This window comes from Diadema antillarum, unplaced genomic scaffold (assembly GCF_040938485.1).
Source record: "Diadema antillarum isolate AM-2024a unplaced genomic scaffold, OU_Dant_1.0 seq00000376_RagTag, whole genome shotgun sequence".
Classification (NCBI taxonomy): Eukaryota; Metazoa; Echinodermata; class Echinoidea; order Diadematoida; family Diadematidae; genus Diadema; species Diadema antillarum.
This window is the reverse complement of record NW_027271375.1, coordinates 1398372-1458244: the sequence shown is the minus strand read 5'-3', so window position 1 is coordinate 1458244 and position 59873 is coordinate 1398372. Positions and strand designations below refer to the sequence as shown.

At 39.3% G+C, this 59873-nt stretch overlaps 2 protein-coding genes across 2 annotated transcripts; one reads left to right on the top strand and one right to left on the bottom strand.

Annotated features, from left to right (window-relative positions):
* Positions 1–9828: 9828 nt before the first annotated feature.
* Positions 9829–25033, bottom strand: LOC139731497 (DEP domain-containing protein 1A-like). Its single transcript, XM_071642380.1, has 10 exons — positions 24986–25033; positions 23252–23529; positions 22280–22558; positions 20363–20541; positions 19795–19935; positions 16797–17963; positions 12658–12827; positions 11993–12169; positions 10779–10958; positions 9829–10062 (listed from the first exon to the last, which is right to left on the bottom strand). The coding sequence occupies exons 1-10, from the start codon at positions 25031–25033 to the stop codon at positions 9919–9921; spliced, it is 2763 nt and encodes a 920-aa protein (XP_071498481.1). The 3' UTR covers positions 9829–9918.
* A 7478-nt stretch (positions 25034–32511) lies between these two features.
* LOC139731496 (neuroplastin-like) lies at positions 32512–57022 on the top strand. The gene is made up of 6 exons (XM_071642379.1): positions 32512–32655; positions 47093–47380; positions 48867–49190; positions 53498–53800; positions 55168–55297; positions 56928–57022. The coding sequence occupies exons 1-6, from the start codon at positions 32574–32576 to the stop codon at positions 56986–56988; spliced, it is 1188 nt and encodes a 395-aa protein (XP_071498480.1). The 5' UTR covers positions 32512–32573; the 3' UTR covers positions 56989–57022.
* The last annotated feature ends 2851 nt before the right edge of the window (positions 57023–59873 follow it).

The following is a 59873-nucleotide window of genomic DNA, read 5'->3' as shown; positions in this document are numbered from 1 at the left end:
TACCATCATTGTTGTCCAAAACAGAAATTCTCGTGAAAGGTACGGAGTGAGTATTTGTTTTTCAGGAATGATTCTTCTTTGGAGGTCGCCCATCGCAGAAATATTCGCAAACAAAATTTGGTGCAGCCGATAAAATAAGATATCTAAATGTATGTTAGTTTGTATGCAAGAGATTCGCTTTCTATTCCATTGATCTCTCATAGTTCACTTTCTCATTTTTATTCTCTGTCTCTCTACACTCACCCAGGATCTATTCTGTTCCCTCTCCATCTTCTTATCTGTCTACCAAATCTTTCGTTCTTTCTTTCTTTCTTTCCTTCGTTCTTGTACCTGTCTTTCTCTTCTCTTCCTTTGTCGATCTCTTGCTGCATACAACTGTAGGACCACAAAAATGTGAGATATGTCTGGTAATATTTATGAATTTGTTGATATATATACGAAGTAGAAAACCCCAAATCCCTTGTCAACATGCTGCATAGCAAGATGCCGAAATGACGCTGCGTTATCTTGCGAAGTATCAAGCGAGTAGAAATTTCAAGGAAAGAGAGAGGGAGAGAAAACACGGGTGTTTAAAATGTCACATTTCTGAGCTGTAATATATTTATTTATCATGGTTCAAGTGAAACTCCAGAGCTGTAGTCTTTGCTTAAGTCTGGAGTACTCTTTTTTTGTTGTCTATGTTGCACGAAGCAGTCATTGTCACACCATTGCACATTGGATTATGAAGTGCGCAAATCCTGTTTTGAGTTCAGTTGATGTCGTGTTCCCTTGTATATCAATTCAGTGTGTTACCACTTTTTCCTTTTCACCCAGTACCTGAAATTGTAGCGTTACCTGAAATTGTTTATGTAAATGTTCTGAGACTTTTTTTTTTTTCAGAAGGAAAATATTTCAGTGTTTTTTTTTTTATTGTTTTTTTTTTGTCCCCAAGGAGCATCTAATCTTCTACAAGTTAGGTGACTGTTTATTTAGCTGATGTTGGAAAAGTTTTCTGTGTTATATTCTATTCATTTCTTTCACTCTTCTTTTTGTTGTTGTTGTTGCTGTGTTGTGTATGTGTGCACAGTGCTGGTAAGGTCCCAACACTGCATGAGAAGTGAAACTCTTAAATATAGAGATCAAATCTGCCGAAATTCAAAGGTGATCTCGTCAAAATTAAGTTTTGTGTGATCGTGATTGTGATTGAAAAGTGCTTTATCAAGAAAAAAAAACAAAACTCAAGATGACAAAAGTGGTAAAAGTGTGTTTGTCGATAATGCATGGATTGCTCAATTCATTTGTTTTTTGTGTGAGCCAACGTTTTGTATCATGTTAAGAGATGGACATCAGTGTTGTGTTATGTTTCTGCCACCACGATTGGATACTAGTGGAAGTGCCAATATTTTGTGACAGTTTGTCAGTTATTTCTATTATTATTTGGTTGTTTCTTTTGTTTGTTAAAAGACAAGAAAAGAAAAAACAGGTGCTATTTTTATGTAAACTTATAGGGAGACACGTGCAAGGAATATTTCTGTACAAAACAAAAAAATCTAATCAACATTTCAGAGTCGTTTCTCGTTTTTTTTGTTTTTGTGTTTGTCGTCATGTGTAAAATCATGTACAGACTAGCCAGCTGTAAGATAATAGAGAAGTTTCTAATGTTATGTGTATTTTAAGAGTTTGTTACATTTTGTTTGTTCTGCTGTTATTTTCTTTCTTCTCCTCGTTGTGTTGCCATGTGCAACCGTGTGTTGTGCCATTCCGGACAGATCTTGAATTTAATGTTTGTTTATCTTTTCAGTTGTAACAAAGAAAAGAAAAAGAAAGAGAAAAATTACTAAAAAGTTTTTCCAAGTATTACAACTTGCTGCCGTAATCATAATCATGTGATGCCAGAGTCAGTTAAACTGTACAAACATTATGACTTTCACCTCTACTTTTTTAGATGGAGTTCCAATATGCCACTCACGTTCATTCACTACTGCTGGATATGTCTTCATCATTTGTATTCTGCCATTTTTTTTTCTTGTTTTTGTTTTTTATTTGTTTTGTTTTGTTCATGTGATGGGTGAACTCGTTCCAAGCTTTGTAGTGTAGGTCTGAGCTGATAAACATGTGGCACATGTCAACTTAGTCAAGTATGTTACTATACATCACAGATTTCGCCATCCTGAGAGCTTGTGTTTCGTTGGTTTTTTTTTCCAAGCATTTTATTTGTTCTTCTTCTAAACACAACTAAATAAATGAAGTGCGTGCAGTGGTGATAAACAGTCAAAAGATAAGCTCTTGCTCTCAAGCAGTAAAATGGCGTCCAGAAAAAAACATCTTCTCTGGTAGTCAGAGGAGATTTACTGACACCAGAAACAGATGACATTTGGCAGATCTTGACTTGTTTCATCACATCAGCAGCAAATTGTACTCACCGGAAATGTAATTATAATGTGAAGTAGAGTTTCTTATGATAATCCATCACATGTATAAAAAAAAAGAAAGAAAGAAAGAAAGAGAAAGGTAATACAAGATTATTCAGTTTTGTTCCCATTTCTTTATATTTTGTATGCTTTGTTACACGTTCCAGAGAGATTTGTGTAGTGAGTTGAGATAGTAGACCTGTGTTGAGAAAAGTGGACGCAACGATCTGTGTAGGGTGTCTGCACTGAAGCGCAGGAAATTCCCAGAGGAGGGTGTGTAGAATTGTGAGGATTTTTCTTTTTTTATTGCTCCTTTGGACTATGTGGGTGTCATCACATAGTTTTCTAATTTCTCAAAGCTTGTGTATAATCGATTATGCTTCATCAGCAGTAGGTAATAGGTATAGTGTATGGATATTTCCTTTCGATTTCTTTGGTGAGTATATATATTTAAAGAAAAAGAAAATGAGAAAAAAAAAATGATCATGAAAATTTAAACGCTCAGGGCATGTCACATCAATTTCCAAATGTAGATTCTTTTTGGAAGGTAAAGAAAACATTCTGTGAATATAGTTTGTTTTTTGTGATAATTTATTATGCGTCTTTGTATAGAAATGATTCCCCTTTTTCTCTCCTTCCACCCAATATTTCTCCCCCTACTATCTCTTTCTCTTCTCCTCATACCTTCTGTCTCTCGTTTTTTCGTAGCTAGGAATCTTTCTCGTGGACCTTGTTTGTTCGTGTTATTCTATAGTACACAATGAATTCTAGAACTTCATGGAAAAAGATCGTAGATAACACAGATGATAGCTATTAGTGATTTACATTGATGATTGATGGATGATGTTGAAAAAAAAAAGTCTGATTGAAATGTCATGAAAATTGGAAAAAAATATGAGGATTGATGCAGTTGAAAAAAATTTTCCAGTTTTATAATAAATTATTTGAACCAAGTATGAGGAAAGGACTGTATTGATCATGAAAACAAAAATGGCTCCTTGTGTTGTGTTTTTTTTTGGAAGTTTTTGTCATGAGTGTGTGAGTTCTGAAGAGTGCAAATCCACTTCTATTATAGATGAAAAATAAAGTAAAGAGCAAAATTACATAAGATTAGATAGGTGAAATAACAATGTCCCTAGCGTTAGGGTTTCACATTCCCATTGGCCTGCACACAAAACCTAACTACAGTTGAACCTCTCGTATCCGGACAAGTCGGGACCAGGGCTCATCCGGATAAGGGATTTGGCCGGATACGGGAGACTCAATGCTTTATACATGTACATAATATACATACACATGTACAGTAGCCCATTGTAGTACCACATGTAGTAATGTGTATACTGCAACCTTTTCATTGTTACACTCAGTAACAGACCCCAAAATAGAGGTTCGTGTTTGCAAGAATGAAATCATTTTCTTTTATAAATTCTTGGGATTATTTACCTAAATAACTATTAAGAAAAGTATCAAGTATATGTAATTCATGTGTGTTTGTGTAGGAGTTCTCAAGTAGTAATTATTTTTAAAAAAATCACGGCGAGATTGCGTCCATATAATAGAGAGATCCGGATAAAGGGAGGCCGGATAAGAGAGGTTCAACTGTACATGTAAAACCTACAAACCCTAAAAAAAAATGTTCTGCAGCTCTTGATTTGTGTCGGATTAATCGTAACCTAAACAAGGTAGATCCTGCAACAACTTCCAGTACATGTACATACAATGTACACGTGCAATACAAAGTGATTAGGCACAGAAACAAAATGACACAAATACAAATTGAGTTTTTCACATTATGCGATTATGGTCGCACTTTGGCCAGTTCAATGCCTTTGAGTCTGACCTGTAACTTTCACTGTAGGCACAAACAGTATCACACAAAAACAGCTACACATTGACGCGGTCGTCATTCGTTTGAAGTTTTTAATGGATATACAAGTATATAGGTCCCCAAGTCATGCAGTCAACATACATACATTCATATCATACACTGTACCTACACTAGGGCATTTTGAGGCTATAAGACCCCTAACACATGTCATTGTAGTCTAGCTCCCAGGCTGTGGGCCATTTCTCATTCGAAAGCTACAAATTTCTCCAATGCATCACTTGCAATAGCCCATGGGAAGACTATCCCCTCGATTGGCATACAAGTGCAAGTCGAGCCTTCAATCAAAACTAGTCTAAATGCTATGAAACGGGTTAAGAGCGAAGCTGGCGACATTTGGACCAAGGAATTAGGGAAACATTTCCACAAAAGCAGAGCATTTGAGTATGTTCCTCAAGATAGTTTGAGATCTCTTCTATGGGGTTTTTAAAGGGTGAACCTTACCAGGAGCAGAATTCCTATCCACTCCTTGATTTCAAAGAGCAGGCAGGAGAAAATATCCTGAACTATGTAATTCTATTTTACAATGAATACATATAACATTGCAGAAAAAACTGACATTAACAGATTTTAAAGGGTGATTGGGAAGATGAATGAATTTCCAAGGATACCTTGGTGAATCTAGAAGAGTTGATAGCATCATGATAGGGTATTTAAATATTTAAAGTAAAGTAGCTCAGAGCCTGGAAGCAAGACTACCGACATCAAGAAGAAAGTTTAGATTCTTAATTTGCACGTGTAACATTTTCCTACCATCAGTTAGAAGTTTTTACAAATCACAGATTTGTGATGACACACAACACAGAAGTAGACAAAGATAATAAATTATGCACAGACAACATTTCATGAGCTGCAGTAGAGTTATACTAGTCAAATGTCGGCAAAATTATTTGGGTTTGGCATCCACTTAGCATGAAGTTTAGTCTTGGTGCAGCATTAATATCCTTTTTCCTAACCAACAACATATTCTGCTTATCATCAATCATGAAAATAATACAGGCACTAATCCATAGACTCCAAACAGTGTTAACATTGGCAACTATTTTCATTAGCTGACATTTTACATTGATAAAACACTCTAACAGTGCCAGTACATAAGAGTTGAAATTGATTGTAACTTTGTTTAATATGTGATTGGGCATCGAATGATGGCCAATTGGCCACATGTACATTGAGGTGGCCGGGCCCACCTTATATTAACCAGTACCTCATTGCAAACAATGTGTATACACAGAGACAATCAAAACTGATGAATCCACCTCGTTAATAGCAGGACCTTGTTGTTAGCGAGCTCATTATAACAGGGATTCCCTGTATATGTAAGCTTCAGCAGGGTGCTACAAGTCCACATACCACCGGGGATCTAAAAATCACTGTCAGGCAAATGACATAAACGTGCATTTTCCTGTTCATTGTATAGGATTTTTGCCGAAGTGCCAAACCAAGCCTACAGGGGAAGTATTTTTTTGTAATGCCCTACTTAAATGCTTTACTGTACCATGGCTCAAGATTGATGCATATCACATTTAAACAGTACCCTGTAATACATACTTGCAATGGTGTTTATACGACAGAGTGATACTGCCTCTTCACTGCAAAAATACAGACTCCGCATCACATGCATTTCTGGTCATTAATGTCATTAGTTTCCATCAAAACAAAAGCTGATTTTATGACAGAATGTCAAATACATTGTACATATGCAACAGAGTGGCAAATGTTTTGAAAATAAGCTTATGCATGAACATATCAAAGTTTATGTTTGATGGTCAGTAAATCTCTTATACTGCACATATGTTACTGACTGGTAAAGTTGTATTCCAAATATAACTCTGAGCAAAAAAAACCCCCACCAACAACAACAAACAAACAACAGAACACCTCTCCCCTCCCCCCCCCCCCAAAAAAAAAAAAAAAAAAATGAAAAAAAAAAAATGACATGATGCCAAATTAAAGTTACCAAAATAGCGTTTTCGTGTTGGTCCTGGGGTGATGAAAAAAAAAATAACAGGAAACTTGCTTTCATTACCTTACATTCTATTGACGTGATTTCCTCATTTGGATTTATTTAAAAACAAATTGACTTTTCAAAGTTTCATTATGAATCAGATCAGTCGTTACTACGCATTATTTTCAATTTATAGACAGAACAATTGTTTGATTTACGAATTCATCAAAAGTACTTGTGTACCACATTTGATGTAAGATTTCATTAAAAGTACTTGTGCACCAGATGTTGAAACCCTGGGAATACTGACATTAAACCCGTTGAGGACCAGTCCCGAGTATACTCGGGCAGGTGTCTATGGAAAACACACGTAGTAAAATCAGTCCATCCTCAACGGGTTAATATCTATCATTCTTGATTTGCATCTTAGATGACAGGGAACATAATATAGCAAAACTTTCATTTCTAACTTGGCAATATATAATCATTACTTTGTCTCCCTAGTTTAATAAAATATATACCAATTGCAGCAATGTGCCTCTCAAACCCACAACTTCACTGTAGCTCCAATCCACCTCTTACTGCAATAGATTTACACTTAATTGAGACACAAACAAAAACCAACAACAATTTTTACACTACATGCATAGAGAGAGAGAAAAAAAAAAATAAAAGTGAAAGAAGCTGACTTATATCACTGAAGTTTTCTGACAGTAATGCCAGATCTATATAGACTCTTGCATCTATGTACAACTCTACAGATATTTACACAAAGAGGACACAAAGTCATATACATATGATAGCATAAACATATTGTCTGCCAACCTTGTAATGGAACTAGACATTCTACATTGGGACCACAGAATAATCACCCATGAATTTAAGTATGAAGTTATTAGAGAAGATTCATGTAACCTTGGACCTCTCTACAACAATAACCCCCCCCCCCCAAAAAAAAAAAAAACAAAAAAAAACAAAAACAAAAAAAAACAAAAAACAAAAAACAAAAAACAAAAACAAAACAACAACATTTTTTACATTTCTGGCTCTAAGCTGATAACTATAGTTGCCATGGATACAATTAACTTGTCTGCTATCAGCGAGGTTACCAGTGTTTGCCAAACTTAACCTGTTCCATACTGAATTCTGAAATGCCCACAGACTTAATACGCAGGCCACCAGGAACGGGTTAAATATGGTGTATACATGCACATTTGATTCAGCTGAAATCTGAAGATGAAATGTCCCCTTTTCTACATTCAGGCAAAACTGATGTGTTTATATGTTATACTCTGTGAAATGCATAATTTTTCCCATGCTAGACTGCTGCATGAAAGAGTTTAACATGTACATGTAAACAATGGATAGCAGAATAAATACAAGTCTGTCGTCACAATCATACATGTACAGACATTTTGGCCAAGTATTGAATGATGCAATAAATAAGGAGCAGCTGAAGGCCAATAACACACACACACACACAAGAAAAAAAAATGGGATTGAACGAAAAATATGACGCCTAAGTAAACTTGTGATTAGGCATTGAAATAAGTGAAACATAACAAGTTTTCCCAGGGGCACAAAGTATGCATGGAGCTAAGACCAGACATCAGCTGCTCTCGTGCCAAAAAAAACAGAACTGTTGGATGAGTTTTACGAGTTGATCATTGCATGTCTAAAAAAATATATATATTGGGAAAAGGAGCATATCAGGTAATATGCAAAGCTACTGTTTGATTGATTTCGGTATTTATGTACATCAGCACCATCTGAAAACACAAGTGTATTTGAACAAGACTGATAAGATAAAGATTGAGTTGCAAAGCATGTCATCGAGGTAATGATACCTAAGTCAGAATTCATTCTTTATCTGTTATCACTGGGTTTTTTTTTTAGGGGGATGATTTTTTTTTTTTCTTCTCTCAAAAGACGAATGAATTCTATCTATACCCAGTATTTGTACAAGTTCAGAAAAAAAAAACACCCAAACAAACACCTGCACATCTTTCCTATAGCAATCAAAGAGTTTAGATCTATTGAATATGATTCATATTTCTACATTTCAGTTCATGCAAATACATCCTATGGTATGACCTTCACCTGTTTTGTTTTTACACCTGATTTACACAAACGCTCTGAAAAGAAACAACCAAAAGAAAACACACTACAAATTCTGTGTCTTCTCGTGATTTTCCGAAGTGTGAAATTCAGTTTGGATTTCTCATGATGAAAATTGGGCTCTAAATTATCAGCACCTTTCATTATTTTTGTGAGTACAGAATCTAACTCAACATGATTCAATATGACTCAACCTGACTTCTGGGAGGCTTGTTCGATTTGTGTAGCAGAATTTGCATGCTCTAGACTACTGTGTATGAAATGACCTCGAGAATTGAATCAGGGTACATGGTATGTGGTCATTTAACATGACTGAAAGAACAAGAGGACTGAAAGCACAAAGTTTTCCTCCAGTAAGAAATCTGCATACAATCGTTCAGATGTCACATCAACTGAAAAAAACCCCTGAGAAATTAAAATTCTCTTTAGAGATGGCTTGAGGAAGACAAAAGAATAATTTTCTTAGTATTAAACTCAACTCCCTTAACTCGTTGAAGACTACTACAGTCCCACGTAAACTTGGGCAGGTGTCTATGGGAAATCTGTGTTACATCAAAATTAGCTCATCTGCAATAGGTTAATGTTCCTAGAACAAAAATTAATTCCATTCAGTGTCATTAATTTCTCTCTTCTTTTTTAATTGATTGATTAATTAATTTTTTTAAAAATTTCACTGCTTTCATTCAAAAACAATTTTCAAGGGTAAACTCGACCTGAGCCAAAATTCCACTTGTTGGTCAGCTACCCTTTATGCATTCAAAACAAGTTGATATATCATTTGTCGCTGCCAAAAGAGCATCTGTGTCTCGATGAGACAAAAGCATAACAGCATACATCCAAACTACTTTGTAGACATGCAAGTTGTACCTTCTTTCCGACAAATCTTTCCACCTGTAACTCATTTTTGTCCTTCACTTGTCAATATGTCTCTGATTGTCTCTTAGCATCTTTCTATCTTTCTCTGTTTTTCTATATTTGTGTGTATTTCTATTAAAATATATTACATTTCTTCTCTCACTATACCTGGGTCTGCACATTTATATCTTCTTCTCTATCTACCTTTGCATCTATCTACTTGTCTACTTTATCTGGCTATCAATCTCACCATCTCTCTCTCTCTCTTTCGTTATATCTCACACTCATGTCACTTTGGAAAACAACAAAGCACTCCCTGGCCTGATAATACTTCATCCATCAACCACTGACAAGACTCTGGAACAGACTTTATCAAAGTGATACCGTCCTGCTGCTTCTCAACCCACAATGCCACGCAGACAGAAGGAGAGATGAGATGTGCTTCTATTATATACACACGAAGACTTTGAGTGCAAAAGGAGTTAACTCCATTCTTGTTAATTTCAGATATTTGCCTTTAAAGCTTGTAAAACACAAAGAAAAAAAAATGAAAATATAATAAGAGATGTTTTAATAACTTCAAGACTATTCCCTGTTATGAACCAAGTGAAGTATCATTGGAAAGGTTTTATTTTGCTATTATCTGATGATGGACTTACTTTGAAATGTTTACAAATGGCACCTAACCCGTTTGCAACCAAACTCTTCATATATATTTGCCGCTATCGAATGGGCTTGAGCTTGGACAGGGATCTCTTGACGTTGAGCATGGGCTGCTTGATCTTGGGCTTGTCTGGGAAGAGCTCAGCCTCGCTGGAGCTGGTGGGGAGGCGCCGGTGGTAAATGTCCGGATAGGCCTTCTGAAACTGTGCACGGTGTTCAGTCAATGTGAAAAAGACATATAGGGAGGAAAACACAGAGAGATGTCATTCGCTCATAAGCTGCAACTTTTCAGTCAATGAAATCGCATCAAGAGACAAAGCCTATGTATACTTTGTGATCATTAAATTTTGCAAATCAAAAACTTGTACAAAGACAATTTCATGACTGGCTAAATATGTGCATGGAGAACCAGTGATGAAATGAGAACTTAGAATTATTTGCTTTCAAGAAACATCTTGGAGGTGATTCTATCTTGTTTTACAAGAGGCAGTGATTTGGTTTGATCTTAAACTTGCAAGTATCAATGGTAAGAAAGTCATGAAAACAAAATCATTGCAAAACAAAATTTGTACATGTATCTAGTGTCTTTTCTAGCAAAAAAAAAAGAGGAAAAGATGTGAATACAATGATAATTGCCATTATTATAATGATATTTATACAAACACTTTTCTGATTCACTGCACAAAATGATCAATGTCAATTTACTATTATTGATGACATACATTTCAACGATGGACTTGAACAGCAGTTTGGTGGAGGATCACTAAAAACATTGAGCTCTGCTTGCAAAACTAGCATTATATAGAGAAAAGATATAGTTTTGCCATGATTCCAATTTAAAGTGTCTTGAAAAATGCTAGTCATAACCATTACAACTTTGCCTCCACCCAACATCTTTTCATCTTTTCTCAGAACTCACGAGTTTGAGCTTTTTCTTCTTCTCTTTTGCTGGCATCACTCTGTCGGCAATGATGCTGTCTAGGAGGTCCTCAATGGCTTTCTGAGAGCTGGACGTCTTCTGCTTCTCGTACTCCTCCACAGACACCTGGGCACAGAAGGCAGCCGGCTGGACATTTTCTGTGTCCATCTCATACTTTATCTGTAGCCAGCAGGTCAGAGTAAGAGGAATATTATAAAACAGATACATCATCATGACACAATATCTGGAAGATATCTTTGTATTCATGCTAGCTTCTCACTCCTCACCAGTTCGAGTGGTCATGTATTCATCTTGACTGTCAAGAATGCACATTTGAAACAAAAAAATTACCTAATTCAAAACTGGGGTCAAGGTCTTTGTGTCTTTTCCACCTGTACCTGTAGCTGTTTCTATAATTATACATCCAGGGAGGTGTGAGCTCACAGCTCCCTGATTCAGCCACCTTTACTAACCAATCTTTCTTTCTTTTCTGCCTATTGGCCTATCTAACTACTGGTATCTATCTACGGTATCTATCTATCTATCTATCTATCTATCTATCTATCTATCTATCTATCTATCTATCTATCTATCTATCTATCTCTCTATCTATCTATATCTTGCTGTTCTATCTACTTCTTTTTGAGAGTTGCACTTTTTCACGGACCAATCTATGTCCAACAAGCCTGCTTTTCTACAAGTCCCACTCTCAAAGCTTTCAAAGGGTGAACAGGATATATCCAATATCTTCTCTCGCCTCATTCCAAACTCTGCTCATCTGTTCATCCATCAATCAATCAGTCAATCCTTCTCATTAGTCTGTCTACTTTCACTCCCAGGGATGCCAACCTTAACAGAAACCTTATAAACAGCACTGCAGTATCATGAGATCTGAAAAGGTGTAGTTTTTGTGTGTGTGGAAAAGTAGTACTTTCACCTTTCTTGTAATATGCAATTGAGGGAAACAGTATTTTCCATGAAACCTGCAGTATTTTTGATCAAAGAAAATAAGCAGTACAAAATACTGCCAAAATAAGTAACCAGTGGCATCTCTGCACTCCTAATTTAAAACAAACATTCACTAAAGTAAAAACAGAGGCTAAACGTGATCTTGGTGTGACGCACAGATGCATGGATGGGACAAACGGACAACCCAAAAACACAACGCTACCAGCAATCCTCAGAGAGTGGAGGCGTAAAATGATTTGGCTCACCTGACTCCTCTTTAGATACATCATCCTCTCCTCAATGTCTTGTCTCAGCTCCTGCGGTATGGTGAAGAGACTGGCGTGGTTGTCGAGGAGATAGGCTACTATCCTCACGGCCAGCGACTCATCCAAGTCGGCCTCTGCCTCGCAGCAGAGGATGGAGCGTGTGAACGTGTTCAGCAGCTGAAAAATGATAAGATTTTTGGTTGATGGCTTAGCAACGATTACTTCCTTAGTGAGGAATCATCATTTGTTAACATCATTGTTATGAATTTAGGATAACTTGATTTTCTTTTCAGTCATTCAAAACAAGAAAATTGTTTTGAGATTTACATGCCAGTAAATAGGATGACATCATTTTGTCACTTTACATTCTACATATCATACTTGATTGTCACCGATATCACTGTTAAGTGAAAACATAAAACTTTGAGTGAACTTTTTCTTTGAAATGGTCAAAGCTAGGCAACAACAGTCAACTATTGGCATTTGCACTATTGCCACTGGGCACTACAATTACTGGAACTTACAATAATGTGTTACCTCTTTGTTTTTTTTAGCATACCCAAGAAGTGTTATGGTTTAATTCACGAATAAATCCATGGTGAAGTCACGCTTCTCCATGATTATCATTCAACAAACAAAACTAGCATTGAACTGAAGCCCCTTACCAACCGCCTGGTCGAAACATTGGCGCTCAGCACCAGCTCCGCATTGTTCTCCATCTTGCTCATGAGGCGTAGTAGGAGGTGGAGGGCCCTCCTTTGAGGTGGAGGAAGCAGCAGTAGGCAGAGCCGCAGTGCCTCCAGACAGTAGGATTTGTCCTCACTGAGGTATAGGCCTGGAGTGTCGTGAGTGGAATGAGGGAATAACAGGCATGAGGATATGGTTATAATGTGGAACAGTTCACAGAGTGCACTTTGTGCTATGCAATACTGACGCAACAACGTAAATATTCATGAAAATATTTTGTTCGCTATGCACTCTGTACACCTGAATTTATATCACTTCTGGTATCATGTCAACAGTTGGTAAAAATTGCAACCATGCAAATTCTATTTTCCTTGATGAGCAAGAAAATGTAATCACGTGAAGTTTTTTTTTTCTATTACAGTATGTAGTGTGCAAAAGATGATGCACTAGAAATTTCTAATTAGGAAGCACATGAAGGGATGTTAAGATAAGAACATGTTACTTCTGATATAATTGGTACTGGTACATGACTATTCAAAATAACACCAATGCAGTGAAAGTTGTAACCTCGCATGGTACAGAAATGAAGGTCGCTATCATTCAGAGACTTTTCACTGACACACTGATGCACTAACCATCAAGTAGCAGGTTAATCTCTTCACACTGGGCTTAAACAGACAATTTATAATGGAATACCCACCTTTATACTTACCTCTTTCAAATCAAGAAATACATTATGTTTGAGTAAAGACAGATTACAAATACATTTTCCCCAACCCCATCACCAGGCAGTTCATACACACTTCCTACAATATACTGTGCACAGATTTCTATCTCATCAGCAGGTATATATTCCAATATACATTAATAGATGTTAAATATTCTTCAATGGTTAATTAGATTATGATGTGAGGGGATAGAAATTAGGCTGCCATGAAAGTATATCGGATATGACTACCGCTATTGGAGATGGATGCTACACATATCAAGTTAGATATTGATGAAGGCATGAAGCTGTGTAGTCGTGTTAGGTTGGTTAGTTTTATAGCATGCTCCCACACACTTCAGTGTTAGAATCATGTGAATATTAGCAATGGTACACGTGTTAGTGTGTTAAACCAGTTTATCATATCATGTCATCACTGTATTTCTGGCTGCAACCAAAATCAATTGCTTAATCCTTATTAGAAGTGTCAAAGGGAAATAGTGCAGACAACAACATCCACAAGAATTAAGGAAAGTACACCTTTCGACACAAAATGAAACATAGAGCAAGTTGTCCATGAAGCATGAAAAGTGGACTACCACATTATGCTCAAGTCAGCTTAAATACAGAGTAAGACAAACACAATGGTAAAGGTCTTCGAAAAATCTGACCTTAGATTAGAAAGTTATGTAATTTTGTGTTTCAAATGTTCATAAAACAATGACTTATTGTACACATTGTAGTCCTTGTCACACACCCAAACTGGATGACACCCAATGAGTCCCTATTCAATTGTGCATACACTTTGTACATCTTCACTGGATTTCTTCTCTGTGTCAATAACATGAAATCAATAAGTTGTATCCCTCTTGTATCAAATTACTCCAGCCTTGTAATAACCTAGCAATGGTAACTGTTGGGTAAGGGTTTGTGGCTGCTAAATTTATAAACCCAATTAAAGAATATTTTTATATGACACTTTATTTTTTGGTCCCATTTTGATACAACTTTTACCATTTCTCCATCTGAGCTTTCTCTATTTACTAAAGTAGAGTTAAATACCATATCATGGCAATGGAAATTGCACCAAGCCCCAGTCCAGGTTAAGGTTGGTGGTATTGTGATCCCCACTGCAGCACTCTAATTTTTAAATGGTTAGTGCAAAATTATATCAAAGATATTGTTTGTACTACTAGACAATCACTATGTACATTTATGTGATTTCCTCTTAAATGTGATTTATGTAATGAAATGCATTAATATGAATCTCAATAGAGCAACAGCATCAGTAAAGACATTGTTAATCTAAAATAGGAATTGATCTCATCATAATTGTAAAGATACAATGCGATTCTACAAGTACGCACTTTACAAGAAGAAAAAGAAAGAAACATGGCAACATTACTGCCACAAGACGTTTCCCTCACACCAGAAAACTTTGTTGAAATAAGTGTGTCACAGACTAGAGATTAACAATGGATGCCTGAATAACTGTAATGTTTACAAAGTAGAACCTCAATATTCCAAATTACTAGAATTTCTTCTATCAATGCTAAAAGTGTCAAGAATAGGTCTGCATCATGATCACCTTTAGAATAACACCAAACGGGGAAATGTTTAGTGTATTCATAGCAGCAATATAGCAACATGTTTGACACCTGCATTCAGCAGACCCTCAAACAAAGGACCAGAGGTGACTTGGAATAGTTCATTGCAACTGATTGACAAATTGCCCTACATCAACGAAAATATTAAAGCACTATATTGATCAGTGTTTTAGTAGTAGCCATGACAGAATAAATCATGGGCATACATACTCAGGCAGGATTCGAACCTACAACCTCCTGATCTCCGGACAAGTGTTTTATCCACAAGACCACCAAAGATCCGGACATCAGGAGGTTGTAGGTTCGAATCCTGCCCGAGTATGTATGCCCATGATTTCTTTCGTCATGGCTACTACTAAAACACTGAGCAACTTGTAAATCAGTTGCAATGGCAACGACTCGATGGAAGACTTTCATGAACTTGGAATATTGTTCTGCTAACCTGCAGTGGCTAATTAGAGAAAGGCTGCATTGAATATGAAAGATGGGCAAACATGGTAAAAATATAATAATTCTATGAAGTAATTCTAAGGAAATGCTTTTAATTAAATGGACAATATTTAGAGAAAGAGTATATAGCAACTGAGGAATATAAATGCGGTATTTTTGCTTGTGGTGCAAAGCTCTTTGCTACAGAATAGGGCAACAAATTGGAGACATTCAAATCACATGATTGTCATGATGTGTCAAGATCTAGAGACTAATGTCTTGAGTACAATCAGAAAAAAACCAACAACAAACAAACCCTAAAACAAAGTGCAAATGTGCCCATGGGATAATTATTTTTCAAAGATTTGAATCTGGAAACGGAAAAGAGCGACAAATAATCATCCCTGTCCACATTGGTTTGGCTTTGAAGTCCTAAGTTAGTCACATGGAGTTAGGAAGTGCCGTGACATCTGTAACCACTCTCTTTAATCACACAATAAGAATGAAAAATGAAGGAGTATCTTTTTAAAAAATGGAGCGGCAGAGTTATCACGAGACAACAGTTGTGTTTATACCTTGGGCCTAGACTCAAAGTGCAGTAATCATGGTACACCACCAGGATTTCCCATCATGTCCCAATTTGCGCACAATGTTTGTGATAATGCCTATACTTTCAGCCATACAAATCCCAAGAAGAGCAGCAAGCCACACTGTGGATTGTGACAAATATGTGATCACACAGCTGCACAGTCCCTTCTGTACCAAACCTGACACAACATGACATACTATGCAAATGCTGCACAACACCTGAAATTGTTCTAGATTAATTACACATCTTCTTGGTAAATTATGTTTTGTGTAAAATATGGCATCATATATTTTGCCATGTCAGAATATCAATCCCAGCATGCCTCTGAAACATGTGACATGATTTGGATGACTTCATACTACGTGTAGACCAACAGAAAGGGCATTCTCTGGGTTTCAATTTCAGCAGCTGATAGTGCACCAATTTAGAACCAAGCCCTGATTCATGGCCTTTCACTTGTTTAAGAAAAATAAATAAAATGTGCAAAGCTGCTTCCTCTGACTATCAAGTTTAGAGAATGCTGCTTATAATTCTGGATGAAAATCATATGTCATTTCAGTGTTGTTGGGTCAGGTGTGGTACATCAACTTTCCAGGAAGTATATGTTGTAGTTCTTGTTCTGAATGCAATTACATACAGGTATAGGTTTCATAAGTGCAACTGACCATATACAACTTCTCCAAAAGACGTGGTATTGAGCATGACTTTGCTTGCGATAATGAATACAATACCTTTTACAGTACAAAGGGCCAGTGAGATTAGTGGAAGTTGGACCACAGGACTTACTTGAGATGCTGTTCACGCTATCCTGCCGCCTGAGGCGTCGCTGGGCCGTCTGGGCCAGGTTTTCGTACATCGGAGTGGACGTCTGGAGATTGGACAGGCTCCTGCTACACCGAACTGACCCCACGATTGCTGAGGGCATGCCAGAGGGGGTCATCTCGGCCTGATGGACACTGGGGGTCACAAAACTCTGCTGACCGGAGGAGATTGCGGAGTAGGAAAGAGTGGCTCTGATCGGTGCTGGGTAGGGAGGGCTAACCTTTGTGGAGTCATCGGTGTGACTGTGGAGCGTTACCTCCCTTGCTTCCCTGGAGGATCCTTCTATGGGAGAGAGGTTGTAGACAGGGTAGGCAGGAGGCGGAGCCAGACCTGGCGAGACAATCTGATGGGAGCTTGTCACCCGCTCTGCGGGTGTCTCCCTGTCCGCAAGTTCTGCACTGTCGTCCGACAGTTCGCGATATGATGATGACTTCTTCTTGACCAGCCTCCCGAAGAGTTCGGCCGCAGAGCCAAATCTCTTGGAGGCAAAGAGGCCACTGCCCCACTTCTGCTTGGGTAGATTCTCCTTCTTACCAGCCTCGGTGATGTTGGAGAGTGAGCTGCACTTGCGTGGCGGGACTTGAGCCGGAACGGAGCCCGTATTCCCGTAGGTGGATTTATCACTCACTGAGCTTACCTCAGCGAGTGATGACTTCTTTGGAGGTAGCAACGGTGGCATGTTCGCGAACCCATAGTCGTCTTCAGCGTTGCTCATCCTGTGACCTTGGGGTCTTGCGGCGCTGGCGCTGTACACATTGTAGTTCTTGTGCAGGAAAGTGTTTCTGTGGGTCAAGACCTCTGTGCTCCCAAACCTCTGGTTCAGTCCTCGTCGAGGAATCCCAGCCGCGTTGTTGGGTAGATGAGGGGTGTCCCCTTGCATCGCAAGGTCCGCCGGACCGCAGCTGGTGCTGCGTCGCACCTTCCATTGTCCAGCCACGCTCCCGACTCCGTCCCTCCGGGCCGGCCTCTTCCTACCCGAGGCTCTGGCAGACAGGTTTCCCCCACCCATGGTCATATTGAGCATGAGGCTCTCCACCGACTGAAATGAAGTGAGCCCTCCCCTGATTCCTGTGTACACTGTCACAACCTCCTGCCCAGGAACAATACCCCGATCCCTGCATTCCATACTGACTGTTAGAGGGATGATCGTGGATACCAGGGAAGGTGGGACAAGGCGGACAAGAAGCAAGAGAGATGAGAGAAAGAAAAACAGATGGAAAAGAAAATGGATGGATGGTAATTAGTACATAATTTGCAGTGATGAGAGGGTAGTAAATGGAATGAAATTTGGGCAATACATGGGGATGAAAGCATGCAAAGTTTACCTCCCTGGGGAGTAAAAGGGGGTTATGTAGTTTACAACTGTAATATGCTTTTAGTTTCATGCTAGATAATTTCTATTAGATATTGAGGGATTCTGGCTACATGTGTTGTTTGAACCCCATTGCTAGAAACAGAATTGACTGAGTAAGTATTTTGCTTTTGCAGGATAACAAGATAATAATTTTGCTCAAATAAAGAATCTAAATATTCATGACACAAAAAATCAGACGTTTGTGATTTACCATGTTCAGATAGATGCAGTTATCTATTTATATAATGTATCCGATGCATATGATACAAATGTATGTGAAACATCGTTAGATATCAGTAGGTTGCATAGGTTTCCTTTTAGCTTTGGAATTTTTTAATTGATTGATTACATTTCTGTAATATATACACTGGTATATATAGGTAAGGAGACAGAGAGCTATCACTCAAGGTATAGAAAGTAGAATAATGCAATAGATATAATGTACAAATAAATACATTTTGATTACAATTTTATAATTACAGCATTGATTATTTCTTTAATATTATTTGTTAGATATTTTGCTGTAAATATATCATTAAATATATTGATGGCAACATGCAATCACATGATAAAAATATGTGATATGTGAATCCAAATGTGTTAGTTCTTATGACTTGTGTGTTTTCAATCAAATGCCCATTTGTTGAGTAAGACAGGATCTCATATGTTTTTTTTTTCCTTTTTGATATGGGATGCATGGTAAAACTCACACTGCTTTATTCTATAACTGCATCTACATACAAGACATTTCTCAAGTTCTAGTACTTCTTTTAAATAAAGCAAGTGTACTTCAACAGCAGTTCAGCTAATCAGCTTATTAAGTTTATCGCAGATAACAATTTAACATCTGTCATTAATATGTATGAACTTTCAGTTATCAGTTCACTTAACATCTATGCCATACTATGCTTTATAGTGATAAAGTGCACAGATGCTATTCATTCAAATTCTAATATCCTTCATCTGCCATCTTCAACTAAAACAGGAATAATTCCCCAAAGATCTGAAAAAAAATAATAAAAAACACATTTTAATGGAAATCTTTGTAGTTTGCCTTGACAGGTTATAATGAATTAGCTAAACACTATTCAGCACTAGAGGATTACTTGCACATAGCTAGAAGCAAAGCAAGGGGATTTTACCAAGCTGGGGCTGGGAATGACATGGGAGGGTAAAGGTCACATGCAGGTGGCATTACATAACAACATATCGAAGACAAATGACTTCATGATTCATCTCGCATCAGCAAAAACTAAATCCCTGCTTTAAAACTAAAACGAAAACAAAAACAAGAGACGGACATTCATACCGATGTCAAATCACCGCTATTTCTTTCTTTACATGATCAACAAAAGGAAAAACAAAAACAAAAACAAAAACAGAAGGCCATAATTTCAACCATGGACCATGTATCAGGTGATCAAGTATCACCTTTTAGGGATCATGCATCTATATAAAAACAACAAAACCCTGAGTATACCTTCTACATATGACATCGCAACATGGTAACCATGAAAAAAACCCCACAATAATAATAAAAAATAAAATGAAATCAGGATGGGACCTTGGCCTGGCAGTGCAGTGCAGTCAGGCCAGTCCTGTACTCACCAAATGAATCAACGACTAGGTTGTATCTGCTGTATGTGATGAGGGGCTCACTGAGATTCTGGAAGTAGTTGCTTACAGTCTTAAAGACATCCCTCTCAAAACCGGGATAGTTGGGAAGCTCGGAGTCAATCTTACTAGGCCCTTGAAATTTGTGAGAGAAGGAAAAAACATAATTTGTTGTGTCTCCTACCAAGGTAAAAATGGGACCAAAGTCAAGCCAGTTTCTTTTATGCACCTTTTATTTTACCAATATTACACTGGCATCTTAAATAATTCAAATCACTGTTCTGCCTGACAAGTTTTACCTTTATCCATCAGTCATAGCTTTGCCTAGCAGCTCAGAGTTCAAAATGTATGATTTTTATTCACATCAAAAGCATCTTCACTGACCAATCACTCAAAAGTATTCCAAGTTTGCGGTAATCTCACCTAAACTCATTTAGGTAGTCAATTTTCTCGGACTCAACACAAGCCCCATTCCTTTCAGAATTTGATATCTTTGTGCAACATGCAAAAATGATTTAAACAGTATCAAAGTCCCTCCATAGAGTTCAAACCCCCTACTTACAATTTGCCAAACACCTCATTGCAGATAGCACCCAATGAGGTAAGTCCCCTTCCTTCTTCAAGAGCTGGACCACTCCATTCCTGTTGATGTGGGTGCAGTTGTGAATGATGTCGGAGGGGACAATAACAGAGTCATCCAATAGCCCATCTAGTGTTGACAACCAGAGTAGCCTTTCCAGTCTGAAATGAGAGAACAGTGTTTATATTTGTAATCTTTAGTCTGGGGGGAATGAGGCAAGAAGTTGGCAGGGAAGTTGTGCCAACCAGAAAACAGTTTTCATGTCATGGCTACTACTAAAACACTGATCAATTGAGTGCTTATTTTCATCGATCTATGGCAATTTGTCAATTGGTTGCAATTAGAAAGTGTTGATGGCTGTGTTAAAAGAGCAATAGGTCTTGTGACAACTTATGTGTCAAAAAATTGTGCTTTATCAACATCCCACAAAAACATATACAAACAAAAAGAAACCAGCAGGTCTAGCGCTCATCTAAGCCATAAATGTTGCTTTTGTGGCATTCAAATTGGGGCAAACTAGCGATATAATCTTGAGATTCACGGGTGGTATTCTGAATGAACACTGTTTTAACTCTGTTGTAACTTTTGTTGTAACTTATGTTGCAAGTCCGTGAGCTACAACCACTAAAACAGCTGTAAATCAGTATTCCGAGAACTGGTTTTAACGGTGTTAAACAAGTAAGTCAGGAAAACTGTGCAAAAATTAAGACAAGGGCATGAGCAGGCAAAGAGAACACGAGATAAACAAAGTTAAAAAAGAAGTTACAACAAAAGTTACAACAGAGTTAAATGGTGTTCAGAATACCGATTTGCTACAACAGACTTAACCCTAATCATGCCGGGCTTTTTGGCTATGCTAAAACCAAAAGGGGGCAGATTCCACCCCCCCCCCCCCCCCGAGATCTCGGCCATCAATTTCTGATTTTAATTGATTAATTATGCAAATTAAGTGAAAGATCATATTTTAGCATACAGTACAATTAAAAGCATTGAGAGTCTACTTTTTTGGTTTGTATATCTGTTTTAGCATATTCCACAATTGTACATCATAAAAATGTCCTAAAGTCATTTCAATTTATATGTATTTTATTGTTTTCAGAATTTCTTATGTATTTCTCTGTTTTCAACTTGTTTATTTCTTTTTTAATTGGAAATTGTCACTGACCACTTTTCTACCATAATTAGCATAAAATGAATCAATGAAAGTGATTAATTATAAAATCAGTACCTAGGGTTTTTATGACTTTCATGACAGAGCACTGTTTTCCATAAGAAATGTACACAAAATCAAAAAATTGTGCCCATTTTGGGGTGACATGCCGTTACAAAAATGGGCACGGCTTTGAAAAAGTATGCACGAACGTCGCAAATTTGGTCTCAAAAGTTGCGCGAGACGTGAACAAAGAAAGTCATGAACCCTCGCGACGAGGCATTCTCGCGTTACAGAATTATAGCGCGAAACGTTGAGGGAGGATTCTGCCCCCCCCCCGGCCCTTTTGGGATTAAAACAGAGTTAAAATGGGCTCAGAATACCACTCCAGAAATTGCTGCAGGCCCATTGGGCATCACCCTGCTAATCTTTGGTACTTGAAGCACCATCACATTTTGTATAAACTGTAATCCCCTCGCCCAATGATGATTCCTGCCAAGTTTCATCAAAATCAAGCCACCAGTTTTCAAGAAGATGAAAAAAAAAAATATGAAAAATATTTGGAGTTCTTGGGCCCCACCTTAGGGCACCACCATAATTTGATTAACAACAAGTTTATAATAAGTCTGGCCGGAATCCAGTAACCTGTTTTCAGGAAGAAGATGAAAATATGAACAATTATGAAAGATATTTAACACTGTAATCACCATTTTGGCATCTCTGTTTCTATGGCAACATAAGAAGTTTACCTCTTCAGTGTGGCACTCTTCCAAACCTCCTCCACCTGTTCTGTGGTGAGTGGTCTGGGTATCAGTCTACATCTGGGCAGCTCCTTGGTTACTCCGCTGCTCTCTGCAGGCCGAACATCAACGACATTTGTGTCCCTAAGAGCCAGAGGTTGGGTGACCCGACCCTGCGTTGTCCTGGCAACAGACTTCTTGACCTTTGGGCTGGGGCTGAGGCTCTGGATGCTACTCCGGCTGGCCAGGGCGGAGCGCAGCTTCTTCATGGGTGATACTGGCAAGAATCTGTGGTTTCATAGATGCGGTGAGATGAGAGATTTTATATCAAATGAAATACAAAAACATTGCAAACGTGGGAACCGAGGGTATATGATATGCATATACAAGTATTTTCAATATTTAAGAACCTTCCCATTATAGTGGCTTCATCACTCATTATTACTCTTACTGCTAGTACCTGCTTTACCTAATCAGTATCTCTGCTTGTAAATATATTAGCTTCTATGTGAATGTAACTCTTTTTGCTAGGAGAGCTCTTACTGTTTCATTGTACATCTGCACTGAATAATGGGGTAAACCCACAAAACAGCTGGTAATAAACCTACAGCACACTCTCTGACCTTGGACAATAGCCCATCAGTACCACTGCAGTAGGGCCATCAGTCTAGTAAAGACCAGCTTAAAATCTCGAAGTCCCTGTAGTAAATCCCAGATTTAGAACTCAGGAATCAGAGTGCATTCTCTGTGGAGAGATATTGTCTAACAAGACAGGCAGGACACAATAGTTTGGGAGTGCTCACAACTCATTGTGAGAGAGGGCCACTAGTCAAGCAGCTTACTACCACCTCTAGCAAAGACTAGCTTAGCTTCAAGAAGAACAAATAGAGCTTAGAAGGGTTGTCAGTATACGGTCCACTGATTTCTCTCTCTCTCTCTAACCCTTCCCCTTTTTCAGTTTCTGGACAACTGCCCACTCACTTGTATAGATGACCATTGTCTTCAAATGAAGCTTTTTCTGCAGCAGCCACTTTTGAGGTCTGTATTTCTTCAATGATTTTGCTCTGCACAAATTTATCCAAGAGCAGCACAACTTGTTGCCTTGTGACCCAGGGACCAAAGTTCTCACTGTTGCAGAGGTAGTTGTGCAGCCAGTCGACGGCCTCCGCCGACGTGAAGCAGTTGTCATAGTGGCGCATCCGCCATCGGTGGCGCTTCAACGGAATACCTGATCGGAAATCACTGATGATGGTATTCCACTGTTGATCGGAAGGCATACAATGTCAATTTTGAAGTTAATAATCAAATCTTTTGACCATATTTAAACACAGGGCCATAAGGCATAAGTTACCCAAAATACATGCAGCCACCAAGAGAAATGTAACAGCATGTTATGACAGGAACATATGCATTTTATAACGACATCACAATTGAATCAGTCGACATATAACCTATGGTCACACAGTCAAAATCTAGTGGTGACTGTTAGGTACCATGCATAACTGGAGTGCTAACAATCTTCACTTCAGATCATAATTGACACACTGTGATGAAGAACTTTTTATACTATCAATATATTTAAGGATCACAAAAATTTGGGATAATTCAAGCTAGGAATGAAAATATAATTTTAATCTACTTCTTGCTGTGATTCAATTGTTTTATCTTTATCATTGCAGACATTCATCAATCACAAAGGAAGTGATCATCAAGTTGCTGTTCAAAGCTTTAGATTGAGCACCATAGAAGTAGCATTTGAAATTTGATGTTCAACAACGAATATTTAATGTCTACAACCTGTTTGAAATCTGGGTGTATACTGCAAAAATCCAAGTGGACAGCAATGGACTATTATTAGCGGAATCATATGTTCACCGCACCCTATTTGTCAATATAATAATTGAACTACATCGGTATGTATTCAAATTGATGCATTTTACAGTATTTAAGTTGAAATTTAGCCACAATACTACTATGTACAACGTACATACCATAGGCCTATAGTAATCCGGTCCATAAGCCAGCAATTGATTGAAAGATTAGTCTGAATTTATCAGGGATATATATTCTGCAGAGACTATGCCTGGCTTCACAGAATTCCCTCTTATCTTAGAAAGACAGACAGATTTTTCTGTCTAAGAAAATGCAAATGGAAAGCCAGCGTATTAATCTCATTTCTAAATTTGTTTTTTGTATTGTCCGTCCGTCCATGCCACGGCTGCATGGGTAGGCTCAATCTAAATTCTAACGTTTAGTAGACTATACCGCGGAGTGGCATCGTGAATACTGACCGAGAGGTTCAACAACTTGTTGTAAAATCTATGTAACGTTACAGTCTACAGATAGCAGATCACTGCTGATTGATGTAGGTCCACAGTCGACACCCGGCATTACCCATTGGAAATTGATCTCTTCAGTGCTGTAACGTTAGTAGTAAATTTACTCTGCTACTGAGCACTTCTAATTACTTTCCATTTTCTAGTAAACACTGCACTCGCACTTGACAGAACATTATCGACACACTCGAGCGTGTCAAAAACGGTTATTCTTCATCGTTCATAGATACGATTGTTAACAAATCTTGAACCTGTCAACAAACCACTACCTAACCAGCTAGCATCATAAGCAGCTCGCAGTAGCACAACGGTGAGAGAACGAGAACCTCCCTGAGCTGATCTCTCGTACATGATGGATGTCTACCCATCTTCTACTCACCAGTTTTGTTGCTCGAAATGGACCGATCGTTGCTTTCGGTTTATCCATGTTCATGCATGATATGCGTCTTTCTACGGCATCTGACTACTGCTGATTTAATGAGACCTCTTGACCGGAATTAAGACATTAATCCCATGTATGATGAATCCGGAATATGGGAAAGAAATTCTGTATTCCGAGTGTCAAAGACAAAGTTGTACAGTAAGTTACAAACTGGCTGGCCGGATTTGAGCTGTACGCTCACACACCAACATGCAATGAATTACTGTAATGGAAGAGGCCGGAATGTGACCGATCTAGCCGCACATGCATACTATACAGTCCGTGCGAGCAATGCTCGTGCGATCGAGAACCGACACCAACACCACCACACGATGATCCTGTTTGCAGGTTGAATCGCATTATTGTCGATCCCTTTCAAAGTCTCCGCCAGTGTTTACCACACACTGATTGGCTGCGTGTGGCAGAAGCCGGAATTAAGTAGACTCCCTACCAGTCGTCGCAATTCTCCCCCTATTTAACCGTGCTGCGGATATTAATCAAAATTAATCAAATGACGTGCATATTGATTAAATAAATTATGTCATGTAAAATTTTAGATCATTCAAGCCATGAGATAGCAGTTCAAAAATGGTGTCTGTTTTCTTTCATTTGAATGCCGTAAGTATCCCCTAGTAATTTTAGTAGACACACTGAACGTACATGGTATCATGTAAATTTTGAAATAGAATGCAACGGAAATGAGATTTCCGTTTTTTTCCCATTAAAGTTAATTGGCACTTAAAAATTTTGATGGTAGCTTCGAGCATGGCATATTGGATTTTCTTACAGAAATTCACTCTAAAGATCTAAAGCAAGTCATGTAGTCAAACCATGCCTTATCTCTACCCAAAAACTATTTACTAGCTTTATATTATTGTCATTAAGTGAAATTCTCCGTGTTTGTATTAATCAAAACGAAGTTGATATAATGCATTATGATTTCGGTATCACAGTGAATAATTTGAGTCGATTATATGAATCGTATTTCGACAAAGGGCAGTCAAAAGTAAAATATTCAAAGGCAATCTGCAACATAACAGAAAAAGAATTGTAAAATCATGCAGAACCGTTGATAACTGTGATGAAAATACTAAGAAACATAGAACATGAAAATTATATAATCTGTTTTCAAGCGAAATTTCTCTGTTGAAGGCTCTTTTGAGATTAAGCCTTCCGTGATAGGGCATTTTTAGAATAATTTCGCTTTGCACAAAACTTCCTTGAATTTACATGTAGGCCTACTTCTAAGATGCACTTGCGTTACTTACACGCGAGGAGGTCCGCTATCAGAAGGGTGGACACAATGTATCCATTTGGTGTAAAGATTCCAGTCTTTGGTGGATGATCAACACATAAAACTGCAGTAAGGCGATTTTCACAAAATATGCTCGTTGCGCTATATATCTCATCACCATGACGCCATAATGAGGTTACCACTAATACTGGTAAAAACAATGAAATTAAAAAAAGTACTATAGTACCACTAAACAGAGCATCAGATCAATATTGTGTTGATGTACGTGTTTGGAATCCTGTTAATCGAGTACTCCATATCAACCAACCAATCAGTCATGCATATCGAATAAAAACATTCTTCATATACTGCGAGACTACATCTATACTTTTGCACGTCAGATCAGTGTTCTAGAATTTATAAAAGGTGTTCGGTGATCTATTTTGCATCATCCCCACGTTCCAGATGATTTTCACCTGAATGTTGTAAACATCGTATTTTGCGAAAACTTCTGGAACGCGTTGCATATCTTGATGGAAATAATAGTCAAACCTGTCTATTATAGCGGCCACCCAAGGAAGACGAAAAGAGTGGCCGTTATAGACAGGTTATCCGACTTTTGTGTGCAATTCCTACATGTACATGTATCATCGTTGTATAGGGCCTAAATCTATAAGTAGGACCTACTTACATTGTACATGTATGTGTAATTGTGTATACGTATGCTCACTGTGTGTTTCATGCATTGAGCAATGCCGGTGTTTATCAAGTTGTTGCACAGTAGCACGTGTACAGTCGTGAAGAAAGCTTTACACTTGTGCATTATTATGACTGAATGAGTGATGAATGCAGCAGTGGCGATGACTGAACGTTGCCCATGAATGACTAGCACGGCTGCAAAGCAGAAAACACGCTGAATTATTGGTTCGGCTATATACGGCTCCATCAAGTATATGGGTCTGTGGCCGCTATAGACAGGTTAAAATCTACCGCGGGAGACAAAATCTGTGGCCGCTGGCCGCGTTAGACAAGTGGCCGCTATGCACAGGGTCTTTAACAGGGCTTTTCGGGGGGGGGGGGGGGGGGGGGGGGGTCAGTGGCCGCATACGGCAGGTGGCCGCTGTAGACAGGTGGCCGCTAAGGCAGGTTTGACTGTATCTATGCAAATGGACGGTTAATGACTCTTCGAAGGAAGAGGGTTCACCATCATTAGTCCCATTTTGCGAAATATTCATTCGCTGCCGCTGTCTCCACAGCGTTAATTTGATGGCAAATCTCCATACGTCGAGACGTATGGCCGAGAGGTTAAAGGCGACGTCTCAGAGACGTGAGGTTGCACACGTGCAGGTTCGAACCCCACAAGAGCATCAACCAGCACGCAGCCTTTGAAGTCAGCGAACCAAGTTCAGTTGAAGGAATTTTTTCGATCAGCCGCTCAGCATGAGAAGACAAAGCCTTCTACATCTCAGGGCTCAATCTTTGGAATGCCCTCCCGCGATGGATCAGAAATGCATATTCTTTATCATGCTTCATGATTTACCTGAGGACTTGAAGGGATGGTATGTTTCTGGATGAGATGGGGATTCTGGTTTTAAACTTTTTACAAGATAATTAGAAACTTCTTATATAAAATATTAAAGAACATATACAATTCTAAGAAGATCAAAATATTGATGATTTAGATAAGATTAATCGCTTAAAACATGAGATAGATAGATGGTATGAATATCTATGTAAAGGTGCGTAATTATGTTAGATCAAGGGTAAGGTGGCTTGAGTCAGGAGAGAAGTCATCTGGATATTTTTTTCAGCTTGAAAAAGCAAAGGGTAAGAAAAAAGAAATAAATTGTATTGAAATAGATGGTAAGATCTTCAGAGAAGCTGAAGAGATTCTGAAAAAGATACATTATTTTTATAGTGATATCTATGGAACAGACGATTCCAAGACTGATATTAAAGACTATATTTGTAATTTAGATTTTAATGTTTTGAGTGAGGAAGACGCGAACATCTGCGAGGGAAAACTCACAGAAAATGAATGCTGGTTTGCACTTAAATCGATGCATTTGAATAAGTCACCTGGCAGTGACGGTCTTAGTGTAGAATTTTACAGATGTTTCTGGGAAGACCTGAAACAGATGGTAATCGACAACTTGAATCAGGGATATATAAAAAAAATTGTCCTTTTCTCAAAGTCAAGCTATTCTAACACTCTTGTGTATAAAAGGCGATAAGAACATAGATAATTGGCGACCAATTTCGTTGCTTAATATAGATTATAAGTTGACGGCTCGTGTTTTGACAATTACTAATTCATTATATTATATCTGAGGACCAATATGGTTTTATGAAAAATCGTTCTGCATCAAAGTGTATACGGACAGTTCAGGATGTAATTGATTATTGTCAATGTACTGAAACACCCGCTATCATTATGTCATTAGATTTCAAGAAAGGATTTGATACTATCAATCATGATTTTTTGTTTTGGTTTGTTGAAGGAACTAAGATTTAAAGAATCCTTCATCAGATGGATTAAAACGTTGTACAGTAATGCTAATGGTAGAGTAATGAATTATGGTTGGATATCTGAAGAATTTTTTATTAAAAGAGGTGTGCGGCAAGGATGTCCGTTATCAGCTCTTTTGTTTATCATTGTTGCAAAAATTTTAGCAGCAAAAATAAAGCAGAATGTTAAAATAGAAGGTATTTCAGTATAGCTAATATCGAATCAGAAAATGAGTATAAAGATATTCGAATTACTCAATTTGCTGATGATACTACGATTTTAGTTGATTCTGTTGATTCTTTTAAAGAAGTAATGAAAGAAGTAGAATTTTTTTGGTGAAAATGCTGGCCCAAAAATTAACTGGTCAAAATCTCAGTTTATGAGACTGAATTTAGATATTCAAAATATTGGAGAATTAAATCTCACAGAGGATGCCATAATGTCTCGGTATATACGTTGGGAAATGCTACAAAGAAGTTGAAAACCCTAACTGGGAAGGCAAATCAGGGAAAATAAAAAATACGTTAGATTTATGGAGAATGAGAAATTTGACATTGTATGGAAAGGTGACCATTATCAAACAATTAGTGACATCTCAATTAGTATACACAGCTACAGCAGTACCTGTGCCCTTAAAAATGATTAGGTTAGTAAATAGATTATTGTATCCCTTTTTGTGGAATTCCAAACGGGACAAGGTAAAATGCACTGTATGCTGCAACCCTGAAACAGGAGGAGGACTTAAAATGGTTGATTTGTTTTCAAAATGTTTATCTCTCCGTTTATCAGGGATTAAGAAGTATTTTTTTCTGGGGAACGAATGTTTGTTTCAATATTGGACCCAGAAAATTGGTGGAATGCCTTTGCGTTGGAAATTTAATTGCAAGAAAAATGATATATCAGGCAGGTGTTAGGAATATGCAGAAGGAGAAAAATACCTGAGTTTTACATTGACCTTTTCTGTTCATGGTCTGAGTTAAAGAAGTTGTTTGGAATAATAGTAATATTAGATATGAAAGTGAAATGTTATGTTTCCAGAGTTGGATAAAGGAAAATGTTATTACAGTGACACAGATTATAGAAGATGGGGAATGGGAAGACGTTACATCCATAAATAAAACCTTCCGAGATAGGCAGCTGCTCGCCTCATTTGAATTGTCTAAGTTGAAAAAAGCATTCCCCAGGTTTTGGTTGGATAAGTTACGTAATAACATACAGACTCCTGTATTGCTGCAAAAAGAACAATTTGATGCTATTGAGGTGTCAACGGGTGATAAAATCAGTGTTGAGAAAACGTCAGCTAAACATTATTATAGATTATTTTTGCATAAGAAAAAACAAGAACCTTCGTGTTTATATTTCTGGCAAGGTTATTTGAATCTACCCTGTGATTTTGATTTGAAAAAGGTATTGCAATGTAAGTTTCATCAGATTAATGATAATAGAATAAAGCAATTTAATTTCAAGCTTTTTCATCGAATATTGCCCAGTAAAGACAATTTGTCTAAATGGGAAATTTTGAATGATAATACTTGTGTATTATATGTAATTGTAAAGAAACCATCTGTTATTTTTTTGCTGAAATGCAAAATAATCAAAATGTATTGGAAAGTGGTCTCGGTTTTAACTCGAAATATTTTCGATCTTGTAACTGATATCAATGAAAAATGTATTATTCTCGGATATGATATAGGTAAAAAAAAAGATGAAATTAGTTATTTCTTTTTAATTATGCCCAATTCATTGTTTACAGGAATTATGTCAGAGAACGCAAGGAAAAAAAAAAACCAAATGTTTGTTCAATGTACACTATTTAGTAGAAGATTTGAAAGCAGAATGAAGATTTTATATCAGTTTGAAGTGCAACCAAACAAGATTTGATGATAGTGGATTAAGAAGAATACGCAACTACTTTGGTTGGTATCATTGATGAACCTTTTAATTATTTTTTCCCCGTCAAAATGATTATGTTGAGTGCCTTTTGGATACTTGTGGATAAAGTGATTGTATGCGAAGTTATGTGGAAAAATAAAGTACCTCAGGTGAGGAAAATAGAAAAAAAGATATACAATTTTAAGAGGAATTCAAAGTTTACTCGGCAAAAATCGGTTTTGAAATGGCTGAAATATCCAGAAATATGTTGTCTTAATAAAAGGTGAGTCCCATCTTTTATTAGAACTACTTTGCTTTACTATGTTGTTTTTTGATATCTCAGCAATTTCAAAACGGATGTTCATCAAATAAACTTTTAATTCCTCTTAGAATTGTATATATATGCTCTTTAGTATTTCATATGTAAGTGGTTTTCAATCATCTCGTTAAAAGTTAAAACCTGAATAACCATTTCTATCAAAACTATATCATCCCTTTAACTCTTGTCTTGTCAACAAATTAATACCCCAACATCATTGACTAAACAGTCGAAGTTGGAGACAAAGATCAAGCGCCATAAACGAGCACCCTTCAAAGGCAGACCGGCGATGGTGACACAACTCTGCTCCTGCGACACTTGCTCTGGTCTTAGTTAGAATCTCCAAGGACATAGGGTTGTGATAGGGTTTTATGTTATAGTTTGATGTGAGTATTATGATTAGGGCTAGGGTACGTTATGTTTGTGAGTAGAATTTATGTTTGGCTAAGCGTGCAGATATTTTATGGGAACAATTGTCGCAGGAGTAAAATGAATGTCATGATTAAGGGACCCCCGGCGGTATACAAGAAGCCACAACCACCACCACCACCACCACCATCATCATCACCATCATCATCATCATCACCGTCATCATCATCATCATCATCATCATCGTCATCATTGTCATCAGTATCATGACAAACATGATGACAAACAGTTGACTCCGGTCAGCGGAAGGGGGAGTGGTCTTGCCATTCCGCAATTATGCAAAATATCTTGATCGCTTTTGTTGTCAGTTACAAAAAGACCCCTCGGTAAATCGCAGAGCTACCAAGTCTCACGCATTGTGAAAATCGGTTCTTTTAACATGGTATAAAGTTGAGCAGGGCTATACATCCGCGAGAGGTAATTTTGTAACTGTAAGTAAAATGTGTTGTCCAAAAGAGAGAGGCAAGCTCCTGTCTGTACATGCATTTTGCAAATTCGTAAACCGTGAACATAGATAAAATTTGCCCCATGTCGATCACTCACACCTCGATCCCAACCAAAACAAAAAAGAAACGAAACAAACCTCGCCAAATAAAAAAAAACACATAAGAAAACAGACAAATAGACACACAAACAAAGAACAAATAACAGAGGAATGCAATGTAATCTTCGTTTTCAAAAGCTAAGTCAGGGGGCTAGTGCAACTCCGTATTATGTGTAACCTGTCATGCATTTTTAATATACAGAGATTCTTTATCGCGTAGAGGGTCTGTTCATTCAAGGATGATAATAAAGGGGTGGATCCAAGTTTATTCTACCGGCTTTTGAGGGAGCACGGCTGCTATTGGCTTGTTTTGAGAGTTGTTGGCTGGAGAGTTGTTCTCTCATCGCTACCTAGCTCCTGCGACACTCCCAGAAACTGGGCTAGTTGGCGAAATTCCAATTTGTGGGCCTACACACGTATCCATGCGGTTAATAGAGAATGTGTGGCTACTTTTGTGTGCTGTGGGAGGATCTCCGCGGCGATGTGAACATCAGTAGCATCCAACACACACACTACCTCATCCTCGTTTGCACTCGGATTCTGTCTCCATCTACTCCACTAATCGACCGGCATAAATCGCGGTTTCCACGCACTTTTCTCTCTTTTTCATCACTTGTGTAAACGAAGTTAAGATTCACAATGTATTTCAGAAGATTTGCGGGTCGATTCATCGCCGTGATTTTGATGTATTTCGCACTTCCAATATGCACAGCATCTAACGGTGAGTACAATACACACGTAGATGCATGCAAGTAAGGAGCGAGCTGAGATGATCGGCGGAGCACCTGACCTTATCGTGTGGCGTAAATGACATAGCTACGATGGGGATACCTTTACATGCACAGCGTTTGACATTTACGGAGCTCCGCTTTCATCAAGTCTGTATACACATGATAGATGTACTCACATTTGCAATGCCGAATGGTTCTATGCGTAGAGCAGAGGCATTAGTGACGTTGGCGGTGCCCGATGCCCGGGCCCAGTATATAATCAAACCTTTTGATCATATTTTTATTTTATGGCCTAGCTTGGACAGGACAGGCGAAACCATAAAATATTTGTTAATCGATGCCTGTACGTGCCACATGCGACATTTAGCAAATATGTAATACACCCGTCTAAGCCTTCAATAGACATTAATGGAATATACGATGTGCACAATGATTTGTTGGGGTGTTTTTTTGTTCATTTTTCTTTCTATCTAGTCACATTTCATGCCACATTCTATTGTTTGATCTGCACTATCAATTACTTTAGCAGCTCTCACACATGTTTCTTTCTATATCCAAAAGTGTGATGCAACATGCATTTGCTATTTGGATGTTTCTTGTATATACTTGTCTTAATTGCACTTATGGTTGTCACCATATATGCATTACTTCAATAGAAAATAGATTACATGTTCCTGAATAATCCATGCCAACATGCAGCATCTTTATTTTGTTAATTTTTCTTCTGTTTGTGTAACCTTATTTTTATTGGTGATGGAGGCGACACTTTCCTCTGATACGTGATTATCATTTATGAGTTTTATGTTAGCCATTTGAGAACTAAAGACACTTGAATATTATATGCAGCAGGAATCTGTTTCTCTTTCTCTTCCTCTTTCTTGTCTGCAAACATATAAAATATGATGCGTATCTCTCTCCATATATACATGTAATGTATGTATATCTACTGATCAATCAATATATCTATATACCTATGTATAGTTATAAACCTATATATATATATAATATGTATATTCATTAGATATAACACATATATTCTCTTGTATGTAAATATATAATTATATGAGTATCATGTGTGTTTATGATATATATATATATACAGTTGTGGGCAAGCCCACATATTGCTAAGATATTAGCAAGAGGTAACCCCTCCAGAGATTGACCCTGGCACCCCATCTTCGAATGGAAGAGTCCAACACTTTCTTTGGGGTTGTTATCTCCTCTGCGGGGTGCAAGCATTCAAGACTTGCTTTTCACCACAAGAAGTCTGCCATCTCTCTCTCTCCATCTAAGGTGAGTTCAAACATTTTATGGTATATTTGCTACAGTTACTTGGTAAAGATTTGAATAGTGAGCAACTAATATCATCAGAAGTAGACATTTTATCCTGAGTAGATGCTATTGAAGGTATACAAAAGAATGGATTCCAAGAGAGCACTCTACGCAGGTTACAAAAGTTGAGACATAAATGGCAAGCCTGAGAAATTCTACAAATTCGATAAAAAATGCAGCCGAGTTGGCAATTACCAATATAGTTTCATTGTGAATAGCCAGTACATTAATTGCTTTAAAAAAAATGAACCACTTGGTCAGTTAAGCTCTACATGTCTTGCGATTGTCTCATGAAAATAATGTCCTTTGTTATATTGTACTCTGTAAATTGACGAAGGAAACGGGATAATTATGTCAGTTATCAAATATGTTTCACAAATTATCCTATAACTCAGTAAAACTAAAACTACAGAGTATAGTGTTGTATATTGTCATAAAAAAATTGCAGTACTCATGTGAGGCGTACATGAAGGTATATAATGTGGGCCTGTTCAATAATTGTTCTAGAAAATATTGCGAGTTGTTATGTGTGTATGTGCATGTAGGGATGGTATGCATGTGGCTAATGTAATAATGTGCTCAATGTGCATTGCAATGCCAGGGCATGTACGATTGTAGAATTAGACACTGCAGTGAAGAAAAGTCAGTCAGTTTGTACACTTCATTCTAACAGACTCCATCAAGACAAAGAAACCTCAGTGGTCTCCAAAGAAAGATACGCAGTGGAAAAGATAACAGTTTGATGGGCTAGGGGTACTTTCACACGGGAAGACTGATACACCACATGAGACAGTGTATGCGGAATGTCCCTCGAGGGAATACGTTGAGACTGGTGTTGAATGTTATAATTGTGTGTAGTGTAGATACCGTGTGCCATAATTTGACAAGCCATGTTGAGGGATGAGTAATAGGTGACTGTCTCACACAATTCTAAGCTAGATACTCCTCTTTAAGTTTTGAAGTGTTACAGTATATGGTAATACAGGATTGTATTTTTGCTAATGAAATTGAGTGGTGTGCTGTAGGTGCCAGCAGAAATAAGTAGGGTTATTATTAGGTATACAAGTTTGATGGGGGAGACGGAACTAGAATTAGAGTGTGAACACTCCTCCCACTGCCGGAGTGAAAACCACCGGTATGCACACCAGCGAGCCAGTGGTTCTCGCTCCAGCCCTGTGGTTGGATGTTGATGTGATGTGGTCACTCCTCTCCTGCCTCTCGCCAAGGTTGAGATAACTCTGTACCTCGGCAGTGTAGATAGCTTGCTACTTTCTTCCCCCTGCGTAAACAAAGTCCTTGTTTTAAGTTTTGGACACCACTTGGGAAAGTGAGAGAGTTTATCTCCTCCTTTTTAGGAGCCATCTCGAAGAGTGCTGGGGAAAAGAGAGGAGGTGTTTTATTTTTTGTTAGTTCAGGAAGACAAGTTAGAAAAGAACCAGTCAGTGCAGATTGGTAGTAGAAATTTACAACAAATGTCAGTGTTATTAATGTAGCCTGAGAGAATCCAGTCATTTGAGTCATCGAATTGTTTTGAAGTGAGAAGGAATAAGTTTAAGGGCTTTTTCCATATTGATTTTATTTGTTTTGGAGCAGAATGGCTTAGACAGACGAACAAACATCTTTTTAATTAGTTACATAATGAGTTGGCAGAATAAATTGATTGGAATAATGTTTGAAGTTAGATTAAGTGAGTTGTAATTTTATGACTAATTATGATTTGTTTATTTGTAGCACCAATGAATTATAGGCATTGATATAGATGTAACATAGAACTGCATTTTTACCCATCGCACAGCTCTATGGGATGTAATCAGTAGTAGAGATAGGAAAGGGATCAGTGAGAGATTGTGTTATAAGTCATATACCTAATGAGTAACCGCTTTACAGCTAAATCAAGAAGGGTGTATCAATTTAGTTGTTTACAGCTGGGGATAGGGTAGGCAGACAAATAAGAGAATTATCACATATGTTATTTTGTTTCACACAGAGTGAGCAGTTCTCATTCGTAATTACAGGCTGGTAGCACTAAGCAGATGTTGTGTAAACACGGTGTGCTGACATAGAGCCGTAATTGTCGTACATGATTTTGTTTATAAGTTGTTTTGTGTTTTATCATTTGAGTATTCATTTGGTCATTAACGGAATAAAAGATTCAAGACTTGCTTTTCACCACAAGAAGTCTGCCATCTCTCTCTCTCCATCTAAGGTCTACGAGTGCGAATGAGCGAGAGGTGGGCTACAATTCTGGAGGCACTGCCCGGATGCTGCTAGGTGGTTCGAAGTTTCTAACCCTCATTACCGGCAAACCACCTATGCAGTAATCCACAACAATTTAATTGCCCGAGAAGCCTGACACTGCGGCTGCGCTGATACGACTACTGACGCCATTGAAGCAGGCCTGATTAGTAGACTGGAAAATGGAGAGCTTCGACGAGGTCCAGAAGGAAGCCCTTGCTCGACTTGCATTAGCCAGTGAAGAGGACCTGAAACGCGTGGCGGAGGAGATAGGTATCAGCACAACGGAGAGGGCCAAGGCTGAGGGCAGAGGCAAACTGGGACTCCAACGAGCGGTCCGCCGACACCTGGATAGCGATGACCTCGCCGATGCTGATGATGGAGGTAAGGCTGTGTGGGTGAAGGTGGTCAGTTTGTTGGTGAGTGTGACGAGGGTAGGAAATGAGACAGAGGCAGAGACCGGCCCAACAAAAACAGAGGATTCAGATTCCCCAGAGGAGACACAGGGAAATTCTCCATCGGAGGAGAGGGAAACGAAGAAGACACCTTACGTAGGGGAGGCGAAGGGCCCAATGTTAGCAACATGGAGAAAGGAATTCCGGATCAATGGTCAGGTGGGAGAGCCTGGCCAGAAGGACAAGTTGTCCTTCGTCAGCTTGGCTCGGCAGGTAGAGCACGGGATTCGGAAGGGGTTCTCTGAAGAGGAAGTTACAGAAGCAGTAGTACGCGCAGTGAGTCCTGGGCTACGATTAAGGTCCTACCTGGAAGGACGAACAGACCTTTCTCTACCGGATCTGAGACGAATCCTGAGAGCTCACTATCGGGAGAAAGATGCCACGGCAGTTTTTCAAGAACTCTCAACGGCCTCCCAGGGTCACAAGGAAGCCGCCCATGACTTTGTATTAAGGGCCCTGGACTTAAAACAGAAGGTGTTGTTCGCCTCCCAGGAGGCAGGAGCTGGGGTTACGTACGACCCCAGCCAAGTACAACGGATGGCATTGAGGTCCATCTCTACAGGCATAGCAAATGAGGCGGTACAGGTGGAGATGCGACCTCATCTACAGAATGAAGATATCTGTGATGAGGAACTGCTGGAGCTTCTGACCGCTGCAGTCGAGTATGAAGCAGAGCGGGCTCACAAGCTGAAACCCAGAGGGGTAAGAGCAGCAAGTGTAGAGGCCACAGCGGTAAGGACCGAAGAACAGTCACACCCATCCAAGACCAACTCTGCTAAGACCACCAACCTCAACCTAAGTGAGCTGGCGGCAAGCATCCAGGCCATTGTGAAGGCCGAGCTCAGCAACCTGCGTGCCGAGCCCCACTCAAGCAAAGTACAGCAGCGAAGGGAAAGAGGTTGTGCTGCCTGCCGGAAGGCTGGTACAGGCAATTCGTGTGACCACTGCTTCCGATGTGGTAGCAGTGAACACTACTTGCGGGGTTGCCGTGCCAGGAAGCAACAGGGACAGGGAAATGCTCAAGGGTTACAGGAGAGGGACGCCCAGTAACCTGTTCAGACGAAACGTCCCAATCCCCAGCTTCTCAGGTAACAAACCACTTCAACATTTCATCATCACCCGACAGCAGAAAACAGAGGGAAGTTGTCCGTCTGGTAGGCCGCAAGTGCCTGGTAGCTTGCAGCTTCAACCAACAACCTACCACAGCACTATGGGATACTGGAGCCCAAGTTTCCCTAGTCTCCAAGGAGTGGCTTGACAGAAATTTGCCGGATGTTCCCAACCGTCCCTGGACAGAAATTATAGAGGGGGAACCCTTAAAATTGTCTGCGGCAAACGGAAGTATTATTCCATACTGTGGATGGGTAGAGCTCAGCCTACAAGTGCCTGGGGACGCAACAGCTGCTCAATCCCTTCAAGTACCCCTTCTAGTGACGATGGAGACACTCGAACATCCCATCCTTGGGTATAACGTCATCGAAGCCCTTGCTAAAGGTCAGTCGGCACAACTGAGTAGATTACTCCCACATGCCAAGAAGACAACAATAAACCAGTTGGTTTCACGGCTCAGTTTGCCGAGTGATGGCGAAATATGCCAAGCATACACTTGCCGCAATGGTGAAGTTATCCCCGCGGGACAGACCATACTAGTTAGATGCAGGAGACCGAATGCCATGGCTCAGGAAACAACCGTCTTCTTCGAACCCTTGGAATCTCCATGTCTACCTGACGGTCTTACACCAAACTGCTCTCCGGTGGACATACGAGGGGGAAGATTTATGACCTTTGTTGTTCCTGTCTCGAATGACACAACCCATGACATACTGCTGCCCGGCAGGACACATCTAGGAAGGCTAGTACCACTGCGCACTATCCTCCCCGCAGACGTTCTCCAAGAAGCAGACATTAAGGTCTCCTCAGTAGCCAACCCTACGACAGACTCCAGCAGACCACACTCAGCCAAGGATGACACCTGGATACCGCCAGTGGATCTTTCTCATCTACCTGAGCCACAGCGCAAGTTAGCGGAGAAGGTTCTGGTGGAGGAAGCAGATGCATTCGCCAGGAATGACCAGGACCTTGGTTGTATCCCCTCGCTACAAATGCACCTCACTCTGAATGACCCAACCCCTGTGCAGAAGACTTATATGGGTGTCCCACCCCCGCTGATGAAGGAGGTCAAGGAGTACCTGCGGGACTTGATCAGTCGCGGATGGATTTCGAAGTCCCAGTCACCCTACTCTTCCCCAATCGTTTGTGTAAGGAAGAAAGATGGGACTTTGAGGCTTTGCGTCGACTATCGACAATTAAATCAGAGGACTGTCGCGGACAGACAACCAATCCCGCGGATCCAAGACACTCTAGACACCCTTGGTGGTAACAGCTGGTTTTCCACCCTCGACCAAGGGAAAGCATACCACCAAGGGTTCATGGACCTGGACAGTCGCCCTCTCACCGCATTCATCACCCCCTGGGGACTGTATGAATGGGTGCGAATTCCATTCGGCTTGAAAAACGCGCCTGCAGCATTCCAACGCTGTATGGAGTCTTGCCTAGAAGGGTTGAACAACGAGATCTGCGTGACCTATTTGGACGACATCCTTGTCTACAGTAGTACATTCGAGGAACATGTCAACAGGTTGAAACAAGTGCTCCAAGCTGCAAAGAGGCATGGTATGAAATTGAGGGCAGCAAAGTGTCACTTGTTTCAACGGGAAGTGAAATACCTTGGACGAATAGTATCGGCGGAAGGACATCGACCTGACCCAGGTGATACAGTGGCAGTTTTGCAGCTCAAGGAGAAGACCCCTCGTACAGTAGGTGACATCCGAAAGACCATGGGACTCCTGGGGTACTACAGGAGGTACATACCAGATTTCTCCAAGCTTGCCAAGCCAATATACGACCTGTTGTCCGTACCTCAAGCCAAACCTCCACCCACGACCCAGGCCAAATCCAAACTAAAGAGGAAGGCACAAGTCCCATCTCGCACCCCAGTCACATGGACTCCTTTCCATCAAGAGCGCCTCGAAACCCTGGTTGACCGACTGGTCCAGCCTCCTGTGATGGCATTTCCTGACTATGAACAGCCATTTATTGTTCACACAGATGCATCCCAGGAGGGTCTTGGAGCAGTCTTATACCAGCGACAAGAAGGTAGACTCAGGGTTATCTCCTATGCTTCAAGGACACTGACGCCAGCTGAGCTTAACTACCACCTCCATTCAGGGAAGCTAGAATTTCTGGCATTGAAGTGGTCTGTGTGCGACAAATTTCGGGACTATCTCTACTATGCTCCATCATTTGTTGTGTACACAGACAACAACCCCCTCACATACATTATGTCCTCGGCAAAACTGAATGCCACAGGTCAGAGATGGGTGGCGGAATTGGCCGATTTCAACTTCACCATCAAGTACCGCCCAGGAAGGTCAAACACAGATGCAGACACCCTGTCCAGGATACCTTTGGACATGGAAAGGTACATAACCAAATGCTCCCAGGAGGCTCCTGCTGGTCTCGCTGTGAAGGCCATCTTGCAAGCTGTAGAAGAGACACCCTTGACCCTGTTGGCTTCTGTGTGCACCAGCAACCAAGTGGATCCCGAACCCAGTGAGAGAGGTATACAAGAGGTGACCACAGAAGACATGGTGGAGGCTCAGAAGAGTGATCCCTTGCTTGGACAGGTCAGGGAGTTGAAGGAGCGAAATGAGATGCCAACCTCAGCAACCTGGAAGAGGGCGGCAAAAGAGATGCGACCCTTCCTCCGTGAGTTAAGCCAAATGAAGATCAACTCGGATGGGATCCTCTGTAGGGAAACGACACAACATTTGCAGGTAGTTCTTCCCACCAAGTTCCGGGCCCGGGCGATCCAGGAAATCCACGAGAAAATGGGACATCTTGGAACTGACCGTGTACTAGAACTTGCTAGACAGAGATTCTATTGGCCACACATGCAGCGTGAAGTGGAGCACCACATCAAAAACAAATGCAGCTGTGTGATCAATAAGAAGCCTGCCCATCCACCCAAAGCACCGATGATACCGATCGTGACAACAGAACCATTAGAGCTGATTTCCATTGATTTCCTCCACCTGGAAACAAGCAAAGGCGGGTACGAGTATATCTTAGTGGTAGTGGACCACTTTACCCGATTCGCCCAAGCGTATGCCACCAGGAACAAAGCGGGTCAGACTGCAGCAGACCGCATCTTCAATGATTTCGTCTTGAGGTTTGGTTTCCCCCGCCGCATCCTCCACGACCAGGGCAGGGAATTTGAAAATCAGCTCTTCCATCGCCTGCAACAATTGTCCGGGGTACAGAACTCCCGCACCACCCCCTACCATCCGCAAGGGAATGGGAAGGCGGAGCGATTTAATCGAACCTTACTGGCGATGTTGAGGACTTTGACCACAGAGCAGAAGGCAAACTGGAAGGAACACCTGAATAAAGTGGTCCATGCGTACAATTCCACCCGCAACGAGGCTACTGGCTATGCGCCCGCGTTCCTCATGTTTGGTCGCTCTCCCCGACTCCCTGTCGACCTTGTATTTGGGTTGAACCCAAAGAGTACACAACCGTGTAAAGACCACTCAACCTATGTTCAGAGGTGGAAGGAAGCTATGGCGGAAGCGTATGAGCTGGCAAGGAAGAACTCAAATGCAAGGGCTATGAGAGGGAAAACCCTTCATGACAAAAATCTCAGCCCCCTTCCACTGGAAGCTGGTGATCGAGTCCTTGTGAGGAACTTGCACCAAAGACCTGGTCCCCAGAAACTTCGGTCACATTGGGACGAAGAAATCTACGTAGTAAAGAGAAGGATGTCCCCAGAAATGCCCGTGTACGAAGTGCACCCCGAGAAAAAGCCGGACAGAATCAAAGTACTCCATCGCAACCTCCTGTTCCCATGTGAGTACCTGCAGGGTAACAGTGACCCAAGACCTGCCAAGAGAGGAGATGCTGTCCGACCCCATCAACCTCACACGAGGAACACACTAGCACAGGGACAGGAAGGGCTAGAAAACGGGGACTCGGAGGATGACGAAGAGGTTGTGCTTGTCCCTGAAACTTCCGCACAGTTAATCGACGAACCTGCCCAGCGACAACCTTATGCAAAGAGAGTCCCACCTTCAACCACCCCATCACAGGAGAGACACCCTGGACCCCGTCCTGTGCCACAGAACCCAGAACCACCTCAACCCCGGACCGTACCCACGTCTGCGGAGGAGCCACCCCGACCAGATCGAAGACCGTTTGTTCCACCACCGAGTAACCCATCAGTGTCCCTGCCTCAACAACACCACTCAGTGTCTCAAAACCCTCAGTTAACCTCACCACAAACTAATCGACTAACACCCCCAGCCATGCCTCAATACCAACAACCGCCAGCTGAGGTAATTAATTCCGATGCTACACTGGCGAATAGTCCCCCTCCACTAATTCGAAGGAACCCCCCTCGCGCCAGGCATCCACCTCCAATGTTTACATATGCACATCTTGGGCAACCGCACCAAGGACATCCAGACGGGGCCATGAACTACCTTGCCGCAACGCAGAGAATGATCCCACCCCATTGGGAGGAACAGCAGCCGCCATACCAATTCCAGCAGAGTCCAGTGCCACCGTGGGGTATGATGGCAGCGCCCCACTACCTACGAGGAAATGAATCGGTTCGGTATGGACAAGCTTACACCCAGGGACGAGAAGGCTTTGCCGAAACCTGGCCAGCCCCATCCATTCAGACCTGGGACGCTAGATAGTTATGATTATTTTAAGTTATAATTAATGATCTAAGGCATGCATATTTTAGTGGCATGCAAGTATATACACTGTATGTAAGATTGCCTGCTAAGACACCACTGTACCAGGGACAATCAAATTTAAGTTTTAGACTGAACAGTCGTTGTTTTATGCAACCGGACGGCACCTTAGGAGAAGAGAATGTGAGAAATGAAGCTACTAGTATCGGTAGCAATCCTACCGGGTGACAAAACGTCTTGGTGAAGGATGGAAAATCCACCTCGTGTAATAGGGATGGCCACTCTATTACATGAACTCTAAGTTGGGAGGATCCCAAAGGGAAAGACGTTTGAGTCATTGCGAGCTAGATTCCAGCCGTCATGAGATGCTTTGTGGTAAACTATGTTCCAGTAATCAATGTTTACACCAACTGCCCTTGGTAAGGGAATGCACCATCGGATTGTGCTGTGGGATGAAAATCTTGGATAATTAATAGTTTTTTGATCATGGTACATGTATTAGAAAAGCATTATAATATTTCAGGATTTAGATGTATAATAAGATAAGGATTAAGAATTTGCTTAACCTTACGCGTGGGCCTCTTAGTTGGGGGGAGAGTGTGGGCAAGCCCACATATTGCTAAGATATTAGCAAGAGGTAACCCCTCCAGAGATTGACCCTGGCACCCCATCTTCGAATGGAAGAGTCCAACACTTTCTTTGGGGTTGTTATCTCCTCTGCGGGGTGCAAGCATTCAAGACTTGCTTTTCACCACAAGAAGTCTGCCATCTCTCTCTCTCCATCTAAGGTGAGTTCAAACATTTTATGGTATATTTGCTACAGTTACTTGGTAAAGATTTGAATAGTGAGCAACTAATATCATCAGAAGTAGACATTTTATCCTGAGTAGATGCTATTGAAGGTATACAAAAGAATGGATTCCAAGAGAGCACTCTACGCAGGTTACAAAAGTTGAGACATAAATGGCAAGCCTGAGAAATTCTACAAATTCGATAAAAAATGCAGCCGAGTTGGCAATTACCAATATAGTTTCATTGTGAATAGCCAGTACATTAATTGCTTTAAAAAAAATGAACCACTTGGTCAGTTAAGCTCTACATGTCTTGCGATTGTCTCATGAAAATAATGTCCTTTGTTATATTGTACTCTGTAAATTGACGAAGGAAACGGGATAATTATGTCAGTTATCAAATATGTTTCACAAATTATCCTATAACTCAGTAAAACTAAAACTACAGAGTATAGTGTTGTATATTGTCATAAAAAAATTGCAGTACTCATGTGAGGCGTACATGAAGGTATATAATGTGGGCCTGTTCAATAATTGTTCTAGAAAATATTGCGAGTTGTTATGTGTGTATGTGCATGTAGGGATGGTATGCATGTGGCTAATGTAATAATGTGCTCAATGTGCATTGCAATGCCAGGGCATGTACGATTGTAGAATTAGACACTGCAGTGAAGAAAAGTCAGTCAGTTTGTACACTTCATTCTAACAGACTCCATCAAGACAAAGAAACCTCAGTGGTCTCCAAAGAAAGATACGCAGTGGAAAAGATAACAGTTTGATGGGCTAGGGGTACTTTCACACGGGAAGACTGATACACCACATGAGACAGTGTATGCGGAATGTCCCTCGAGGGAATACGTTGAGACTGGTGTTGAATGTTATAATTGTGTGTAGTGTAGATACCGTGTGCCATAATTTGACAAGCCATGTTGAGGGATGAGTAATAGGTGACTGTCTCACACAATTCTAAGCTAGATACTCCTCTTTAAGTTTTGAAGTGTTACAGTATATGGTAATACAGGATTGTATTTTTGCTAATGAAATTGAGTGGTGTGCTGTAGGTGCCAGCAGAAATAAGTAGGGTTATTATTAGGTATACAAGTTTGATGGGGGAGACGGAACTAGAATTAGAGTGTGAACACTCCTCCCACTGCCGGAGTGAAAACCACCGGTATGCACACCAGCGAGCCAGTGGTTCTCGCTCCAGCCCTGTGGTTGGATGTTGATGTGATGTGGTCACTCCTCTCCTGCCTCTCGCCAAGGTTGAGATAACTCTGTACCTCGGCAGTGTAGATAGCTTGCTACTTTCTTCCCCCTGCGTAAACAAAGTCCTTGTTTTAAGTTTTGGACACCACTTGGGAAAGTGAGAGAGTTTATCTCCTCCTTTTTAGGAGCCATCTCGAAGAGTGCTGGGGAAAAGAGAGGAGGTGTTTTATTTTTTGTTAGTTCAGGAAGACAAGTTAGAAAAGAACCAGTCAGTGCAGATTGGTAGTAGAAATTTACAACAAATGTCAGTGTTATTAATGTAGCCTGAGAGAATCCAGTCATTTGAGTCATCGAATTGTTTTGAAGTGAGAAGGAATAAGTTTAAGGGCTTTTTCCATATTGATTTTATTTGTTTTGGAGCAGAATGGCTTAGACAGACGAACAAACATCTTTTTAATTAGTTACATAATGAGTTGGCAGAATAAATTGATTGGAATAATGTTTGAAGTTAGATTAAGTGAGTTGTAATTTTATGACTAATTATGATTTGTTTATTTGTAGCACCAATGAATTATAGGCATTGATATAGATGTAACATAGAACTGCATTTTTACCCATCGCACAGCTCTATGGGATGTAATCAGTAGTAGAGATAGGAAAGGGATCAGTGAGAGATTGTGTTATAAGTCATATACCTAATGAGTAACCGCTTTACAGCTAAATCAAGAAGGGTGTATCAATTTAGTTGTTTACAGCTGGGGATAGGGTAGGCAGACAAATAAGAGAATTATCACATATGTTATTTTGTTTCACACAGAGTGAGCAGTTCTCATTCGTAATTACAGGCTGGTAGCACTAAGCAGATGTTGTGTAAACACGGTGTGCTGACATAGAGCCGTAATTGTCGTACATGATTTTGTTTATAAGTTGTTTTGTGTTTTATCATTTGAGTATTCATTTGGTCATTAACGGAATAAAAGATTCAAGACTTGCTTTTCACCACAAGAAGTCTGCCATCTCTCTCTCTCCATCTAAGGTCTACGAGTGCGAATGAGCGAGAGGTGGGCTACACAGTACGTCCCAAAAAAATTACAATCAGATATTTGCATTGATAATACCCAATATGATTAAATTGTTCAGGGTCTTAAAATATAACATTTTAGCTTTATTTTGCAGAAAACCCCATTCGATTTGGTGAAGCTGTCACAGAGAAATGTGGATTGTTGTAAAGCATGTCATGAGTCTGATTCTTCCAGGTTTAGCACTTTGATGATCTTGTGTGTGAATACAATAGACAGAACTCTCGGCCTCTCTGAAAAACAGCCTCATCTGGCTGATCGAGGGCATTTTATCTTGTGATTAAATAAAATAAAACAAACAAACAAACAAACAAACTTGGAGGGAAGAGATTCCCGACATCCTCTACAAAATTCCTCATTTCTCTTTGACCACTGAAGCAAATCAAATGGGGTTTTCTGTAAGATGTGGGCAATGAGTTATAGTTTCATACCCTGACTTTGTAGTTAGACTGATTCAATATTTTTAAAGATATCATTGCGGAGGGTCCCATTGTAATTTTTTTTTTGACATACGGTATATATATATATATATATATATGAGAGAGAGAGAGAGAATGAGAGAGAGATATTATAAATATGTGTTTATTGAGTGATAGTGAGAGCATTCATTAAACATTTTACACCCCATTTAATAAGCCCTAAACAAGAACAAATTTCAGGCAAACAAGTAAAAAGTGAGATCATATTAACACCACAGACAATTCCAAATTGACTGCCAAAAGTAGTACGCTATCTCTACATCATATCCAGGCACAATCCCAGATATCATATTTTTCTTTTCGGCAGTTTGTTGACATAATGTGTGTAGGTAGCCTACCAATGATTATATTTGTCCTTTACTAAAAACTTTCCCAATTATGACTTTGTTTGTTTTTGTATTTGTTTGTGTACAATTTGCATTTCCATGCATTGTCTTTGGAGCCAAATTATTTGGTTTAAAGGATAAATGCATCTTAGTAGGCCTATATCACATACATGATGATTGAGTGAATACAGCAATATCGGTAGAACACATCAGTGGAAGAAGTTTGAGGAAAATCAGACAATCTGTTTAAAGGTTATGACTATTTGAATTTCCTGCATGGTCACTGCTGGATGAGAAGACTACTACCTGTTTATGTTGTCACATGCATGGAATGATACGAAGGAAATATAGAGCATTCCACAGAATTCTATTTTTTTTTGGAAAAAAAAGTACATATTTCCTTGACTTTTTACTGATGTATGTTAAGGGTGCTACTATTATCCCTGCCTTCTGCATGAGGGAAGTCATGTGCTGTTTTGTTATGCGGGAAGTCACATGCTCTTTTGTTACGTGAGAAAAGTGAAAGTATGTTGAATTTTATTTTCATTTTCTTTATATTATTCTACATCACAAGCTGTAGTAGTCTTCTCATCCAGCATTGGCACCACTGAAACTTCAAAAATGCATATCATAACTTTTGAATGGACGTCCAATTTTCCTCAAACTTTCGCTGATGTGTTTTACTAATATTGCTGCATTCTGTCAATCCACATGACATATATTAAAACACATGTACACAATACATTTTCCATTTTTCATTTGGAGGCTTAGTAGTTGAGCCCGCGATCCAGCGTGGTCCTGAGGGGAATGATTTCACCTTTGAGTGCGTCGGCGAAAGGCCGCTCAATTGGTACAAGGTGCTGTCTGATGGCACAGAGATGGAGGTCCACAACAACCACAGGTTTGACATCATCTACCACTACGTCCCAGAACGGCACCATTACATGGGCAGGATGACCGTCCGGCAGGCTACTGTGGCGGAGAGCGGCAACTACGTCTGCAAGCTCAAGGGTGCAGGTTTAAGGTATTCTGCGGAGCTCTGGGTGTTTACAGGTAATTACAATTAATTAAACCTGCCATAGTGGCCACCTGCCTTATGTGGCCACTGAAAAATTCCTCCCCCCCCCAAAAAAAAAAAAAAAAAAAAATAGAAGAAAAGAAAAGCCATGTTAAAGAGCCTGTTCATAGCAGCCACCTGTCTAATGTAGCCAGCGGCCACCAATTTGTGTCCCACAGTAGATTTTAACCTTTAGTGGCCACAGACTCGTACAGAGCTGCAGATATTGCGATATCTTTTTCAGCTTTGCAGCTGTGCTGGTCATGCATGAGGAACCAGGGGCGGATCCAGGAATTCTGTAAAAGGGAGCGTGACTAATATTTCTGGTGCCACTTCCAGGTTTCATTTCATTTTTTTCTTTTTATTTCTTTTGTTTTTAACGAAAAATAAAGGGGGTGTGCGCCGGTTGCACCCCCCTCTGGATCTGCCACTGGGAATTGTTAAAATGATCATTCAGGCATAGTAAAACATGCACTCTTAAAAAGCTTACTTAATTGCTGTATTCATGTTAGGGTGCAATAACATGAAATCATGACATCTTGAAACATGTGCATAATAATACACACTTCATACATATTCTTGTATAGATGTGAGTGATACACATGACATGTCTTGAAACCTGTCTACTGTGGCCACCTGTCTACAATCGGCCACTCTTTTTGTCACTCTGTGGTGGCTGCTATTGACCGGTTGATTGTATGCCATGGCATGCTATGTAAGGGCCATGGAACTGGGGGGGGGGGGGGGGGAGGGGAGGGGAGAGTTGCAGTCCCCCCCCCCCCCCCCCCCCCCCCATTTTGGCTGTTAAGAAATATCTAAAGAATGGTGGGGAAAAAACTCCCAAACACAATATATGTATGTATATATATATATATATATATTATATATATATATATATATATATATATATATATATATATATATAACAAAGAATAAAGAAATAAACTAGTAATGCATTATTTTGCCAATAAGAATGAGTTTATTATAAACTCATAGATAATTAATTTTATTGATAAACTCATTCCTATTGGTGAAATAATGTATTACTAGTTTATTTCTTGATTCTTTGTTATATTTGAGCCAATATGTGAATTCGCAACATATATATATATATATATATATATATATATATATATATATATAAAGATATACTTGTCATTTTGAACAGTGATGATTATTGCGGTAAAGTTGTGACATGCATTGCTTTGATGGCAAATCTATTAAAGATATCATATTATTGTTATTCTGACTTAGATATCACAGCAATAGATATGAACCAACAAGACACATACATGGCCCAAAGCAATAAAGAGAGGCATAGATGTATGTGTGCCTAGAAGGCAAACAGACTACTTCATATTATTATGAATGCCATCCATGAATTGTGTACATCTGTGAATATGGCTGCATGTACATCATACCAACGCTCTAATACTGCCTATAGAATATTGTATCAATGATACTGTGATGTCTTCCTTACAGTGGCAGCATATAGAAACGAGCTTCCAACTAGGGCCGATCATCAGGCAAGCGTAGAAATCGATCCCAGCATGCCGGAGCTCACATTGGACAAGGACCTCGTTCTCTCCTGCACGTTCGAGAACGCTACAGCCGGCTCGCTTGTGTGGAGCGTGAAGAAGGGGGAGACGAGGGAGTCTCTGCCAGCGGGGAACGAAGACAGTCACATCCAGGTGCTGGACAACGGCACCCTCATCATCCGCAAGATGACGGACGAGGATGCGGGAATCTACGCCTGCACTCACTTGGGTGATGAAGGCAATCAGACTGCGGAGGTGAATCTTGGAGGTGAGCTCACGGAAATTCCCATTTTTACTCTTCAAATCAAACATCCGTAGTATTTCCATCCATTGTACTCCATCCCATGCTCAAGTAATGACCAATAACCATCTGACAACAAAGGATGACAAGATTGTGATTTTTTTTTTCCTCTTGCTTTTTTTCTAGATGTTAAAATTGTAAAACCAATGTTGGGAAATTTCACTCCATGATCGAGTACATGCGGCTAAGTGAGGAGTAAAGTAAAACATCTATGATAGTGAAGATTTCTTTTTAAATCGGAAGGAGAAAATGAAAGTTACAGAATTTTTAAGATCATCATGCTATGCAAAATAACTACTAGTGGGGTGGCTTAGTGACAAATATACTGATAATCGTGACACGCCGGACAAAAGTGTCATTTTTTCCTCAGACATTTGTATATATATGAGGATCAAAATTAGGGGGTGCTCCAAGAAATCCGCTAACAGAAAAGATGAGAAAATGCCCTTAATTTGTACATAACAATAGTGTCTGAATTCAAAGACTATACACAGGGCATTCGCCAGGTTTCTGTACAATGCAATGCAATGTACATGGTTGCTAGTCTTAAAATTCAGACCCATAATACGACATATTGTGTGCATGTTTACAGTAATACACCATTTTTACTGGTTTTCCTATGGTAACAGGTGGTTAGTCTGTGTTGCAGACCTGAGGGAGGTGTGTTGGAATAGTCCAGTTTTCTTAAGCACCTTTTCATTAAATAATTTCCTATAATTTCTGGTAAAGGATTTTTTTAGTACTGTCTACCTCCTGTAGAGAAATGGCAAAGAGTGACATGTGACTCTGGCTCAGATACTTTAAATCTTGGGCAATGACTGAGCCAGGTGTAGGACTATGTCACAGTTCATTTTTTCTCCCAGAACTACTAGTTTACCAGTAGAAGAGCTGCATATTCCATTGAGAACTTAAGGTTTTGGGTATTGACCTACATATTTCCTAACAAATTTAACCCGTTTCCTCCAAGATTGTGTGAATTCCATAGGTTTAGCGCAGGGATTACCTGGTTCCCGTAAGCAATTTTTATAGTCCGCACCTCCCCTCTTTATATGTTTCTTATTTCTTGTGGGGGTTATTCAAATGTTTAAAAAGGTTAAAAGTCTATTTTCATAGATGAAGTTGAATTTAGACAATTTGAATATTTTTAAAAATATATTGATATTTGTAATTTCACTCATAAAGACTTAAAGCGGTTTGAATATTTTTGGTCTGATAGCTATGTATAGACATGTTATTAAAAAGTAAAAGCAATGTTTGATTGGTTCACATTATCCAAAGAGGGTGGGATGTAGTTGGCTGGTGAACAAAGTCTATGGGGAAGTTTAAAAAGTTGATAGAAATAAAACAAAATCGGCATAGAGCAGAATCTAAATCACAATATGATATGACAAAATTCCCGACCCCAAAGGCGGTTGATTCTATGATGCTTTATGTCAAAATACATTCCACCCAAAATACATGTGATTGATAGGAGGAAAAAGTATAGTACATTAAAAACAATATAGTTCAACTAACCCCATTAGTCGAGCAGCATAATGAAATGATTGTTAAGTTTTATCGCCTTGTCAATTGAAGATGATGTTACATAATGACAATTATCAAAGTCAGCTAGATCTACGAGTATATCAAGAAACCAAAAAGAAGGGGTGGGGTGGGGTGGGGAGAGAAGAATGAAGTAAGTTATTAGTATTTGTAGTTTTGGTTTTCAGTATATTCATTTTAATTTCCTTAATTTCCGTTAGGTCATCATGGATTGGAGCATTTGTGTACTAGTAATCTGCCAGGAACAAACACAAGAAAAACTTAAAGGTCCTATATTATACACTTTTGGGAGAGTGACTTGAAAAAAAAAAATGTTCAGGATATCACATTTTATGCATAATATGTGTAGGTCTGGGGGCATTTCATGAAGCATTTTGTCCGACAAGTTGTCGGACAAATTTGCTCTCTGCCAATCAGATGCAAGGATTTCTGTAGTTTGTAACAGTTTGTCAGAAAAATATCTGACCAAACTGCTTCATGAAATGCCCCCCTGGGGGGCATTTCATGAAGCATTTTTGTCCGACAACTTGTCGGACAAAAATGCTCTCAGCCAATCAGATGCAAGGATTTCAGTAGCTTTTAACATTTTGTCAGACGAAATATCTGACAAAACGCTTCATGAAATGCCCCCCAGTTGTATCACAAGACATCCTACCATATACAGTTTTTGCAATCAAAGCAAACATATAAAGAGATATCAGTATTTTTCTCATTAAAGCATAAATGCGGACGGTTTAGTCTGGAAACATGTTATCATAGAAATATTGTTCACATTTTGTGTTATTAACAATACTTAACATTGATTATACAGATTCATTTTTTACAGAGGTTCTTTGTATCCGTAACTTACACTTAAGAATAATTTTCAAGCACTAATTTTGGGTTTTTGCCTTTAATTATCCACAAAAAGGAGGACTCAGTGCATAAAAGGTGTATGCTTTATTTTTGGAAAATGTTGAGGAGATCAGGAAAATAATATATATTGATGTAGATTTTGGACCTGAAGGAGCAGTTGAAGCATTTTTAAGAAACAATGCCTTGTGGCATCGTTCTTATCATCAAAAATTAATAATGGCAAACTCAAATGAAAATTGGAGGGGGGAAGAAAAGATGAACATAATGACATGAGACAGCTTGGTAAAGATTAAACGCTAAAATAGACAATGCAGCCTCTTTTCTCAGTTCATACTTATCCAGAGTGTGTGCTTTCTTTCCAGTACCGGTATTATTATTTAGATAGGTTAGGGGAATCCCTTTGAATTGTGTGATACATCATTTTAAAGCTTACAGTCTGCTCTTTCAGAATCTGTCCTTAAAGGACAAGTCCACTTTCATGCGCACGTGGATTCAGTGAATACAACAATATTAGTAGGACACATCACAGAAAGCTTGGAAAAAATTGTACAATCCGTTCAAAAGTTATGATTTTTTAAGGTATCTGCACAGTCGCGGCTGGATGAAAAGACTACCACAGTGTATGATGTCACATGCACACATTCTAAGGAAAATGAAATGAGAATTTCACAAAACCATACTTTTTGAATAAAGTTCACATAGTTTCTTTGACTTGCTACTTACGTATGTCAAGGGTAAAATTATTCCCCCTGCCTTCTGAAAGAGAAGTCGAGTATCCTTTTGTAAGCGAAAATAATTTATGTTGAATTTTCTTTATTCATTCTTTATATCGTTGTACACATGTGACATTACAAGGTATAGTAGTCTTCTCATCCAGCCTCGACTGCATGAGCAGAAACTTCAAAAATTCATAACTTTAGAACGGATTGTCCAATTTTCCTCAAACTCTCACTGATGTGTTCTACTATTGTTGCTGCATTCACTCAACCCACATGCTATAAAGGTGACAAATCTTTGTCTGGCGACTTTTTTGTTGATCAATTATACCAACCCTGATGGAAATCTCTTCAAATTCATAAGTTCTGAAGTCTCCTTTAAGTTTAACCAAAATCTATATATGTAGTTGCCATGGCAACATACCACTTAACACTAATGAAAAGTATTTCAAACCTCTATACATCCCGTTGATCAGTTGTACCTATTCAAATGGAATCTCTTCCAAACTGGAAAATAGCCTCCTGTAACTAACTTCAATCAAAAACCCTCGTTTTGGGTTGCCATGGCAACGCACAAATCAACAATTATATTTGACCCCTGGTTTATACTCTTGGTACCTTCTATATAACGTTCATATCAAATTTTGTGAAAATTGAATCTTCCTACCTGGAGAAATAAACAAAAACATGATTTTTAGAAAAAGTTCATTGACCTTTGACCTTTGACCTTTGGAAAATTCACCCCAAATTCAATCAAAATATTTTACTTGTTCTCAATATTCTTCCTGCCAAGTTTTATCCAGATTGGATATTCCTGACCTGAGAAATAGCCAAAAAACCTATTTCACAAATAAAGGTCATTGACCTTTGACCTCTGACCTCCTTCCCAGCATCAATTTTCTTGGAGCACCCTATTTTTTGAGAAGGTACATCATGAAGTACCTTTGGTGAAAAAATCATGCTTTTGTCCGCCGTGTCACGATAATTTCACTAAGCCACCCCACTATACTAAGTACTAACTGTGGCATGTTCTATTAGGATCAATAACAACAGCTTTACAAAAGTATTGTGTAACTTGCACCAACTCATTGCCAAGGATGGTTTCCAAGGTCTGATTTTCTTCCAAAAACGTAATCCCGTCTTTTTCTGATCACTTTGCAGGCCATATCAAGCTCACTGCTCCCCAGTCAGTCAAGTTCACTGAAGGCACCGACGCCCGCATCAAGTGCGAAGCCCGTGTCTCTGCCGCTGTCTTCCTGCCCGACATCGAGTGGCAGGTTGACGGGGAAGACGTTGGGAGTGCCTGTGCCAATCGATGCTCCACAACGGAAGAACGCACTGACGATGCCATTACCAGCTGGTTGAAAGTCGCTGAGATCACCAAGGAAGATCGTAAGAACTACTCATGCATCGCCTCCAACGATGCTTCCAGAGAGCGGGAGGACATCCTCCTACGAGTCCGAGGTTTGTCACAATCTGTAGAGGGAGGTGATCACGGGCCAATTTTATATTTCTAATGTATTTAACTTTATATTGATCTAGAAGCATGTGGAAAAATGTAAATAGTAAATGCACAGGCAACTTGAAATTAACCATTGTACTGTAAACACAGAAACAATGAATTTGAATGTCCATACATAATTTTACAGATAAGAGTTTTGATGTATGTATTTTAAAATTAAAGAGGATATAATCTATTTTCATATACTGACAGGTCAGGAGAGTGGGTTATCTGTGAAAATGTTGGCTCTGCAAAATATTCTCCCCACCCCATGATTCCCCTTGGTTGAGGTGAGGATTTAGCCTTTAAAGGACAAGTTCACCTTCATAAACATAATGATTGAGAGAATGTAGCAATATTAGTAGAACACATCATTGAAAGTTTGAGGAAAATCAGACAATCCGTTCAAAAGTTATGAATTTTTGAAGTTTTTGTGCAGTGCCCGCTGGATGAGAAGACTACTGCAGTGTATGAATAACTTAGATGTCACATGCGTACAACAATATAAGGAAAATATAAAGAGAATTTCACAAAATTCCATCTGTTGAAAAAAGTATACATTCCCCTGACTCGTTACCGACAAATGTTATGGGTAATATTATTCCCCCTGCCTTTAGAAAAGAGGCAAGTCAAGTGCTCTTTTATTATGCGAAAAAAGTGAAAATATGTTGAATTTTCTTTTACATTTTCTTTATACTGTTGTACGCATATGACTCACAAGCTGTAGTAGTCTCCTCATCCAGCGGTTCCAAGACAAAAATTTAAAAGATTCATAACTTTTGCATCGATTGTCCAATTTTCCTCAAACTTTCACTGATGTGTTCTACTAACATTGTTGCATTTTCTCAATCCTTATGTTTATGAAGGTGAACTTGTCCTTTAACTTTTTACAAGATACTTAGAAATCCCTTTATGAAATATGAAAGGGCATACAATTCTGACAGGAATTCAAAGTTCATTTGATGAAAATCGGTTTTGAAATGGCAGAGATACCCAAAAACAAATTAAAACAAACGGATCTTGATAAAGGGTGGGTCCCACCTTTTTTATTAGGATTGCTTAGTTTTGGATATCTTATCCATTTCAAAACCAGTTTTCATCAAATAAACTTAGAATTCCTCTTTAGAATTATTTGCTCTTTCATACTTCACAAGAGGTTTCTCATTTTTTTCAGAAAATCATCATGAAAAAATGCTGGGAATTTGTAATCTCATCACAACCAAAACTGTACCTTCCCTTTAATACCCACATGTGGTTTTTCATTTGTGGAAATTGAGCAACCCCAGTGACTTCATTGTATATCTGTCCTTGATTGACTCCTGTGCCGCAGACCGTCTTGCAGCCCTGTGGCCGTTCCTTGGCATCTTGCTGGAAGTCCTCATCATAGTCCTCGTCCTCGTTGTCCATGAGAAGTGCAAAGGGGGCAACGACTTTGGGGAGGAAGACGAGGAGGACCTCAAGTAAGTTCTAGCATAATCTATTTTATGATTGCAAGCTATCAATGCCTTACCCGAAAACCAAATATAAGAAACGCTCCTTTTCGTACACCAGTCAGGGGCGGATCCAGGAATTCCGTAAAGAGGGGGCGCGTTTACAAAATTAAAGGGGGGCGCACGCACCCCTCCCCCCATTTTTTCTTTTTTATTTCTTTTGTTTCAACAAAAAATAAAGGGGGGGGGGGGTCTGCGCCGGTTGCGGTCCTCCCTGGATCCGCCCCTGCCAGTAGCTCTCTTTTCAACAAACTCCTTACAACAAACTGTCTTCATCTCTGAATATATTCAAAACAAATTGTTTAAAATTTATTCGCATGCTTCAATTAAATTTTGCTCCCATGAATCCAACAAGACCTATTTTTCTTTTACATTGTCACACCCATTAGACATTTTTTTTTGTTTGTTTATGGTTATATACTCTCCCCTTTTCCAAATTGTTAAGGCCCTATCTTGTATGTCTACAGTATTCAGTATGTGTAACAGAAGTGTAGTTAAGTTTATTTCTTTTCTTTGTTTATGTCATTGATTTGTAATTGTGTGAATCATGTTACTACAAATGTGTTGTTATTTTATTTTGTGTATATACAGGGCGCCATTGTAAAACAGTTAGCAAACTGAATGTGCCTACCCCATGTTTTTTAAAGAAAACATGAATAAATAAATAAATAAATGAATTTGGTATTGCCAGGTACTTAGAATGAACCTATATCTGATGCAAGGGCCATGGAACATTTTTAGTGTGTGAGTGTGTGTGTGTGTGTGTGTGGGGGGGGGGGGGGGGGTCTAGGGTCAAGGGTCAATGGTTCTGAGATGGGTCAATATAGGTCGAGATTATGACATAATTATGTGATCTATGAAAGTAGTAATTGTATAGTTAGATGCCATAAAGTGTTATTACACTTTGTAGTTTCCAATCATTTCAGGTGCCTAAGTATATTCATGTTTAATTTTGTTAATGAAGAAATCAGAACAATTTTATTTTTATAATAAGGTGATCTTTGTACACTCTTAATTGAGTCCAGTCTATGTATTCTGGTCATAAATACGTCTGTTGAGAATGAGAAGGGCGTTAAGTTGTCTCAAACACTATGGGTTTTGTGACAACTTAACGCCCTTATCATTCTCAACCAACGAATAGTGACATGATCAGTTTAGGTTCTCAAAGATAGCAGAAGTTGAACATATGATTGCACCCTCCACTCTGTTTATGTTGACTGGGCCAAAATGGGTATAAGCAGCCCTTTTTTTCTCTCTCTGAACGTTTGACTGATGATTGGCTCTAAGTTTAGCTCCATTGCTTTACTGAACACAACATAGATGACAGAAGATCAGGATGTAGTGATTAATTAAAACATTGATTAAGTTGGTCCTTTTATGGACCACACTCATTTGATAAAGAATTAAAGTTATGCCTCATCAACCAACAGAGTTTATAATTTTGTCAAAGACCATTTCAGAATGAGTAGACAAAAGTCAAGTGCAATACTAGTATATAATTCCAGCATGGGCAGTTGTGTGTCATTTTCTGGAATACTACATGCAAAGACTTCGAACTATACACAATCATCTTTGCTGTGTGTTTGTGGTTACTTTCCAGGAAAGAAGTGAAGCCGAACATGGGCGACAGCGACTTGCGCATGAGAACCACCAAACAGTGATAGCTTATGCATCTTCGACGGGGTCACATGATAGACTAGGAGCTTGATATGCCGAACGCTATGGGGCTACCACCATATCTAACCAAGTATATATTCTCCACTATTCTGTTGATATATGAGAAAAAAAGGTAATTTTTCTGTAACTATACAGGTTCTGCCCAAGTTTCTTCCTCACGTGGTAGCGGTATGGAATATGAGATAGATAGTGCGGCCTAGAAAGCTGGTGTGAGATGTGTAACCAATAAGCTTGTAGAAATGGTAGCTTGCTAAAGGTAGAATTTGAATTTCTGCGTGATATTGAAGAGAATGGTATCAGGTGTCACAAAGGAGAAATTATGTCAAGATGGATTCGCAGATACGTTATGCTTGTCTTTGTTTGTTTGTTTGTTTGTTTGTTTTTTACTCTGCTTTTTAGCAGCATTGACTATTCAATTATTCTTCAAGGCAAAACAAGGAGTGTAGTAGATGTGTCACATGGCACAAGTATTTTCTGACCATGATTCTTGTAAGGACATGAGAATAGGTCTGAAATACATGCCAGAAGGTCATATGTGACTGATAAAATCTTTATACACAGCCATCCCAGAAAAATGTATCTCTCTTTATTTTGTATGTAGGCTTTACTTCTTGATTGCTTTTATACGTCATTGTGAATGCAAAGAGTCATCACAACTCTTTAATCTTTAACGGCCCGCTAACGATCACCCCGTTACTGTACAGGCATGCTAACCCTGAAACATTAAACTGCACATTACTTGAATGTGAGACCATTCTGAAGCAAATAATTTTCACACAGCAATAGATATATAATGTACTCTTAAATGAATCCCACAAGGATTGGAACAATCATCCCCCAGCATTCCCACTGATTCCCACTGATCAGTTACTAGCTATCCCCTTTAAAGCGTTTTAACACTTCATGAAATACAAATGTATGTCATATATATGGGGGTTCATTTCAAGGCTTTTGACTGGTTTCTTCCATTGTGAAAAACATACATACAGAGTTTCTACACTGTCCTCTAGCTCAATACATACACTCCACCGAGTGATAGTCTCCACCGATGTGATTCCATGTGAATTGCATGTGAGAAGGTAATGCTCTCATGGGTACGCAGTAACAGCTAAGGCATCTCTCAGTCTTGGGAGGAGGCTAGTTTGGCACTCAATTAGATTGAGGTGCCCTTTGAGTGCCCAAATTGACAAAACCATTGATTCAATTTGTCCCTGTAAGCGTCTCCAGGCTTGCATGGAAACCAATGCACACCATTCTCCTTCCTGGAGGCTTATCTTATTAAGCTGAATTGCTTGTGACGGCATCTAAACTGTACCATCCAATACGAAGAGCAAGATGTGACTGTTGATGTTGTTGTTTTTCCAAATACCGGTAGCAAAAAAGAAAAAGAAAAAAAAAAAGAAAGAGTCTTGTCCAAAAGGGAAGTTGACAAGTAGAGCAAGACATTCTTTTGCATGTTGCTTGTCATCTGCCATGTATTCAAACAAATTACAGGACATGATGAATGTATTCCATTCCTCCTCCTTTTGGTGGTTAAAGGGAACGCAAACCCAAAGAGAAATGTGGATTGAGTAAAAGCATTAACATTAATAGAACACATCAGTGAAAGTTTGAGGAAAATTGGACAATCGATGCAGAAGTTGCTGGAACCGCTGGATGAGGAGACTACTAGAGGTTATGACGTATGAGTGGACAACAATATAAAGAAAATATAAAAGGAATTCCACAAAAAAAATCACTTTTATAGCAAAATAAAAGAGTACTTGACTAACCGCTTTCAGAAAACAGGGGAAATAAGTGCTACCCCTAACATATGTCAGTATCAAGTTGATGGAATGTGTAATTTTCATGAAAAATGAATTTTTGTTGAATTCCCTTTATATTTTCTTCATGTTGTAGTCCTCTCATATGTCATAACCTCTAGTAGTCTCCTTACCCAGCAGTTCAAACACCAAAACTTTAAAAATTCATAACTTTTGCATCAATTGCCCGATTTTCCTCAAACTTTCACTGATGTGTTCTACTAATGTTACTGCTTTCACTCAATTCACATTGCTCTTTGGGTTTACGTTCCCTTTAATTGCTGAGGTGCTCAAGCAAGCCTGCCCTCTATGTTTGCTCTCCACCAGTCCAATGGATTCACAGCCAGTCACCGATCTCTCGAGATGAGTTAAGTCAACGCATGACCTAGATATTCACAGAATGCATTGCTGAGAATCCATTGTCATGCATCTACTCGTGGTAGCCTCACTAATTCAAGACATAACATATGCAAGTCACTGTGTCGACTCCTTTCAGTTTTAATTCAGCTGTATTGAGTGCAATTTGTTTTCACATGTGCAATTGCTTATTTGGCACAGGAATGGTTTAACACACTACTTATTTAAGGCACAGTCAATGTGCAATGAATTGCCAGCAACAGAGCCCGTCCAACCTGCACGATTTGTTTTGTTGGTGCGTAACAAAGAAATGATGAAGAAATTTTGTTTCAGTTGCATGATTGCTTTGGTGTGAAAGAATTGATGGACACCTGATTTTGAGGGATTATAAAATACAGTAGATTTGATGATCAACTATAAAATGCAGATACTGTTAAATAGAGTTGATGCTTTAGAATAGTTTCAATGAAAGCACTGTACTTTATCATCAAGTATTATACTTGTTTATAAAAGAAAAAGAAAATGAACTGAATGTTGACACGGATATGCATTTAAGTGGTATGAATATTGCAGTTTCATATAGAGCATCTTTGATTTGTAGATAACGAGTGTATATTGAGTAGGTTGGATCAAGATACTTTGTACCAGTATTTTATCTTCCAGTGATTTCTTATTCCTTTTGTATTGTAAGAAGAGATATGCACACCATT

Bases quoted from the DNA above. Each gene is read 5' to 3' on its own strand.
- LOC139731497 (XM_071642380.1), bottom strand. From the start codon at position 25,033: ATGGATAAACCGAAAGCAACGATCGGTCCATTTCGAGCAACAAAACTG. The intron at 20,542-22,279 runs GTAAACTTCTTA...CTCTCATTTCAG, and splicing joins AAGAGTGCCACACTGAAGAG to ACTGGAAAGGCTACTCTGGT. The intron at 12,828-16,796 runs GTAAGTCCTGTG...ACGACACTCCAG, and splicing joins TAGCGTGAACAGCATCTCAA to GCCTATACCTCAGTGAGGAC.
- LOC139731496 (XM_071642379.1), top strand. From the start codon at position 32,574: ATGTATTTCAGAAGATTTGCGGGTCGATTCATCGCCGTGATTTTGATG. The intron at 32,656-47,092 runs GTGAGTACAATA...TTTCATTTGGAG, and splicing joins AATATGCACAGCATCTAACG to GCTTAGTAGTTGAGCCCGCG. The intron at 49,191-53,497 runs GTGAGCTCACGG...ATCACTTTGCAG, and splicing joins TGCGGAGGTGAATCTTGGAG to GCCATATCAAGCTCACTGCT.